The sequence below is a fragment of the Crotalus tigris genome, unplaced genomic scaffold (genome assembly GCF_016545835.1).
Source record: "Crotalus tigris isolate CLP2741 ecotype Arizona unplaced genomic scaffold, ASM1654583v1 scf7180000019356.616467, whole genome shotgun sequence".
Classification (NCBI taxonomy): Eukaryota; Metazoa; Chordata; class Lepidosauria; order Squamata; family Viperidae; genus Crotalus; species Crotalus tigris.
Window position 1 is genome coordinate 528152 of NW_024097495.1, and position 71384 is coordinate 599535.

A 71384-nucleotide genomic window follows, 5' to 3' on the forward strand; every position below is an offset into this window, starting at 1 on the left:
TAGAGAAGGACTAGGGGGACATGATAGAAGTATTCCACCACAGGTAGTCCTCGAGTTACAAGTAGAATGGAGCCTGCACATTCCACTCGTAACTCGAAAACTCATAGAGTGAATCTCATACCTGGAACGAGATCACTCCCTTGCTCGTTAAAATGCACGCAGCTCGTTAAGTGCACACGAGGTATCTCAGGGTGGGGAAGGCCATGGGGGGCCTAGTGGTGGAACAGACCCCCAAGGCCTCCCTGACCCACTAAGATACCTCATGCTTTCCCCTCCCCTTTTGCTGCGCCAGACTCACCTTGAAAAGATTGTTCTCCTATCTGCCGTGGTTCCTGCTTTTGAGGGACAAGACAGTCGATGGAGCCGCTGGGTGCCATAATATCATGCGAGTTCAGGCACCTATTCTCTTTCACAGAGAATGGGTGCCTGAATTCTCGTGCTGTTTGCGGTGCCTGCCTCCTGCTTTTCCCCAACTCTGGAGCCACGTGGCTGCCCCCGGAAAAGAGCTTCCGAGGGCTGGATCCAGGCCTCAGAGGGGTCTTCCAAGCTGTTTGTGGCAGGAATGCTGGATGGGGGACTTCTGCATGCCTCCGGAGGTTGGATCCAGCCCTCAGAGAACTGCTCCAAGCTGCTGCCGCCCAAAATAGAGCTTCCAAGTGTTGGATCCAGGCCTCGGAGGAATGCTCCAAGCCGTTTACGCCCAGAAAGGAGCTTCCGAAGCCCCCCACCTCTATTCCTGGCACGAACGGCTAAGAAGACCCCTCCGAGGGCTGGATCCAACCTCCAGAGGCATGCAGAAGCCTCCCCCAGCCTCCGCTCTAAGTGGCTTGAAGGAGGCTTCTAAGGCTCCGGGTACAACGGGGTCACTTTCTCCCCAAGCGTGGTGAGCTCCAGCAGGCTAGACACGGGTGTGAGGGGCCTGGCCTTCTCCCTCCGTTGAAGGCTTCAAGTCTGCCCTTGGGCAGAAAGGAGTTGGGGGCAGGAGCAGGACACAGGCACCTTTCGCATAGAGAATTAAAGTTTCTGAGGTCTGTGATTTGGCGCAACTTCGAACACTTGTGCGAGATCACGCACTCCGGAAACTTCCATTCTCGGTGCGAAAAACATTTCCAAGTCGACTCTTCTCTCCCTCAAAGGGAAAGAAACCAGGGCAGAAAGGTTTTCTGCAAGGTAAGTGAGTCCAGTGCAGCAGGAAGGGGGGGGAAGCAGTTGTGAGGAATGTGTGTGTGTGGGGAAATAGGGTGAACATTGCAGTGCCACTGAAGTCACTCGTAAGGGCAAACGATTGCCGTGGTGCTGCAATATCCATAATTTTGGGACTTGCTTGTAAACACTAGGGGGCACTGATCATGTGGCTTTGAATGAGTATTAAGTGAACGCTCATAACTGGGGGATCACCTGTATTTGAGGAGCTGCCACAGAGAAGAGGGGGGGGGTCAACCTATTTTCCAGGAGTGCCATTGTATCTTTGGATAGTCACTATACAAACGCTTGTAAGTTGGAGACTACTCTATAAGCCACCTAATTTGAGTGGATTTATTTATTTATTTATGAGACTTATATACCGCTTTAAGTGCGAGCACTCTCTAAGCGGTGTACACCAGTAAGCAATGTATATATAAATATATTTACATTGCCCCCAACAATCTGGGTCCTCATTTTACCTACCCCGGAAGGATGGAAGGCTGAGTCAACCTTGAGCCGGTGAGATTTGAACCGCTGACCTGCTGAACACAAGTCAGCTAAAGTGGCCTGCAGTACTGCACTCTAACTGCTGCGCCACCTCGACAACACACACACATACACACACACACACATGCACTATTTTAACCAATTCAGGGAACAGACAGAACATCATTATTTAATGTTATTTAATGTGTGTGTATCAACAATACTAGTAGTGTTCTGTATTCTTTTTCCTGAAATTCCCATTATTTACTTTCTAACTGAATTACGTTTTTAACGCTATATGTCAGGGGTAGGCAACCAAAAACACTCAAAGAGCCACTTGGACCCGTTTCCCACCAAAAACAAAACACTGGGAGCCACAAAACCCTTTTGATATCTAAAATGAAGATAACACTGCATATATCCTTTTTTACCTTTATTATAGGTGTGTGTATGTGTATATGTATGTGTGTATATATATATATATATATATATATATATATATGTATATGTTTTCTGAGGTTTTCGCGGTGTTTTGATGTAGGTCTTTGGTTGTTCGGGTTTTCTCCCGCGTAAATTGGCAAGTGTCTTGGCGACGTTTCGACAAGTCCCATTCGTCATCTTCAGGCTGGTGTTTTCAGCTTCGTGCTTCGAGCAGCAAAGTTGAGTGCTTCGAAGCACGAAGCTGAAAACACCAGCCTGAAGATGACGAATGGGACTTCGTCGAAACGTCGCCAAGACACTTCCAATTTTACGCGGGAGAAAACCTGAACAACCAAAGACCTACATACACACACACACACACACACACACACACACACACACATATACACATTAAAAATAAAAGTAAAAATATGACTCTTGGGAATACCCATACTATTAAAACAATGATCACCAAGAGAATGCTTTAAGAGAATAAAATTACATACACACACAGGTAAAAAAAGGATATATGCAGTGTTATCTTCATTTTAGATGTCAAAAGGGTCTCTCTCTCCCTCTCTCTCTATCTGCCCTTGATCTGCCACTCCTCTTCCCCCACTCTCTCTCTCCCTCTCTCTCTCTCCCTCTCTCTCTCTTTCTTCCCCCCCCCCTCCTATCTGCTGCTCACCTGGCAAGCTTCAAGCTGCTGTCCAACAACCTCCGGGGTAGGCAACCTCGTCTCTATTATGACTCATGGACTTCAACTCCCAGAATTCCTGAGTCAGCCTAGCTGGGCTAGCTAGCTCTCTTCTGCCCTTCCTGCTTCCTGCAGAGACGCAGCAAAGGGGGGGAGCTCCGCCCAGTAAGCTTTTCAGCTCCTCAGAGAACACTGTGAGTGCACTCTCTTTTACACATACACACACACAAAACACACACACACAGAGAGAGAGAGAGAGAGAGAGAGAGAGAGAGAGAGAGAGAGAGAAGAGCAGGGAAGTGCAATTGCCTCTCTCTGTCTCTGTCTCTCTCTGCAAAGGCAGAGGAGGCTGGGAGCCACAGGGGAAGGCTCAAAGAGCCGCATGCGGCTCCGGAGCCGCAGGTTGCCGACCTGTGCTATATGTCCTGTGTTGAGTACCCTGTTTTCTTTGTCCTGAATTTCTCATGAGTTCTAACTGAATTTTAATTTTTAATTGGATAATTAAAACAATTTTTCATGTGGATCGTGTCAAGAGGAAAAGAGGTGTGCCCTTCCTTGCTACACAATGAGAACCCCATGAAAAATCTCCACAGCTATGATGGTTCAAGCATCCTTAGATGTCATTAATTTTTTTTTAAAAAATCCTATATCTAACATTGTTATATAATAGCTAACATCTAACAATGGAGGCATTCAAACCGTGGCATCATTATATCACATATTTAGAAGAAAAAAATGGTTTCCTAAATATCACAGCCAACATTTATCTCTGAGATAAAATGAATCCATTTCTTTTCTTCATTTATCTTGTAGATATCTTGGTTTACTATGAATTTTGAGATGTGAATCAGCAGTTACTGCAAGCAATGAAACGAAACACTGCTTCCTTCTTCTTTTAGCTCCAGAAATACCAGCCATGTTTAATTAATATTCCATCCATCTCTGCAGTATCTGTGAGGAAGAGGGGCAACACACACACACACACACACACACACACACACACACACACACACACACACACTCGTTTTGCACCATCGTCCACTCACTTCAGTGTTGGGTCTTCCAAAAAATATTTGGAAGTTGCCCCAAGGCTGCCAAATGGGCAATGGGCGATGTGTGAAGGGTTCATTCAGGATCTCCACCACCCCCTCCTCCTCCTCCTCCTCCTCCATCATCTGGGTCACCCTGGAAGGTGCTTCCTTCCATCCCGAGCCGTTCACACAACCAACTCTTTTTTGCTTTCAGGAGCTGTTAGAACCGAAATTGGTTACGCAAGTCGATGGTGGTTATTTAGGATGGTTTGGTTCCTCTCGGTGTTCAAACGAGATTGTGACACTGGTGCACAGACCCTCATCTACTGCGCCACCGAGGAGGGCATCGAGAGTCTGAGCGGGCAGTATTTTGCGGACTGCCAGCCGGAAGTGCCCTCACCACAGGCCCGTGATGACCACATGGCCAGAAAGCTGTGGGAATTCAGCGAGAGGCTGCTGGGACTGACCACTTAAGTCGGGAAGGGACAGAGACGGAGTTTGGGGTAACTGAAAGCGGCTTCTGATTAAACTGGGAGATCAAACTGCAGGGAATCTGAAAACTACCTGTCGGAACCATATTTTGAAGGGCCTTTTCTTTTTCTTCTAAACTCAAATTGCATTCTCTTCTCTCCCTGGCTTCTGCCATACTCCTGGAAGGGAGGGGGAAGCACTTGGTGTTTATTGCCTTGTTTCTTCTATCGCAGGGGTGTCAAACTCCATTTCATTGAGGGCCGCATCAGCATTGCGGCTGCCCTCGGGGGGGAAGTGGGTGAGTGTGGCCAGGGTGGGTGTGGCCTACTGCGTTGAGTGGGTGTGGCCTACTGTGTGGGCATGGCCAGCTCTACATCGTTCGCGTCAAGGGTGCCTGTGGGGGCCTGAGCAGGAGTGGGACGGATCTGAGGGTCTCTGGCAGAAGGGGGTGGGACCGGGGCAAGGGCCAAGGCATGGTCCACTGGAGGAGCCTCACTGCCTGCTGAAACCCCTCCACCGGAGCCCATCAAGCCAGATATGTGAAGTAGGCGAGGGCCATTTGCTGGCCACTTCCAGGCAATGGTGCATTTCTTCATTCCTCACAAAGGGCGACACCTCCCCAACATGCACCCAGGTGGTGGGGCCAACGTGGCAGGGGCTGGTTCCTCACTGTTTGCAGACGGCCTTGTGGAGCTAAGACTGAATGCGTTTCAGCATAGATGGTCACCACAAAATTGTACATTGGCTCCCTTCCAGCTGGCCTGGGCCAGGGCCAAGGCAGTGGGGACTGTTCCCTCACTGTTTCCAGGATGGTTTCATGGGCCACATGAAACCACTTCGCGGGCTGCATCCAGCCCCCGGGCCTTGTGTTTGATATGTCTGCTCTATCTCTACAATGTAACACTTTACTGTTCCTGCATTTCGTATTCTGTGAACTTTCTCTCCCCTAGTTGTCAGCTAGTAAAGGCGGGGAGGAGAATGGAATGCACCTCCGGCAACTGCGTTATCTCCGTGTTCACAAGGGAAGGTGTGAAGAGCCACCTAAATATCACTGCAGCCCAGAGACGGCCTGATGTTATTTTCTTTTTCCTACAACTAACTTAACACCTTGGGATTGGCCTGTTTGAACTGACCAGATGAACTATGGGGTAGAGTTATGCTTGGGATACTTTTTACCTATCGATCTGGCGGGAAACCCTCAGATCCTGTCTATTATGCCTGCTATCAGCTTCTCCTAATAAAAGCTCCTTTTGGAAGAAACCGCTTCCACGGGTTCTACTTTCTTGGGATGAGATATTGAAGTGGGCCCTGACACTACCTCGCGGTTGTGGCTAAGACAAGCGTTGAATTTCCGAGAAGTTTAAAAACTGGAGAGCATACCCAGCACTGGGTTTGAAGGTGGGCAGCCATAAGAATATTTTAAATTAGTGACCCCCTTCCCCACCTTTTGGGCACCAAGGACCGTTCCGTGGAGAGAGGTTTTTCCATGGACTGAAGGGAGCCTGGTTTTGCATGCTGCCTGCATCCCGCGGATGGGATGCTTCACTTGTTTGTGCAGCCCAGTTTCTGGCATGCAATAAATCTGTAAACACCTAGATGCAAACAAGGTCAAAAAACAGATGCTGGAAAAATTAATCAAAAAACAAATCTACGAACATCTAGAAACAAATAAAGTTATAGCTGGTAGCCAACACGAGTTTGTTAAAAGCAGATCATGCCAAACCGATCTTATTTCATTCTTTGACAAAGTGACTAAATTAGTAGACCAGCGAAATATTGTGGACATAGTATTCTTAGACTTTAGCAAGGCATTCGACAAAGTAGACCACAATCTACTTCTTGGTAAGCTAGAAACCTGTGGGATAGACAGCATCACCACCAGATGGATCTGTAACTGGCTGACAAACTGCACTCAACGAGTAGTCCTCAATGGTACTACATCTACATGGAGGGAAGGAAGCAGTGGGGTACCCCAAGGTTCTGTCTTAGGCCCAGCACTCTTCAATATCTTCATAAATAACTAAGAGGAGGAAATAGAAGGGGATCTCATCAAATTTGCAGATGACACCAAGCTGGCAGGAATAGTCAGCACCGCAAAAGAAAAGCTCAGAATCCAAAAAGATCTTGACAAACTCAAACACTGGGACCTATGTAACAAAACGAAATTCAATGCAGTGCGGCTCAGCTGAAACCAGCCATGGAACAAGTGGGGCATGTTCCCCCCTCACCTGCCCATTCTCTTAATTCTTCTCACTGTCAGGAAATTGAGTTTTAGTCTGATTCTCTCCTTGATGCGTTTCCACCTGTTACTTCTTGTCCTGCCTTCAGGGGCTTTGGTTAATAAGTTAACCTCCTCTTCTTTGTGGCAGCCCCTCAAACAGTAGAATTTAGAATAGGATAGGATAGGAATAGACTAGACTAGACTAGACTAGAATATGGAATAGACTACAATAGAATAGAATGGAATGGAATGGAACGGAATGGAACAGAATAGAATAGAAACAGGAATAGAATAGAATAGAATAGAATAGAATAGAATAGAATAGAATAGAATGGAATGGAATGGAATGGAAAGGAACGGAACGGAACAGAACAGAACAGAACAGAACAAAATAGAATATGGAATGGAATGGAATAGAATAGAATAGAATAGAAATATATGGACTGAATAGAATAGTAGTAGTAGTAGTAGTAAAGTTGTAAGGGACCTTGGAGGTCATCTAGTCCAACCCCCTGCTCAGGCAGGAAACCCTACACCATTTCGGACAATGGCTGTCCAGTCTCTTCTTAAAAACTTCCAGTGTTGGAGCATTTACTGCTTCTGGAGGCAGGCTGTTCCACTGATTAATTGTTCTCACTGTCAGGAAGTTTCTCCTTAGTTCTAGGTTGCTTCTCTCCTTGATTAGTTTCCACCCGTTGCTTCTCGTCCTGCCTTCAGGCGCTTTGGAGAATAGCTTGACTCCCTCTTCTTTGGGGCAGCCCCTGAGATACTGGAACACTGCTATCATGTGCCTCCTCGTCCTTCTCTTCGTTAAACTAGACAGACCCAATTCCAGCAACCGTTCCTTATATGTTTTAGCCTCCAGTCCTCTAATCATCTTTGTTGCTCTTCCCTGTACTCTTTCTAGAGTCTCAACATCTTTTTTACATCGTGGATAGAATAGAATAAAATAGAATAGAACAGAATAGAATAGAATAGAAGTGGCAGGTGGAGCACCAGAGGCTCGGGGAGGGAGGGGACTGAGGTGGGATGTCAGGCCATTGGCAAGAGCAACGTGGCTCAGTGGAAAGCAGCCTCAGAAAAAGTGGGACAGGTAAGGAAAGACATCCTTGCTCCCCCCAGGAATTGCCTCTCTTTCCTTACCTGACTCCCAGTCCCGTGGCGTTTCTCCATCGTGATCCACCACCGCTGTGTGCAGGGAAACGAAAGGGGTTTTTTGGGGAAAAAAGATCAATCAATTCCAACTTTGTGAGATTTTTTTCACGAGAAGTTGGAATTGATTGATTGACCTTCCCCCCCCAAAAAAACTTCCTTTGTTTCACTGTATGTGGCGGCAGCGGATTGCAAAGGAGAAATGGCACGGGGCTTTCCGCTGAGCTGCGTTGTTCTTGCCAATGGACCGACCGCCCACTTCAGCACCCTCCCTCCCCAAGGCTCTGGTGCTCCACCTGCTGCTTTCGTCGGCCTGCTTGCCCCCACCTTGGCACCCTGCCCGCCGCCGCCCAGCATGGCCGCCCCGGAGCTGCAGGGGCTGGCCTGGCATGGAAAGGGCACACGCCCCACCCTCCTGCCACTGTGCAGGGTAAGGATGCTGCACCCACCCCTGCCCTGATGTCCTTGCCTCCCCCAAGCGTTTTTTTTATTAACCTGCGTTTCAGCGGCATTCCGTTTCTCCGTTTACCTCTCGGCCTTCACCGCGTGTTTGTGGGACTACTTGTAAAAGAAAAAAAAGTTCAATCAGACTTTCTTGAGATTTCGCAAGAAGTTAGACAGTCTGATTGAATCTTTTTTTTTTTGTCTCACAAACACGCGGTGAGGGCTGAGAAGCATTACTGATGACATTACTTAGTTCAGTGGTTCTCAACCTGTGGGTCGGGACCCCATTTGGGGTCGAACAACATTTCACAGGGGTCACCAAACAATGCAGTCCACCATTTATTCCCCCTTTTCCTTAGCTGTGCTACTCCCTTTTATTCTGTTGGCTTTTGAAAGCCAATAGAATAGACGCTCTTGAATAGAGTCTAATTCTATTGGTTTTCAAAAGCCAATAGGAATTGTCCAGGCTGTCTCTGCCCTGCTGAGCCCGCCAAAAGTCCCATTCTGCAAACGGTGCTGCACCAGTTGAGTAGTCCTCGACTTACAACCGGTTGAGTAGTCCTCGACTTATGACCGGTTGGGGGTCACAGCATTAAAAAGGTTGAGAACCACTGACTTAGTTGGTCATGAAATGTCTGCAAGACACCTCCTCCTCCTTGCAAACCCCTCTCCCTTCTAGCACTGGTGACATTACCCAATTGGGTCATGAAATGTTTGCAAGAAAACTACCCAGCTCAAAGAGCACCAAGTACCCCACAGTCTTCCTCCTCCTCCTCCTCCTCCTCCTCCTCCTCCTCCTCCTCCTCCTCCCCCTCCTCCTCCTCCTCCTCTGCTCTGCAAACCACCCCTCCCCTTCTAGAACTGATGATGTTCCCTAGTTGAGTCATGAAACATCTGCAGGAAAACCACCCAGCTCAGAGAGCACCAAGGACCCCAAACACATTCAGGTAGTCGCACAAATACTCCAATTTGCTCTGATTTACAACCATGCTGTTTTTGGAATCTCTTTTCCCCTCCCTTATCCTTGTCCCAGCCCAGGGATGGGAAGAGTAGCCTTTTTCAGGACTAGAAAGAAAGACCAGGGTGGAGAAAAGAGAGACCAACCACTTGATTGGGATGTCAACACTGCTAATATCGGATGTTTTTGCACTGACAACGGATGGAAATGTAGCCATCTTTTTCCTTTCACTTTTAAAATTAGATGATGCTGGGAGGGGGGGGATATGAATGAGAGTCCAGCTAGACATAACAACACTAAACATAACGTGAGAATCAAGGTTATTGAGTCCAGAGCTGATAAAGAATTGGCGGGCTGGAGAGCTGGAGAGGAAGCCCACGGTTCAAGCTAATTGGGGAATGTGATTTATGATTGGGAGGGGAATTCAGTTTTTGGCTTCGATTATGTAGTGCCGATGTTATGCTACTCGAATAAAGATCCTTTAAGGCAGTGGTTCTCAATCTGTGGGTCGGGACCCCATTTGGGGTCGAATGACCATTTCATGGGGGTCGCCAAACAACACAGTCCGCCATTTTTTCCCCTTTTCCTTAGCTGTGCTACTCCCTTTTATTCTATTGGCTTTTGAAAGTCAATAGAATAGACTCTCTTGAATAGAGTCTAATTCTATTGGCTTTCAAAAGCCAATAGGAATTGTCCAGGCTGTCTTTGCCCTGCTGAGCCCGCCAAAAGTCCCATTCTGCAAACGGGGCTGCACCAGTTGAGTAGTCCTCGACTTATGACCGGTTGGGGGTTGCGGCATTAAAAAGGTTGAGAACCACTGCTTTAAGGTAAAGAATGCCTCAAAGTTCTTTTGAAGAGTTTCATCTGTCGGAACCATGACATGGAGTTTGTTTATGTAAAATATTCACACAGCCGCTTAATGCACAACAACGGGCACCTCATAACGACGAATTCCACAGTGGTTTCCATAATCAGAGCTGTGCCAAAAAACCCTGGGGGGGCTTCAGATTCCCTGGCGTTTGCTATCTCAATTTACAGGAAGTCCTCGACTTACAACCACAATTCAGAGCAGAATTTCTGTTGCTAAGGAAGACCGTTGTTAAGCAAATCATGCAGTCTAGCTTCCCCCAATGATTCTGCTTATAGGAAGCCAGCTGGGAAAGTCGCAAATGGCGATCACGTGATCCTGGGCACTGCAACCGTCGCAAACTGAACCCTGGGGTTCCTTGCTCCATGGAGAATTGCTGCTTTTGGCCTTGAATGGGGGGCATTGCCTCAAACAGACCCGGCACGTAATCTGGGGGTTCTCCTGGACTCGCCACTCCCGCTCAAAGTCGTGGCCAGGAGGGCTTTTGCGTAACTGCGGATTGTGCACCAGTTAAGCCCTTTCCTGGACTAACAATCCCTCCTCATGGTTACTCATGCCCTCCCGTCTTGACTATTGCAATGTGCTCTACATGAGGCTGCCTTTGAAAAGAATCTGGAAGAGTAGTTGGTGCAAAATGCAGCAGCCCTCATGATCTTGTGCAGACCTCAGTGTGCACGTGGGTCACCTCTCCTGCGGTAGCTGCATTGGCAGCCAATTTGCTCCTGGGCACAATTCAAGGTGCTAGTGTCACTTTAAAGCCCTTCGTGGCTTGGGCCGGATTATCTGAGGGGCCGTCTCTTGCCGGTCACATCCACCCGACCCACTAGAGAGGGGAGGCCAGGAATGTTGAGGGATCCCGTCCCCTAAAGAGGTTCATCTGGCAGGACCCAGAAGAAGGGCCTTCTCCGTGGTGGCTCCCTCCCTTAGGAACACCATCCCTCTGGAAATTAGACCGGCCCCCACTCTGACCCTCTTTCGGAAGTCCTTGAAGACCTGGTTCTGCCAGCAGGCCTGGGGAATCCAAAGTGGGGTGGAACCCATTAAATGGCTTGAATGAGGGTGTGTTGTTGCCGGGGTGGGGTAGGGGAGGAGGGAGAAGTGATTTGGGTATGAATTGGGAATGTCTAGTTTAACGAAGAGAAGGACAAGGGGGGACATGATAGCAGTGTTCCAATATCTCAGGGGCTACCCCAAAGAAGAGGGAGTCAAGCTATTCTCCAAAGCGCCTGAAGGCAGGACAAGAAGCAACGGATGGAAACTAATCAAGGAGAGAAGCAACCTAGAACTAAGGAGAAACTTCCTGACAGTGAGAACAATTAACCAGTGGAACCACCTGCCTCCAGAAGTGGTGAATGCTCCAACACTGGAAGTTTTTAAGAAGAGACTGGACAGCCATTTGTCCGAAATGGTGTAGGGTTTCCTCCCTGAGCAGGGGGTTGGACTAGATGACCTCCAAGGTCCCTTTCAACTTTACTATTACTATTATTATTATTATTATTATTATTATTATTATTATTTCCTTGATATTGTGTTTTCATTTCCTATAAGCTGCCTCGAGTCTCCTGTGAGCGTGTAGGCAGCAATATAATACAAATTTTCCCAATAAATAAATACATCCCAGTTGCCCAGCATCCAAATTTTGGTCACGTGACCATGGTTGTTAAGTGCAAAAACCAGCCATGAGTCACTTTTTTCAGTGGCGTTGTAACTTTGAGCAGCCACTAAATGAATGATTGTAAGTTGAGGACTACTTGTGATCAGAAGCCTGCTTTCGTTTACCCCAAACTCCACCACTGTCTCTTTTCGTCTTAAGAAGATGGAACGCTTTATTTGGCCAAGCATGATGAGACACACAAGAGAAGTGTCTCTGGTGCAGAAGCTCTCAGTGTACATGCAAAACAACAGAGTGATCATAATGACACCAATAAGAGGGGGGGGGGAGTAAGGAAAGTAATAAGAAGGATAATAGTACAATTGTACAACATGGGTAAATACACACAAATAATTAAAATATTTTCCAAAGCACCTGAAGGCAGGACAAGAAGAAACGGGTGGAAACTAATCAGGGAGAGAAGCAACCTAGAACTAAGGAGAAACTTCCTGACAGTGAGAACAATTAACCAGTGGAACTCCTTGCCTCCAGAAGCTGTGAATGCTCCAACACTGGAAGTTTTTAAGAAGAGACTGGACAGCCATTTGTCCGAAATGGTGTAGGGTTTCCTGCCTGAGCCGAGGGTTGGACTAGATGACCTCGAAGGTCACTTCCAACTTTACTACTATTACTATTACCTCTGTGTCCACTCTGTTCCCTCATCTATTTGTTTTTGTCCCCAAATAAAATAACAGTATTGAATCATTAGGTCTCTATCTAAATCGTTTGCTATTCTACGATGATGATGATAATAATAATAATAATAATGTTGGAAGGGACCTTGGAGGTCATCTAGTCCAACCCCCTGCCATCCAGCCAGGATCTTTCCCAGGGGACTGTGAGGAAGGATGAAAACATTATCTCCCTTTCCCTGACCTTGGGAGTCTTCTCTTTGATCCTTCTGTAGCTTCCTGGAAGGTCTATTACCCATCAGTAGTTGGTGCCTGGTTCTCTTATCGTTTTCAATCTTATGAGACCACCTTACGCTTCACCAAGCCGCTTCCCTCCTTTTCCGTCCAATCTCCTCGCGGACGTATGGGAGCTCGTACTCAGGAGTCCGCACTCACTTCGCCTTGCCAGTCCTTATGACTCTCGGGGCGTCTCAGTAACACTCTCACAGGTATCAGATTCACACCAGCCTACCCACCCAGCCACCCATGTAACTGTGAAAATGCCCGGATTTCTTACCTGGGTCTGTGCACAGAGTTTCCCGGCAATTGATACTTGACCCACCTCCTTGCCTTGCCAGTCCTTCAGACCCTCGGGACATTCACATCTAGTGCATGTATATCTTGCCAGTCTTCAGGATCCTCGGGACATCCACAGCTTGTGTATGTCTTGCCAGTCTTTAGGACTCTCGGGGCATCCCCCCCAAAAATGACCTGACCTGCTTTGTTCCTGGAATCCACTATTTAGTGTCCAGTTCTTCACGGGTACCGTGCCGGGGGTGGTCACCTTTCAGGAGACTGTTGAAATCAATGTAGCACCTGCCCCTTGGGGCTGGCCACTCCCGGGGATCCAGGGATCATTTGGATATCCCGGACAAGCCCCCAAATTGTTTGGAACGTGGCTCAAGATCCCAAAACAAACAAACTCACTTGGAATTCCAGCAACAAAGTTTTATTCAAAATAAAGCGTTTGCAAAGGCTTGGTGGACTGAAACACACGCAGGAGTTCAGCCACACCTCCAAGAGCTGTTTGACACATTTTTATATCCTATCCCCCCCCCCGAAGCAGATTCACCCTCCCCTACCGCACTCAACGCCCCTTATCTCACCCGACAAAGCATTCAAGGCGGTAAAATCATTGTTATCCTCAGACTCCGTCCTAGCTCATTTCAATGAAAACCTACCAGTAACACTAGCCTGTGATGCTTCGTCATACGGCATTGGGGCAGTAGTAAACCACAGGATGCCAGATGGTAGAGAGGCCCCCATCGCATACTATTCTAGAACGTTATCATCGGCTGAAAGAAACTATGCTCAGATAGACAAGGAAGCCCTCGCCATAGTGGCTAGCATTAAGAAGTTCCACGGCTTTTTATATGGATGAACCTTCACCATCTTTACAGACCACAAACCTCTGTTTGGTCTCTTCACAGCACTGCAAATCCTGTCGCCGCAAATGCTACAATGGTCCATTTTCATGGCTGCATACTCGTACCGGGTAGTCCATAAGCCGGGTAAGGAAATGGGCCACACTGATGCTCTCAGCTGACTGCCTCTATCACAGACTGATCTCGACCCAGCCCCAGCTTGTTGTATCCTGGCGATCCAGGACCTGCCTGAAGCACCCCTACATGCAGGGGACATTGCAGCTGAAACCACCATGGACAGAACGCTTAGCCGCATTCTCAACCGGGTGTTAAGGGGATAGCCAGAGACCCGGCCAGACCCTGAGTTCCACCACTACACTTCTCAGAAAAATGAACTGTCGGCCCATAAGGGATGTGTGCTGTGGGACAGTAGGGTCATCATTCCACCCAGTCTTTGCTCCCAGGTGCTGGATTCCTTACACGAGGGGCACCCAGGAATTGTTTGAATGAAGGCTCTAGCCAGCAGCTACTTGTGGTGGCCAGGCCTGGGACAAGGACATTGAGAATCAAGTAAAGAGTTGCCAAGCCTGTCAAGAAACCCGACTGGAGATGCCACAAGCACCAGTGCACCGCTGGGAGGCCACGCACGCCCTGTGGTCTCCCATGCACATTGACTTTGCGGGCCCCTTCCAAGAGCAGGTGTCCCTAATTGTAGTAGACAGTTATTCCAAGTGGTTGGAAGTGGCACCGGTCTCATCGATGACAACAACCAAGGTCATCCAAGAGTTACGCCAGCATGGCTGCCAGATGTAATCATGTCCGACAATGGGGCACAATTCATGGCAGGAGAGTTTCTTTCTTTTTTTGAAACACATTTTATTGGTTTTTTAAATCTTAGAAAAAGGTGCTCAGGACACACCGTGGTGTTTGGGTAATCAAACATTCAACAATAGAACCATATATAAATAACTCAACTCAATACATTCAATGTCCCTTCTCTATTTCCCTTAACTAGCATAATACGTTTAAAATATTCCATTTCTAATTTAGATTTCTATAACTGCTAAATCTGTTTTAAAACTTTGTAAATTTACAATCACCATAATCAAATTTGACTTTAAATCAACAAGTTATCAATTCAGGTATCCCTTCCAGCTATATTCTAATTCTTAATCTCTTATATCCCTCATTGTATCACAAGTCTCATTTATTTCTTCTTCCACTACACAATACATATCCTAATTAAGATAAAATATTAATCTACCTATACATATATAATCCATCAATTGATCAATCTCTTTAAAATAACAAAAATAGTGTAAGTCTTAACTCATTTCAATTCATTAAACAAAATTCAAATTTCATCCAATTGATTATCATGCCTTATCACATCTATATGAGACTTATATACCGCTTTAAGTGCGAGCATTCTCTAAGCAGTGTACACCAGTAAGCAATGTATATATATATATATATTTACATTGCCCCCAACAATCTGGGTCCTCATTTTACCTACCCCAGAAGGATGGAAGACTGAGTCAACCTTGAGCCAGTGAGATTTGAACCACTGACCTGCTGAACACAGTCAGCTAAAGTGGCCTGCAGTACTGCACTCTAACTGCTGCGCCACCTCGGCTCATCTTGACAGGTTGGGCTAGGGATAAGGGATAAGAAAAGACCAGAAATTGTGAGATTTTGTAGAAGATATTCTTTATGTTCTAATTTTATAAACTGCCCAGAATCTAAGAATAATATCACCCTATATCAACCGAGTAAACAAATAAATTGCAACAAAAAAATGGGAAGCATTGTTTTGCATAGCAATAACAGGGCTGCACAATTTTGGAGCTGCAATCTCGCACTCATGGAAGAGGCAGTCATTGTAGATTTTGCAGAAGTTAGACTAAGCTTCTCTTCATTTCTTCTTGAAATGCCAGCTGCTGACATGTCACACAAGATCATTCTCCGATTTTGGTTTCCAGTCCTTCTCTTAGGAGCTGGTAAGTTGTGTTTCTGTGTGTATTTCTAGCTTTAGATACAGGTTCAAAGCAGGGTTGAAATTTGGGACTCAAAACATGATTTTGTTTCCTTGAGTCCAGGCAGGATCTTTACTGGAATAGATATAAAACCCTGAAGGAACTTTCTTCCCACCCGAAAGAGCTAAATTGGAGAAGAACTTGAAGAAAAAGATTGAATAAGATTGAAATTACAAATTCTAATTGTAATTTAGAAAGATGATTAGGGACTGGATTAGGGGACTGGAGGCTAAATCATATAAGGAACGGCTGCTGGACTTGGGTCTGTCTAGTTTAACGAAGAGAAGGACGAGGGGGGACATGATAGCAGTATTCCAATATCTCAGGGGCTGCCCCAAAGAAGAGGGAGTCAAGCTATTCTCCAAAGCACCTGAAGGCAGGACAAGAAGCAACGGGTGGAAACTAATCAAGGAGAGAAGCAACCTAGAACTAAGGAGAAACTTCCTGACAGTGAGAACAATTAACCAGTGGAACAACCTGCCTCCAGAAGCAGTAAATGCTCCAACACTGGAAGTTTTTAAGAAGAGACTGGACAGCCATTTGTCCGAAATGGTGTAGGGTTTCCTGCCTGAGCAGGGGGTTGGACTAGATGACCTCCAAGGTCCCTTCCAACTTATTATTATTATTATTATCGATCATCGCACAGTCAGCCAGATGTTCAGACTGGATTTGGCATTTTGTCTACCTATCGAGTCCTTACCCAGGACCTGGGATAGGCAGATGTGGATGTTTGATGGTATTACAGATATCGTCGCAGGATGGAAGCAGTTCCTAATAAGGCCGCCTTTTGCAATTGACTAATAGCGAATTTGTCAATGCCAATGGTGTTCAAGTGGTGCTCCAGTTGTTTTGGGATTGCACCCAAGGAGCCTATTACTATTGGTACTACCCTTGCTTGCTTTTGCCACAGTCTTTCTATTTCTATTTGTAGGTCTTTGTATTTTGTTATCTTCTCCAGTTCTTTCTCTTCTATTCTGCTGTCTCCAGGCACTGCCACGTCCACTATCCAGACTTTTTTGTCTTTCTTATCGACAATTGTTAAGTCTGGGGTGTTATGTTGCAGGTGCTTGTCTGTTTGAATTCTGAAGTCCCAGAGCAGTTTAATTTTATCATTTTCTATGACTTTCTCTATTTTATGATCCCACCAGTTTTTGCTTACAGGCAAATGATATTTTTTGCAGATCTTCCAATGCACCATTGTTGCTACTTTGTCATGCCGCTGCTTGTAATCAGTCTGTGCAATCTTCTTGCAACAGCTTACCAAGTGGTCCACTGTTTCTTCAGCTTCTTTGCATAGGCGGCACTTACTGTCTGTTGCTGTCTTCTCAATTTTGACTTTGTATGCATTTGTCCTTAAGGCTTGGTCTTGTGCAGCCAGAATTAGTCCCTCGGTCTCTTTCTTCAATTTTCCTGCTCTTAGCCATTGCCAGGTTTTATTATTATCTGCTTTCCCAGCTATTTTTTTCATGTATTGGCCATGTAGTGCTTTGTCTTCCCATGCCTCTATTCTGTTCTTCATTTGGTCTTTCTTGTAGGCCAGTTTGGTCTCTCCAGTAGTTAGTAAGCCTTCCTGATATACTAATTTCAGTGCATCTTCATCATTGTTCTTCAGATATTCTTCCAAAGCCATTTTTTCTTCTTCAACCATCTGATGTACTTGTAGCATTCCACGCCCACCTATTTGCCTTGGTAGATAAAGTCTATCAATGTCACTGCGTGGATGAAGGGCATGATTCATTGTCATTATTTTTCTGGTCTGCCTATCCATTGCTTTTAGTTCTGCTTGAGTCCAATCCACTATTCCAGCTGTGTACCTAATGACTGGGATTGCCCAGGTGTTGATTGCCTTTATGGTATTTCCTCCATTGAGTTTGGATTTTAAGATCTTCTTCACTTTCTTGATGTATTCACCTCTAATCTTATTTATTTTATTTATTTATTTATGAGACTTATATACCGCTTTAAGTGCAAGCACTCTCTAAGCGGTGTACACCAGTAAGCAATGTATATATATATATATTTACATTGCCCCCAACAATCTGGGTCCTCATTTTACCTACCCCGGAAGGATGGAAGGCTGAGTCAACCTTGAGCCGGTGAGATTTGAACCGCTGACCTGCTGAACACAGTCAGCTAAAGTGGCCTGCAGTACTGCACTCTAACTGCTGCGCCACCTCGGCTCTTTTTCTTGACTTCGGTGTGCTTGATGTTGTCAGCTTGAAGGATACCCAAGTATTTGTAGTACTCTTCCTCATCCAGACTCTTAATGTTATTTTCGTGGGGCATTTTGATTCCTTCAGTTTTCATTATTTTTCCTTGTTTGATAGTAAGTGTGGCACATTTGTCCAAGCCAAACTCCATTACAATATCTTGGCTATATATACGGACAGTGTTGAGCAGCGATTCTATTTCAGATGATTTTTTTCCATACAGCTTCAGATCATCCATGTAAAGGAGATGGGATAGTCTGGTAGATGTTTTTGATGTTTGATAGCCATGTCCTGAGTTATTCAGTATTGTTGACAGAGGAAACAGTGCAATAACAAATAGTAATGGTGACAATGAATCTCCTTGAAATATTCCTCTCTTAATATTAACCTCTCCCAGCTTCTCACCATTGATCTGCAACTGTGTCTTCCATTGAGCCATCGATCTTTGCACAAATTTTCTGATGTTTCTACTGACTCCTGTTATTTCTAGGCACTTTATTATCCAATCATGTGGCAGAGAGTCAAATGCCTTTTTGTAGTCAATCCATGCCACATTCAGGTTGGTCTTCCTTCTCTTGCAGTTTTCCAAGATCATTTTGTCTATTAGGAGTTGATCTTTTATTCCTCTGCTGTTGGGGCGGTTTCCTTTCTGCTCAGGTGGAAAGAGATTGTTTTCAACTAGATGCTGTTGCACTGCATCAGCTACTACAGCAGTTAGTAATTTGAAAGTTGTTGGTAAGCAGGTAATTGGCCTGTAGTTACCTGGTGTTGTCTCTTTTGCTGGATTTTTCATTATTAAGTAGGTTTTCCCAGTTGTTAGCCACTTTTCAATTTCTCCTCCTTGTAGTATATTCTTGAACTGCTTGGCAATGAGTGGGTGTATAACAGTTAGATGTTTCAATCAAAACCCATGCAGTTCATCTTCACCTGGTACTGACCAATTTTTGATTTTTTTTGCTCTTTTTTCTACCATTTTTGTTGTTATTACTAGTTCTTTCATTTCAACTTCTGTTTTATTTGCATCCACCTCTTTTAACCAAGCCGCATCCTTGTTGTATTTCTTTGGGTTATCCCATATCTGCTTCCAGAACTGCACTGTTTCTTCCTTGTCAGGTACTGGCTGATTCCTTGCAGTTTCTCCATTGATGGATTGGTAGAAATGTTTCTGATTGGATTGAAATTGGAGGTTCTGCCTATAGTTTGCAATTCGAGCTTCATATCTACTGATTTTCCTGGCTATAGCTGTTATTTGTTGCTTTATTATTTCCAGTGCTTCCTTGATCTTCCTTGTTTCTAAGTGGTAGTTCTTGATTAGGTATTCTTTGGTCTTCTTGTTCTTCAGCTTCTTTTCTTTCATCTGTTCTAGCTTGCTTGCATGTGATCTTAACTTGCTGATCTTATTTTCTAGTCTAACCTTCCATTTTTGTGGTGCACTGTTTGTTTGTTTTTCTTCTTTGTTGATTTTGCATCCCAGGTATTCAGTTATAACTGCAGCTGTGCTGTACATTAGTTGGTTTGTTTCTTGCAGTGAATTGATGCTTATACTTGATATTGCAGTATTTGCATCTTTTAATGCTTGTGCTAGCTGTTTCTTTGGAACAAGCTTCAATGCAGGCAGCCTTATTCTGTTGTTTTTGTGCTGTTTTAGATGCTCAGTTATTCTTTGTTTCAGTTCTTTTATTTCTTTAGTTAGAGGGTTTTGTTCTTCCTGAGGAAGAGGTGCCTGGTTTCCAAATGAGAACAGTTGTATATCTCTGCTAGATTCCTTCACTGCCAACTCCCCCTGGTTTGCCTTATTATTATTATTATTATTATTATTATTATTATTATTATTATTATTATTATTATTATTATTATTATTATTTTGTTGTTATTATTATTATTATTATACAATTTTGGAAACATTTTCTGGAAGATCAGAGAAGCAAATAAAATGGTTCAGATTGCTAAGCACTATAATACAAAAAGTAAAAGACTAAAATATTTTATAACATTTTATTTGAAATACTAAAATACTAAATTCTGGTCCCAATTGTAGTTGTAAGAGGAGCACTACCTGTATAAACTCAGAGCAGCAGTGATTTGCCAAAATGTATTCCCATCGCAGCCTTCTGCACGAGCTCGTGTCAGCATCTACTGGGGGGAAGTTCATCAATGGACATATTATATTCATATCCCCATTGATATTGCAGTCATAAGCATCTCATTCAGAAGTCACCCGTGCCATATTCAGCAGTACTTCCTTTTATTTATAGATAACGTTTTGAATGACTTGATGCAAACTTTAAAACTGTACTCTGTTAAGGTGACCAACTGTCCTCCTTTTCGATATTTGAAGACTAATCTGCAGGGCTTTTTTTTTCTCATAGAACGCTCAGAACGGCGTTCCGGCACCTTTTTTGATGATTTTTTTTCAACTTTTGCATGAGCTGTGCTACTCCCCCTATTGGTTTTTGAAAGCCAATAGGAATTGCTGCTGAGTGTGCCAAAACACCTGGCCAGCAAACTTTGCACATGTAAGTTGTCTGCAGCGAAGGCGAATTGGCAGGAACTTTGCACCCCTCCCTGCTACCCAACTACACCATCTCCTAGTTAGTCCTGAAGACCACTCTTGATCTTTCGCCCTGCTAGGGCAATAATGGCTGTGGGTGCAAGAGGCAAGGGCAGTGAGGCTGCTGCGGGCGGGGGTATGTGAGGGGAGGCAGTGGCCGGTTGCCCCCTGTGCTGTGGGAGCCGCAGGGCCTGCTCTACACGGGGCTGTGCAGGTTGGGTGGTGGTGCTGGTGGGGCGGCTGGAGGTGGGGTGTGTCGATGGCGGGCTGCCCCCCCTGTCGCAGCTGGTGCTTTGGGAGCCACGGGGCCCACTCTACACGGCGGGGCAGCAGTGCTGGCGGGGCAGCTGCGGGTGGGGGTACGGCACGTAAGCATAATTACAATGTTATTGTTACAAATATTTTTATTATGCATTTATCATATGATAGTGTATTCTGTATTATTGTTGCAATGAATAAAATGTTTCTTTTATTTACGATATTTTTTCTTCAATTTATTTGTGTCCTTTTCATTGTAAAAAAGTTGGTCACCTTAACTCTGTGCCAGTCACAGATCACAAGGGAATTAATAAGGTTCCTCTGCAATTTCTATAAGAATCCTTCAGTTGAGTCAGGCCAAAAGTCCACCCTAACCCACCTGATGCCTCTGAGATGCTTGAGATGATCCACCCATCTCCCACCATTGTTCTCCCGAAAGAAAGACAAAAAAGTCTGGATAGTGGATGTGGCAGTGCCTGGAGATAGCAGAATAGAAGAGAAAGAACTGGAGAAGATAACAAAATACAAAGACCTACAAATAGAAATAGAAAGACTGTGGCAAAAGCAAGCAAGGGTAGTACAATAGTCATAGGCTCCTTGGGTGCAATCCCAAAACAACTGGAGCACCACTTGAACACCATTGGCATTGACAAATTTGCTATTAGTCAATTGCAAAAGGCTGCCTTATTAGGAACTGCTTCCATCCTGCGACGATACCTGTAATACCATCAAACATCCACATCTGCCTATCCCAGGTCCTGGGTAAGGACTCGATAGGTAGACAAAATGCCAAATCCAGTCTGAACATCTGGCTGACTGTGCGATGATCCATAATAATAATAATAATAATAGTAAAGTTGGAAGGTACCTTGGAGGTCATCTAGTCCAACCCCCTGCTCAGGCAGGAAACCCTACACCATTTCGGACAAATGGTTGTCCAGTCTCTTCTTTAAAACTTCCAGTGTTGGAGCCTTCACCGCAGGTTGTTCCACTGGTTAATTGTTCTCGCGGTCAGGAAGTTTCTCCTTAGTTCTCGGTTGCTTCTCTCCTTGATGAGTTTCCATCTGTTGCTTCTTGTCCTGCCTTCAGGTTTGATCCCTATTCTCCAAATATTCTCTATCCCTAACTCATGAGGACCACAGCTCCTCTTCTCCCTCCTCAGGTCTATTTACACCAAGGTTGATCCTGCTCTGTTCATCTACTCAGTTAGGTCCACAAACCCAACACTCTGTCTCCAAATAGTTGACTTGGAAAGATCTGCAGAGTCTGGACAGTCACAAGAAGGATGTGTTAGCAATATTCCTGAGGAAAAACACCCACCTCACACCTCCACATGCAGGATTCATGCACTTTTCAGACACAAAGGGATTCAAATCACAGACAGGTCAATGTTTCGCAAGGTTGGTGTCAGATAGATATGCATATTCCATTTCAATAAGAAAGGCTGAGCGCCAAAGACTGGAGGCCTTTGAACTCTGGTGCTGGAGAAGACTCCTGCGAGTCCCCTGGACTGCAAGGCGTTCAAACCGGTCAGTCCTAGAAGAGATCAACCCCGACTGCTCTTTAGAAGGCCAGATCCTGAAGTGGAAACTCAAGTCCTTTGGCCACCTAAGGAGAAAGAAGGACTCCCTGGAGAAGAGCCTGATGCTGGGAAAGATGGAGGGCGAGAGAAGAAGGGGACGACAGAGAAGGAGGTGGCTGGAGGGAGTCCCTGAAGCAGCAGGCGTGAGCTTCAATGGACTCCAGAAGATGGTAGAGGACAGGAAGACCTGGAGGAACATTGTCCATGGGGTCGCGATGGGTCGGACACGACTTCGTAATTAACAACAACAAATTCTATTTCAGTAAAATGTCCAGACTGCATTATGCAATGCTGGCACTTACGCAACAAAAGCAAACACAAATTTCTCAATTTTCCCACAGCCTTTTCCTGCATTCTGGTGACCCTTCAACTATTGTAGCTTCAAATATTCTCCATGAATATTTACAAGAAGTAATGGATAGCAACAGCACATAGACTTATATAGTGCTTCACAGCCCTCTCAGCAGTCTACAGAGTCAGCCTCTTGCCCTCAACAATCTGGGTCCTCATTTTACCGACCTCGGAAGGATGGGAGGCAGCCACAAGAACATTAAGATGCTTGTTCTCTCACTGTCCTGAGGACTTTTTCCACTCAGTGTTTGGGCCTAGTGGGAGGAAGGAGGTCACCTGAGACCCATCTGAAGGAGGCACATGTCAGTGAACATGGTTGAGAGAGGAGAACCTGGACTCGCCGTCTCATCTGAGGTCCAGAGAGTGCTTCTCCAAGGACAGCTCCGTAGGGGTGTGTCTAAGGCACAGTTTCCCAACTTTGACCCCTTTAAGATGCATGGACTTCAACTCCCAGAATTCCCCAGCCAGCTGGTCCAAGGTGTATGAACAGGTTCTTTCAGGGGTTCAATGAGTACTTAGAAAAGGCAGGTAAGGCTCATCCTTCTCATCCTCCATCCGGCCATTTTTTTCACTTCTGATTGGAATCCAGTCAAATCCAAGACTTTCCCAAGCAAGAAACGGATGGAAACTGATCAAGGAGAAAAGCAACCTGGAACTCAGGAGAAACTTCCTGACCGTGAGAACAATTAACCAGTGGAACCACCTGCCTCCAGAAGCGGTGAATGCTCCATCACTGGAAGTTTTAAAGAAGAGACCGGACAGCCATTTGTCTGAAATGGTATAGGGTTTCCTGCCTGAGCAGGGGGTTGGACTAGATGACCTCCAAGGTCCCTTCCGACTTTATTATTATTATTATTAACAACCTGCCTCCAGGAGCGGTGAATGCTCCAACACTGGAAGTTTTTAAGAAGAGAGTGGACAGCCATTTGTCCGAAATGGTATAGGGTCTCCTGCCTAAGCAGGGGGTTGGACTATATGACCTCCAAGGTCCCTTCCAACTTTTTATTATTATTATTATTAGCCCTTATTATTATTATTATTGGCCCTTGTTGACCAACTATTTTGAGAAAAAAAGCATATGATAGTTCTGGGGGGGGGGAAAGGCGAGCCACCCTAAGCGTTGAGGATCCCTTCCTTCAGTCAGTGAGACCCTGAAAACTATAAGGGTGTGAAGTTGCATCTAAGCAGGGGATTTGCCAGGTAATAATAATGATGATGATGATGATGATGATGATGGAAGGGACCGTGGAGGTCATCTATGCCAACCCCCTGCTCAGGCAGGAAACCCTATACCACTTTGGACAAATGGCTGTCCAGTCTCTTCTTAAAAACTTCCAGTGTTGGAGCATTCACCGCTTCTGGAGGCAGGTGGTTCCACTGGTAATTGTTCTCACTGTCAGGAAGTTTCTCCTCAGTTCTGGGTTGCTTCTCTCCTTGATGAGTTTCCACCCATTGCTTCTTGTCCTGCCTTCAGGATAATAATAATAATAATAATAATAATAATAATAATAATAACCCCCAGTGAGACACTACCTTGACGTGGTTGTGGGGCTTGTGTACTCTGAGGAAGATGAGAGCTATGCCAGAGGTTCAACCATATTGGACAGGTCTCATCAGAGGAGTCAGACAAAGAGTGTCTCTCCCATACAAAATATGGTGAGACGTAAATTTCAGAATGCCATACCGGCTCGGATGTCGCCCGGGTTAACAAGGTCTGCGCTAGATATTGGAGTTCCTGGATATCTGGTGAAAAATGGGTTACAGGACTCAGGACTGTTGGCTGAGCAACCAGGGCCAGCAGCTGCAGAACTACTGGAAGAAAAGATATTTACCCGTCGCAGATACACAGTGATTGAAAACAAAGAAATACAAATTCGCTATTAGTCAATTGCAAAAGGCGGCCTTATTAGGAACTGCTTCCATCCTGCGGCGATATCTGTAATACCATCAAACATCCACATCTGCCTATCCCAGGTCCTGGGTAAGGACTCGATAGGTAGACAAAATGCCAAATCCAGTCTGAACATCTGGCTGACTGTGCGATGATCGATAATAATAATAATAATAATAATAATAATAATAATAATAATAATAATAATAATAATAATAATAATAATAATAATAATGGGATACTCCCAGGTGCTGAGCATGAATTATCCCAAGGTCATGTGGCAAAAGGGGTTTTTCAAGAGAAGTTGTCTGCAATACTATTTTGAGAGCTTGTTTCGTTTTGTATCTACAACAACAACACAAAAATGGGGAAGGAACATCACAAGGGAAGCTGTTAACGTGGGAGAGAGCAAATGAGTAGCAATGCATTTCTTTGGAAGTCATTTTAAAAAAGCTATTAGTGGATGCTCCCATTTGGAGGACTCATAACCATGAAATGGAACTTGAGGATCCTAGACCCTACTACGACATCCCCAACTGAAGACTTCCTGGCTACTAATTAAACACCAGCATAGAAGACTTGAATGTCTCTTTCCATTCAAATATTTCTCCAGATGTTCAAACTCCTCGCTGGCTTTCTTCTGTATCATTCTTATGGTCCTTCCTATCATTCGTTCATCCACCTGGACTCTTTGGTTAAAAATAACCTTTATTTTTATGGCCAACTGTAAACTTTAAATAAATTCTAAAACTCTACAAAAAAACCCACTTTGGTACTTACTTGAATCTTCAGGGCTGGAATCCACTAACAATGCCTGGGCTTCTCCAAATGATGGACCTTCTAGAAACCCAAAATAGTTGAGTTGGAAAGAACCACAAGGATCATCCGATGTGGAGGAATTTGCATGTGCAGCAAACTGCCACGCATTGCCCCCCCACAAACCTCATAACCTTTTGATACCCTTTGTCCCAAGGAAGCAGCCAAAAGATCACCCCCTTTTGATTTAATATCTTACCTACCTAAATAAATAATATGCTTTAAGTTCCCCCTTATCTCTTCCTGTCTTTATCTCTTCTTGTCTTTATCAGTTCTTTCTCCTTTTCTAATTTACCTGTATTTGTTTTTACCTGCTCTCAACAGGTAATGTGTTACTAGAAAATAATTGCTTATATGAAGGAATTTTTCAATTACTTTATGTCAACAATTAAAGGTTAAACTTCTAAATGTAAAATGTCAGCAGTTAATGGTAAAGCCTATGTATGTAAAAAGTATATAAGAAACAATAAACTCAGAGTTTAAGAAGCTGTGTGAAGCTATGTCATGCAGCTTCAAACCTCTGCTCAAGACATGCCTGAGTCTTTTTCTTAGCATCGTTACAATCCGGTCCAACTTTCTGCAATATGCAGGAAAGACCAGTTAACAATAGACGAGAATCTTTTTAGCTCAGGGCTGAATTGTGGGATCCTTGCTGCTCTCTGAGCTTGGTGGTTTTCTTACAGATGTTTCATGACTAAGTTGCAGTGATGATGTTTCCTAGTCTGATAATAAACCATGCTCAAGAGAACAGCCAAGCTCAGAGAGCAACAAGGACGCCACAAAACCAGTTAAAAACCCATTGGCCTTGTCCCCCCTCCCCACTCTGGTTGAAGGGAAGACAATGAATTGTGGTAGCCCATATGTTGTTGTTGTTAATTGCGAAGTCGTGTCCGACCCATCGCGACCCCATGGACAATATTCCTCCAGGTCTTCCTGTCCTCTACCATCTTCTGGAGTTCATTTAAGTTCACACCTACTGCTTTAGTGACTCCATCCAGCCATCTCATTCTCTGTCGTCCCCTTCTTCTATTGCCCTCAATCTTTCCCAGCATTAGGCTCGTCTCCAGTGAGTCCTTCCTTCTCATTAGGTGGCCAAAGTACTTGCGTTTCCACTTCAGGATCTGGCCTTCTAAAGAGCAGTCGGGGTTGATCTCTTCTAGGACTGACCAGTTTGAACGCCTTGCAGTCCAGGGGACTCGCAGGAGTCTTCTCCAGCACCAGAGTTCAAAGGCCTCAATTCTTTGGCGCTCAGCCTTTCTTATGGTCCAGCTTTCACAGCCATACATTGCAACTGGGAAAGGTAGCCCATATGAGGGGGGTCATATGGGGTTCCTGAATGAAGGAGACCAGTCTGGTGGTAGAGGGAGGGTAAACAGTTGAAGTGAGATGGGTGTCAAAGCCGAGGAGGCGCAGCAGTTAGGGTGCAGTACTGCAGGCCACTTTAGCAGGTCAGCGGTTCAAATCTCACCGCTCAATATATATATATATATGTGTGTTGTCTGAGGTTTTCGCGGGTGTTTGTATGTAGGTCTTTGGTTGTTCAGGTTTTCTCCCGCGTAAAATTGGAAGTGTCTTGGCGACGTTTTGACGAAGTCCCATTCGTCATCTTCAGGCTGGTGCTTTCAGCTTCGTGCTTCACCAGCCCGAAGATGACGAATGGGACTTCGTCGAAACGTCGCCAAGACACTTCCAATTTTACGCGGGAGAAAACCCGAACAACCAAAGACCTATGTATGTATGTATATATATATATATATATATATATACATATATATATATATACATTGCTTACTGGTGTACACCGCTTAGAGAGTGCTTGCACTTAAAGCGGTATATAAATAAATCATAAATAAAAGCAAATTTAATAAATAAATAAAGCGAACTGGAATTTCAAATGACCCCCCCTCAGGGGTCCTCCGGGTGAGCAGATCAGCCCTGGGGCCTGGTGGAGCTTTGGGTCTGCCTGGTTCAGCAGACCCCCCCTTTTGAACCCCAAAGGGAAGGACTGAGCTCCCACGTAGGACATTTGAACCCCTCAGGCGTCTCTCAGAAGAGAAAGACTTTGCCCTGGGAGACGCCATCATGCCCTCCATCCGGGAGCCATTTTGCCCTTTCTTAGAAAAGTTTCCCCTGAAATCTGAGGGTCAGAAACGAGGTGCTTGGAGGGTCTCTTGTGATCCAACCTTGAAGGCTTCTTCTCTCTCTTCTCTCTGACCATGCAGAAGCTTCTGGAGCAGAAGAACTGAACAGGGTTCTGGGGGAAACGGTCACATTCCGCGTGAAGATCGCTGGACCCTATAAATCAATATCCTGGAATAAAATTGTCGGCATCAGATCTGGAAATATTGCTGTGGTGATCTTTCGGAAGCCATGTGCCCTTCTGGTCCTCCTACCAGCTTTTGAAAACAGAGTGACCGCTTCCAAGGACTGCAGAGGATTACTTCTCAGTCATGTGGAGAAAAAGGATGCAGGACAATACACTGCAAACGTTGTTTTACAAACCGGAGAGACAGTGAATGAGTCCTTTGAGCTACGGGTTTTCAGTAAGTATCCCAGCCATGGCAGCAAACTCCTGGCCTCCCTCCTTTGCCCAGGATAATGTGGAGAGGTGGGGGTTTTTCTGTTGGGGGGGGGCTTTGGATGTCCAGTTTCTGGAGAGACACACTTTCTGGATGGAGCCCAGAACTGCTCACCTGAAAGGCTAGCCTAGCATATGTTTGCTCCACTCATAGGCCAACTTAAGGTGACCAACTTTTTTACAAGGAAAAGGAGGACACAAATAAATTGAAGAAAAAAAACATCGTAAATAAAAGAAACATTTTATTCATTGCAACAATAATACAGAAGACACTATCATATGATAAATGCATAATAAAAAACATTTGTAGCAATAACATTTTATATTGTAATTATGCTTACGTGTCGCACCCTCATCCGCAGCCGCCCCGCCAGCACTGCTGCCCCGCTGTGTAGAGCGGGCCCGGCGGCTCCCAAAGTACCAACTGCACTGGCTCCGGCCCTGGGGGGCAGCCTGCCGTCGACACACCCCACCTGCAGCCGTCCTGCCAGCACCACCGCCCACCCTACACAGCCCCATGTAGAGCAGGCCCTGCAATTCCCATAGCACAGGGGGCAGCCGGCCACCGTCGTCCCTCACACCCCCACCCTGCAGCAGCCCCGCCACCCCTGCCTCTTGTACCCGCAGCCATTATTGCCCTAGCAGGGCCAAAGATCAAGAGTGGCATCACCGCTCCAGTCTCCTCCAGGTATCTTCGGGACTAACTAGGAGATGGTGTAGTTGGGTAGCAGGGAGGGGTGCAAAGTTCCTGCCAATTCGCCTTCGCTGCAGACAACTTACATGTGCAAAGTTTGCCGCCTGGGTGTTTTGGCACGCTCAGCAGCAATTCCTATTGGCTTTTGAAAGCCAATAGGGGGAGTAGCCAGCTCATGCAAAAGTTGAAAAAAAAAACATCAAAAAAAGGTGCCGGAACGCCGTTCTGAGCATTCTATGAGGAAAAAAAAAGCCCTGCAGATTAATCTTCAAATATCGAAAAGGAGGACATGTAGGAGGACACTTTTCGAGGGAGGACAGAACTCACAAAAGGAGGACTGTCCTCCCTAAAGGAGGACGGTTGGTCATCTTACCAACATTTCCCTGTTGGTTCCATCCTGCTGACCATCTTCCATGCAAGGAGCTTTGGCACAGTGGAGGATTTGCATTTCTATGATGGGTTAGAAGTGGTCTCCTTTGAACCCCCCCCCCCTTGGAAGGAGGCCTGAGGGGGGCCAGCCCAGCCTTCTCCAGCCTTCCCTCTCCATGTGGCCCAGCCTGCCCCAGAGCAAGCCAGGTGGGTTCCCAGGTGGGGTGTCGGGAAGAGAAAGGCAAGTTTGCTTTGAGGCTGGGCTCTCCAGAGAAGACCCTCAGGACCCCCTCCATGGATCTGGTGGGACTAACTGGACTCACAAGTTCTTTGGAGAAGAGTCAAGAGGGCTTCAGAGGTGAGCCTGGAGACTCATCATCCTGTTCTCAGTTCAACACAGTGCTGGGCTGCATTAACAGAGGGAGAGAATCAAGATCACATGAAGTGTTAATACCACTTTACAAGGCCTTGGTAAGGCCACACTTGGAATACGGCATCCAGTTTTGGTCACCGCGATGTAAAAAAGATGCTGAGACTCTAGAAAGAGTACAGAGAAGAGCAACAAAGATGATCAGGGGACTGGAGGCTAAAACTTTTAAGGAACGGTTGCTGGAATTGGGGATGTCTAGTTTAACGAAGAGAAGGACAAGGGGAGACATGATAGCAGTCTTCCAGTATCTCAGGGGCTGCCCCAAAGAAGAGGCAGTCAAGTTATTCTCCAAGGCGCTTGAAGGCAGGACAAGAAGCAACGGATGGAAACTAATCAAGGAGAGAAGCAACTTAGAACTAAGGAGAAACTTCCTCACAGTCAGAACAATGAACCAGTGGAACTACCTGCCTCCAGAAGCGGTGAATGCTCCAACACTGGAGGTTTTTAAGAAGAGACTGGACAGCCGTTTGTCCGAAATGGTACTATAGGGTTTCCTGCCTGAGCAGGGGGTTGGACTCGATGATCTCCAAGGTCCCTTCCAACATTATTATTATTATTATTATTATTATTATTATTATTATTATTATTATTATTATTATTATTATTATTATTCCTATTGTCTTCTACCTGGTGGGCCTCACCTATGAGTGTCATAGGTGTGACTGGAGAAGATTTTGGGAGGATTGTTATTTGTGACACAAATGGGTAGTGCATATTTTTCCTGCTCTAATCTAAACTGTCAGAACTCGTTTCTGTCATTTGGGGTCTTATTTTCGGGTTCCACCATTAGCTCGGTGGGAGGGGGGGGACGCTGGGCTGCTACATTGTTTCACTCTCTGCTTTCTTTCTCATGCCTGTGCCTTACTCTCTATCTCCTTTGATGTTCCTTGGGGTGAGAAAGGAATGTGCCTTGGGCCATTTGTCTTCTCTCCGGCCACGGAAGACGAAGCCGCGCAAGTCAAGGAAATAATAATAATAATAATAATAATTTGGAAGGGACCTTGGAGGTCATCTAGTCCAGCCCCTGCTCAGGCAGGAAACCCTATACCATTTCAGACAAATGGCTATCCAGTCTCTTCTTAAAAACTTCCAGTGTTGGAGCATTCACTGCTTCTGGAGGCAGGTGGTTCCACTGGTTAATTGTCCTCACTGTCAGGAAGTTTCTCCTTAGTTCCAGGTTGCTTCTCTCCTTGATGAGTTTCCATCCATTGCTTCTTGACCTGCCTTCAGGCGCTTTGGAAAATAGCTTGACTCCCTCTTCTTTGGGGCAGCCCCTGAGATACTGGATCACTGCTATCATGTCCCCCCTTGTCCTTCTCTTCGTTAAACTAGACATACCCAATTCCAGCCACCGTTCCTTATATGCTTTAGCCTCCAGTCCCCTGATCATCTTTGTTGCTCTTCTCTGCACTCTTTCTAGAGTCTCAACATCTTTTTTACATCGTGGTGACCAAAACTGGATGCTGTATTCCAAGTGTGGCCTTACCAAGGCCTTGTAAAGTGGTATTAACACTTCTCGTTATCTTGATTCTCTCCCTCTGTTAATGCAGCCCAGCACTGTGTTGGTTTTTTTGGCAGGTGCAGCACATGGATGGCTCATATTTAGGTGATTGTCCACTAGGTGATTGTCTGAGTAACAGCTGTGAAAGCAGTGCCTTATGCTCCTGTTTCCCACCACTGCTTCACACCTGTGGATTGGGCAGCTTGAACCATCTGAATGGACCATTGGGGTGGGGTTTGTGAATGAGTCTTTTAAACTATTATTTCGTGTGGGAAACCTTTAGATCCTGCCTTTTGTGCCTATTGTCAATTTCTCCCAAGAAAAGTTCCTTTTGGAAAGATGCTGCTCCAGGAGTTCTGCTTTCTTGGGAAGAGGAATTGAGGTGGGTCCTTACATAAACAAAACCATTGGCTGATCCATGCTGTTGCTGCTTGTCCTTCCTTGTTGGCCTTCCTGTGATTTTCTGGTCTTTCATAAATGGTGTCTCTCCATCTCCTGCTTAGGTGAGTTGCTGGACTCTCAGCTGAAAGTGACTTGTACTTCTGATGGGGCTGGAAGTGGAACTTGGCAGCTGAATTGCTCTACAGAGACCTGGAAAGACAGGGTGTATATCAGCTGGACTTTAGCCACTAAGAGCACGGATCCCAGCCCTGGGAGTTCTGTGATCCAGTTTGTCTCCCAAGATCTCGATGCAACGTGCACAGCAGAAAACCCTGTTAGCAAGGCCTCCAGGATGGTCTCCTTAAAACAAGTTTGTGCAGGTAAGTTTTTACCGTCTTAAAAGAGGCTGTGAAACTAGAGGTGAATCTGAGATTCTCTGGAATATAAGGTCTGGGGTTGGATAGAAGACTCCCAAGAAGATGTAAAAGATCTTCCAACTCTGTTATACTGTTACTGTTACATTTAGCTGGGAGACAAAAGGTCCTGGAGAAGGTAGATCTTCCCATGCAGAAGAACCACGGAATTTGAAAAAGGGTTGGGCTACGCCAGTCTAAAGGAAAGAAGAAATAGGGGCGACATGATGGCAATGTTCCAGTATTTGAGGGGCTGCCACAAGGAAGAGGGGGTCCATATTATTCTCCAAAGCACCAGAGGGTAGGACAAGATACAATGGTTGGAAACTGATCAAAGAGAGAAGCAACCTGGAATTAAGGAGAAACTTCCTCACAGTGAGGCCAATTAACCAATGGAACAGCTTGCCACCAGAAATTGTGGGCGCTCCAACACTGGAGGTTTTTAAAAAGAGAGTAGACAATCACTTGTCTAAGATGGTATGGGTCCTCCTGCTTGAGCTGGGGGCTGGACTAGAAGACCTCCATGGTCCCTTCCAGCTCTGTTCTACTCTATTCTGTTCTGTTCTGTTCTATTCTATTCTATTCTGTTCTGTTCTGTTCTGTTGTTCTATTCTATTCTATTCTATTCTATCCTATCCTATAATTCTATTCTATTCTATATTCTATTCTATTCTTATTATTATTACTTCTATTCTATTATGTTCTGTTCTGTTCTGTTATGTTGTGTTCTATTCTATTCTGTAATTCTATTCTATCCTATAATTCTATTCTATTCTATTCTATATTCTATTCTATTCTTATTATTATTACTTCTATTCTATTCTATTCTATTCTATTCTATTCTATTCTATTCTATTCTATATTCTATTCTATTCTTTATTATTACTTCTATTCTATTCTATTCTATTCTATTCTATTCTATTCTATTCTATTCTATTCTATTCTATTCTATTCTATTCCACTCCACTCCATTCCATTCCATTCCATTCCATTCTTTCATTGCATAGTTTTCTTTTATTATTTTCTTTACTTTTTTAATATATTTTATGGATTGATGCCATCCAACTTACTATCCAAACTGGCTCTGGATGGTTTACAATATAATAAAATCAGAAATATAAGAAAATTAAAATTAAGAACAGTCAGCTAGAAACTACAAACCAAGAGCATGGTAAACATAAAGCCTGAATAAAAGTTTATAAAATAAAACACAGAGTAACACACCGAGTAAACTGGGCAATTGCAAAGTAGTCATTCAGAGTCTAAAACAATGTTAATTAAAATGCAATAAAACTACAACTAAAAGCCTGTTTTAAAAGATAAGGTTATAGATGCACACAGGCTTGTATGTATGGACTTCAACTCCCAGAATTCCCCAGCTAGCACAATGTCCAGGAATACAGAGAATTGAAGTCCACACATTTTAATGTAGTCAAGGTTGAGAAAAACACTCCTCTAACCCAGTGGTTCTTAACCTTTTTGAACGAATCACCCCCTTGAGCCAATGAGGAAGTTGTCATCGCCCCCCCTCCCCCAACATCTCTCAATCACAACATAGGAAATAATTCTTCAATTTATGCAAACCCTTTTTTTGTTTTCTTTAAAATTGTCATCAGGACATATCGATGCAACTAATTTATTTCCAGTCTTTTTCCCATATCTCCCATATTCTGGCCAATGGCGCCCCACTGTATGGGTAGAGGCTGCTGCACAACGCGCATGAAGATAAGCGATGCGTCTTCACATACGTACGGCGTTCTGTCCTGAAGCTAGCAGGAGGAACATTTGAAAACAATTCAGTCCACTAATAGTGAGCGATCTGATGTTTTTGTACGACAGATATACAGTGATTCACTGTACAAAAAAGTCTCAAAAGTGTCCCCAAAACGTCTCGCTCCATCGCCCCCATGTCACCCCCTTTTCATTCCTTCGCCCCCGCATCGCCCTTTTTCATTCCATCGCCCCCCTGAAAAATGAAATCGCCCCCTGGGGGGCAATATCGCCCAGGTTAAGAACCACTGCTCTAACCCATCGACACCTCTAAATGCACTGAGTTACCTGAGAGAACATGACTTGAGGATGGCAGTGCTCAAATCTAATCCTCATCCAGATACTTCTCAGCTGGTCTTTCCTTGGGGTCCAACGGGCACCTTTGATGGCCCTTTCTGTTCTTCCTTGGTTCACCTGGCCTCTTTGAATCCTAACCCTCACCTTTAAGCCCAGCAACTATCTGCTTCGTCATCTTTACCAACTCTACATAAACTCTTAAAACTCTAAAAATCACTTGATACTTATTTATGTCTTCAGAGCTGGAATCCAGAACAAGGCCCTGGCTTCCCCAGATGCTGGGCTTCTGGGGGACCATAAAAGGACCACAAGCATCATCCAGTCCAACTCTCTGCAATAGGCAGGGGAAAGAGTTTGGCCGTTCTAGGGCCCCCTCTCCCTTCTCCACCAGTCTTCCACCTTCCAGCCTAGTTGAGAGGAAGAAAACAAATTAGTGACGGCCTGCTCTGAGCTCAAACCTTGTTGGTGAGCCACTCCTGCGTGTGCAAGTGATATTGTTCTGCTTCCTGCCAGGGGAAACAACATGTTTGCCCTCCCCTCATCTTTCCAGTTTCCACTTCAGAAAGTCAAGGTGGTGGGACTGTATCCAATGGGAAGGTAGAGGCCCACCCTTCGGTGTGCAGACCGACTGCCGGGATGGTCAGCTCCTTGACCCGCACTGTGAATTGGCCAGGGACAAGGATCTTCAACAAATTGCCCAGGGTGAGGGTGCAGGGGAAGAGCGCTGTGGACCATGGGTGGGGGAGGAGCACTTGTGGAGAGCCAGTCGAAGATGGATTCCCACGGGGGATCAACTGTGGTGGGGAAGAGGGGCGATGTGACTGCAGCTAATTATCCTGGACCCCACTCTGGTGGGGCAGATCCTCCTTTTAAGCCCCAAGGGAAGGGCTCAGCTCCCACACAGGACATTTGAACCCCTGTGGCTTCTCTAAAAGAGGGCCCACCATGTCCTCTATCCTGCAGCCATTTTGTTCTTCCTCAGACAAAGAAGTGTGTAGTGGGGTGCCCCAGGGCTCTGTTCTGGGCCCAGTACTCTTCAACATCTTCATCAATGATTTGGATGAAGGGATAGATGGGGAACTCATCAAATTTGCAGATGACAACAAACTGGCAGGAATAGCCAACACTCCAGAAGACAGGCTTGGGATACAGGAGGATCTGGACAGACTTGAACACTGGGCACTAACTAACAAAATGAAATTCAATGGTGAAAAAAGCAAGGTTCTACATTTAGGCAAGAAAAACCAAATGCACAAGTACAGCATAAGTGGCACCATGCTCAATAGTAGTAACTGTGAGAGGGACCTCGGAGTCCTAGTAGACAATCACTTAAATATGAGCCAGCCGTCTGCTGCAGCTGCCAAAAAGGCCAACACAGTACTAGGCTGCATTAATAGAGGGAGAGAATCAAGATCACGTGAAGTGTTAATACCTCTTTACAAGGCCTTGGTAAGGCCACACCTGGAATACTGCATCCAGTTTTGGTCACCACGATGTAAAACAGATGTTGAGACTCTAGAAAGAGTACAGAGAAGAGCAATAAAGATGATTAGGGGACTGGAGGCTAAAACATATAAGGAACGATTGCTAGAATTGGGGATGTCTAGTTTAACGAAGAGAAGGACAAGGGGGGACATGATAGCAGCATTCCAATATCTCAGGGGCTTCCATAAAGAAGAGGGAGTCAAGCTGTTCTCCAAAGCGCCTGAAGGCAGGACAAGAAACAATGGAGGGAAACTCATCCAGGAGAGAAGCAACCTAGAACTAAGGAGAAACTTCCTGACAGTGAGAACAATTAATCAGTGGAACAGCCTGCCTCCAGAAGCGGTGAATGCTCCAACACTGGAAGTTTTTAAGACGAGACTGGACAGCCGTTTGTCCGAAATGGTATGGGGTTTCCTGCCTGAGCAGGGGGTTGGACTAGATGACCTCCAAGGTCCCTTCCAACTTTACTACTATTACTATTACTTCCCTAGAATCTGAGAGTCAAAAACGGGATAATTGGAGGTCTCTTATGACCCAATGTCTTCTTTCTAGCCTTGCAGGCTTTAGAACTTGGTAGAACTGGTTGCTAATTTTTTATTGACTTCGGCAAACCGGCTGATGCCCTAACTCTTTTTCACAAGGCCCAGAACAGCCCTCCGGAAGTGGTGTCTGGGTGCTTCCAGCGGTCCATCCTGGGCCTGGGAGGCCTCTCCAGCTCAGAACGGACTTCCAGGAGTGGCGTCCACGCAGGTATTTGAATCCCACCACTGCAGGTAGTCCTTGAGTTGCAACCACAATTGAACCCAACACTTCTGTTGCTAAGTGAGGCATTTGTTAAGTGAGCTTTGCTCCATTTTATGACCTTTCTTGCCATAGTTGTTAAGTGAATCATTGCAGTTGTTAAGTTAGTAACACAGATGTTAAGTGAATCTGGTTTCCCCACGGACTTGACTTGTCAGATGGTTGCAAAAGGGGATCCCCTTCCAGGACACTGCAACCGTCATAGTTACAAGTCAGTTGCCGAGTGACTGAATTTTGATCATGTAACCCTGGGGATGCTGCAACGGTCGTAAGTGTGAAAAACGGTCCTAAGTCACTTTTTTTCAGCGATGTTGTAACTTTGAACGGTCACTAAATGACATTTTGTAAGTCAAGGACTATTTGTATGCAACCAGTAGACATGATAAAATGCTAGTAAGAGCAATTGAAGCCACCTCTGGATAGACCAAGGACTTCTCCATGGCAGTGATGTTCCTGAGGATGCAACAGAAACTTCACTTCTTGGTACCCACAGATTATATTCCCAAATACACGGGGCTCCAAGCAGGCTGATTCTTTCTGGTCTGCTGGGATAGGAGGAGCAGTCAGTGAGAGGCGTAGAAACACATTATTGGCAGAAAAAATATTAAAGACATTAAGTGCTACTACCCAAACCTCTGAAAATGTTCTTAGAATCTGGTTTATCTCATGTGGATGAAAAAAAAACTCCAATGGAATCTCATGTTGATTCTACTGCAGGGACTTCATGTCTGGCATTAATAAGGTGACCAATCGTCCTCCTTTAGGGAGGACTGTCCTCCTTTTGTAAGTTCTGTCCTCTCTCGAAAAGTGTCCTCCTACATGTCATCCTTTTCGATATTTGAAGACTAATCTATAAATCTCCGTATTCGATCGATGCTGATCCAATCCGTTGCGGGTGATGTGACGTATTTGTATTTGACATGATGATTCGTCAAGGCTCGGTACAGTGCGGTGAGACGCGATTATGAGACGCATGTGCTCCACACAGGAGAATTGTTTTGAGAGAGTTCGCCGTGCACAAGAGTGCACCGCGCGCAAGTGGCTTTGTTTACTTCTTACCGAAACATGACACGACACACACACACGCATTAGACTCACTTCTTTCTCAGTGAATATTCAATCATACACAGGTGTATGTGTATTCTGTATTATTGTTGCAATGAATAAAATGTTTCTTTTATTTATGATATTTTTTCTTCGATTTATTTGTGTCCTCCTTCTCATTGTAAAAATGTTGGTCACCTTAGCATTAATGATTAGAAAGTGGCTGAATCTAGACACCAGCTCAGCACTCAGGAGATAAAACACATCAATGGAACACTTTTCCCTCTGCACATCTTGTCTTTGTGACTGGAGAAGCACCGCCTGCCTTAGCAAAGATCCATCTTGTGTGACCATCACACACATTCCTACCACAGACACTCATGGTGACCACTTTGTGTTGGGTCCGGCCTTTGAAGACCATGCAGGAGCTTCAGAAGAAGCAATGGCAAGCACAGCTTGGTGCACCTGGATAACACTGCCCTGATTGCTGGATGGAGTCTGGGTGGGGTTCCAGCTGCTGGTCATCTGTCTGGGCTTAGTGTGCTGGACCAGCCAGTTAGCTTAAGAACTATATGTTAGGATGTTTAGCATTTAAAGGATTAAACGCTGTTTCCTTAAGAGATGGCTTATGGGTAATGTAGTTTTAGCTGTTAGTTAATGTTATAGTTTATCGAGTTAAGTGGGAGGAGTTTCAAAGTTTATGACTGTACTTGCTGGCTTTGTGCCATTTTATCATTTCTCTGCATGGGTTCCAGCCCCGTGGCTGGAAGCTCCATGCCAAAACATGTGACTTGTACGCAGAAGAGGGAAAATCCATTGTTCATTTACCTGTGAAATGAGTCCATATTACTGTCAATATTCTGGAAGAACTTCTACATCAGTGGTTCTCAACCTGTGGGTCGGGACCCGATTTGGGGTCGAACGACCATTTCACGGGGGTCGCCAAACAACGCAGTCCGCCATTTCCCCCCCCCCTTTTCCTTAGCTGTGCTGCTCCTTTTTATTCTATTGGCTTTTGAAAGCCAATAGAATAGACTCTCTTGAATAGAGTCTAATTCTATTGGCTTTCAAAAGCCAATAGGAATTGTCCAGGCTGTCTCTGCCCTGCTGAGCCCGCCAAAAGTCCCATTCTGCAAACGGTGCTACACCACTGGAGTAGCCCTCGACTTACGACCGGTTGAGTAGTCCTCGACTTATGACCGGTTGGGGGTCGCGGCATTAAAAAGGTTGAGAACCACTGTTCTACATAAACGTGAGTTAATGTTTGAGGATACCTAGAATAAAAGTGATATTTGTTTTGACTTATTCCATCGAGTTAACTGTCTGTCTCAGCGGGATCTAGCAGCTTATTCTGCGTGAGACAGAATACTTAGTGATTAGCAATTGGTATATTCTCAGGAGCGGTTGAAAGGATTAACAGGGGCTGTTGCTCTTTTTCAGAACAGGCTAAGACCCCCTCTGCGCTGCCTCTCTGGGCCCTGCTGGGCCTAAGCAAACTGGGAAGTCTTCTCCTTCTTGGCTGTTTGGGGCTCATTCAGATGGTGAAGTCCAGAAAAGGTACCCTCTTAAGGATGCTCTGTGAGGAACCGCCACCCTTCTCTTCTCTTTTACTGCTCCTTCTGCCCCAGAGGAGATCATGGGTTGCTCAGAGGAACTGGGTGGAGCTGCCTTTGCAATAAATAGAATGGAGTGATGTGGTTCCGGCTAATGAAACATTCCAAAGAATGTTTATTTTCCTAAAAGTCTTTTAATGTTACAGAATATCGGCACAGGCACAACGGAGGGATGCTAGGATCTAAGTTCTCTTCCTCTGAGCAGTTAAATTATCAGCGTGTTCCCTCCCTAAATTAGCCGTCGTATCTCACACTATCCAATTAGTGTGAAGGTCAAATGTTTTCTTCCTCTTTCTTTCCCGGGCTTTACCCCCAACGCCCCTTCTGCTCTTTATTAACCCCATATTTACCAGACAATTCTGCATATTGTCATAAGCAAGAATATACAATATTTGCAGCATTGACATGGAGAATACTCACACTTCCCCTCCCCTTCCCTCCCCTCTCCCCCCTTCCCTTCCTTTCCCTGGTCAAAGGCCAGGTGAGACTCCCACAGTTACTTTGAATGTGGCTGTCTAGACTACCAGTCTACCATTTCGGTCACCCAATGGTCATCTGGATTATGACAGCCTAGAACAGTGGTGACGAACCTATGGCACGGGTGCCAGAGGCGGCACTTAGAGCCCTCTTTGCAGGCACGCATGCCATCACGTCAGTCCTAGGCTTTCAGCTGGGTTTTATAAAACCTTTTCGCTTTAGGCCTATGCCACCATGTACAAAAAAAAAAAAGGTTCAATCAATCAGTCAATTTCAACTTCTCGTGGGAAAAAAAAAGATCTTGCAAAGTTGGAATTGATTGGTTGAACTTTTTAGTCCCACCCAGTCTGCTGTTACCACTGCAGCCACGCCCACCCAATGGGCCACGCCCAGCCAATGGGCCACACCCACCCGGCACCTGATGATGCATAAGTGGGTTTTGGGTTGCAGTTTGGGCACTCGGTCTCTAAAAGGTTTGCCATCACTGGCCTAGAACCCAGGGATGAGAACTTTAGTACCCATTACAAATTCCTGGCCCTTGTGCTCACCCAGAAGATATGATCATCAGAGCTTCAATGTCCCTGGTCCACCCACTGCTGAATGGAAGGTTGGTCTGCAAAAAGGCACAGATGCCATTTTTACCTTATGCCATGCCCACCTCCTCCCACATATCAGGGTTTATATAACTTCCATCCCCCTTAGGGAATTCCCCCCACTCTGAAGACATCTCTCCCTCCCTCCCTCCTGGAAGTGGATGCAGAAAAGTCAGGTGGAATCTGAGGGTCTCGCACAAAGCAATTCTTTCATTTCCCCAAATCCAGCCCGCCCCCAGCCAGTCCACCGGCAGCCAAGGTGATGCTCCAGGGTTGTTTTGAGAAGGCTGAGGTGCTGGGTAGATAACAGGTCACAGTCAGGGCACAACAGCCTTGGAACCTAGGCTGGAACTGGCTGGGAAGGAATCTGCGTCATCTTCAAAGGCAACCCTCCTCCTTATTTCTCAAGCAGTTACAGCAAAAGCTTGCGAAAGATGCCAGCAAACATTCCTCACCCCCTCATACACATACACACCCTTTCCTAAGAATGGCAGGACACCAGCATGGTGTGTAGTGGAAAAACCACGATACTTACATCAGAAGACAAGACCACGAAAGGTTGGAGAAAACAGGTTTTATTTGCGCAAAGGTTCAGAGTATTCATACGACAAATTCTGAACCCCGAGTTACTCCCAGGGTGTCATTTTTATACAGCTTGTCACCCACGCTTTTACCCAAGGGATGACTTCTTATCTACTTTTAACACACTAAAAGAGAGAAGTTCATATCTTGAGACCACACACATAGGAAAAGGGAAGTTTAGACAATGTGCAGAAAACCACACTCCCCTACAAGCGTAATATCTCACACCATTTGTGACTTTCGGTTGGCACTTCTTGTAAAAATGTTTCTTCATAGAATTGCACGTAGGTTATCACACTCAGCCAGTTTATAATATTTGAAATAAATTTGAAAATAAATAAATATTAGTTAATGCTTTCAAAACATCACCTTTGTTAATTAAAATGTTGTTTATAGTATTTTTCCATCTCCCTTAATGGCATTTTCTACCTGCCACATTTTCCCCCTTTGAAACTTCACTTAAATCTCAGGATTATTGGGGAGTTTCATATATTGGGGGTCTTCATCTACATCAGTGGTTCTCAACCTTTTTAATGCCACGACCCCCAACCGGTCGTAAGTCGAGGACTAAACCAGTCGTAAGTTGAGGATTTTCCCTGCCCGGGAGCGCCGTGCATGCATGGTGCTGCCCCCTGTGCTGGCCGAGACGTAGCTGGCAAGCGGCAGAGACGGAGCAAGCCGACCATTGGCTGGGCCACCAGCTGGCCCAGCCCAAGGGAGATAAGGCATCGCTGGAAAAGGGGGGAAAAAATGGCGGACAGCCTTGCTTGGCGACCCCCGTGAAATGGTCGATCGACCCCAAATGGGATCGCGACCCATAGGTTGAGAACCGCTAATCTACATATTCCCCCTCATCCCATAAGGCCATAACCTGGGCTGTGGCCCTTTTTTCCACAAGCATAGAAAGGCTCTTAGAAATTGCACGCACAAAGATTGGTAAAATACATGGTAAAATTACACATCCAGCTACTATTAAGCCAATAAGGGCCACAATAGCTTGTAAGCCAGGAAGCTTTGGAAACCAAGAGCTAAACGTTTGGGCAAAGTCAAAACCGTTCCATTCTTGGTCAGCGTTGTGGGTTAGTTGTCTCATTTCAGTGGTTAATTGTTTAATAACCTTCCCAGTCTCATCAGTTTGTAGACAGCAATTGGATAAGGTTAAACTTTCCACACACTCCTCCCTCCTTGGCTAACAGGGAATTAATGACAATACTAATCAGCAACAGCACCACTACCACCCAAATAGTTGGCATGAGGCCCTTTCAAAGCAGGCAGTTTCTCTCATCCGTTGGCTAGGTTCCATACTTAGAGAAACCTAACGCTAGCTGTGCGATCGCAGCTTCCAGGGCAGGGGGTTTTTGTTGCCCATGCAACAAAACTAATAAACTAGTATAAACTAATAAACTAATATAAACTAATAATAATATTAGTTAATGCTTTCAAAACATCACCTCTGTTAATTAAAATGTTGTTTATAGTATTTTTCCATCTCCCTTAATGGCATTTTCTACCTGCCACAGGTGGAGCTGACAATATCCCACTCTGATAGATTCCATGTCTGCCTTGCTGCAGAACCACTGAGCACCTGGACATGGAAAGCTCCTAAAACTGATGGTCCCTCCCTGGTCATCTGAGCTAAGTGCAGAGGTCCATGGGTTCAATTCCAAGCGGGTTTGAACCCCAGAGAACAGGATCCGGTCACAGATAAACAAGATTAGATAAATCATGATCCCAGTTGGATAAAATTGATCCCAGACAACCTTCTAGTCAATCAAAAAATAGTTTCACCCCCTCCATCCTGATCCCATAAAAGGTCATCATCACCTCCAAGGGCCAGATCCCATATCACACCCGACTGACAGATGCCTGAGGTGAGTCTCCTGCCCCTTTAACTCCCTCCGTGCCTTTTATGAGGGTTCTGTGGGCCACCCATGAGATCCATTTCCAATGTGGCTACTGGGAGGGGCTCAGAGCATGATCCCTGTAGCTTCTCTGCTTCTGCTTTCACTGCTGCCTTCTCTGCCCCCCCCCCCAAAAAACCCCCCAGCACCACATTTGCTTCATTATTTAATATTCAGGAGCTGAAAGGTGAGACCGAGAAGGCAGACATGAAAGATGGAGAAAGTTTGACCACAAAAGAGCGAGGGTGTGGCTGTGGCCATCCTCAGTCTGACCACAATGGTGAAAAAAGCAAAGTTCTACATTTAGGCAAGAAAAACCAAATGCACAAGTACAGCATACTTGTGGCACCATGCTCAATAGTAGTAACTGTGAGAGGGACCTCGGAGTCCTAGTGGACAATCACCTAGATAGGAGCCAGCTGTGTGCTGCAGCTGCCAAAAAGGCCAACACAGTGCTAGGCTGCATTAACAGAAGGATAGAATCAAGATCACGTGAAGTATTAATACCACTTTACAAGGCCTTGGTAAGGCCACACTTGGAATACGGCATCCAGTTTTGGTCACCACGATGTAAAAAAGATGTTGAGACTCTAGAAAGAGTACAGAGAAGAGCAACAAAGATGATCAGGGGACTGGAGGCTAAAACATATAAGGAACGGTTGCGAGAATTGGGTATGTCTAGTTTAACGAAGAGAAGGACAAGGGGGGACATGATAGCAGTATTCCAATATCTCAGGGGCTGCCATAAAGAAGAGGGAATTAAGCTATTTTCCAAAGCACCTGAAGGCAGGACAAGAAGCAACGGGTGGAAACTAATCAAGGAGAGAAGCAACCTAGAACTAAGGAGAAACTTCCTGACAGTGAGAACAATTAATCAGTGGAACAGCCTGCCTCCAGAAGCAGTAAATGCTCCAACACTGGAAGTTTTTAAGAAGAGACTGGACAGCCATTTGTCCAAAATGGTGTAGGGTTTCCTGCCTGAGCAGGGGGTTGGACTAGATGACCTCCAAGGTCCCTTCCAACTTTACTACTATTACTAAGAGCGAGGGTATGGCTGTGGCCATCCTCAGTCCATGGGAGATGATTGCACAAGTAGGTTAGGGTGGTAAATATTGTATTGCTTTCCGGAGGCTTCTAAACATTTCAATACTTCTTCTTCTTTTCCCCTATCCATTATCGGACGTTGGCGATCATGTTGGCGATCCTGTTTTTATCAGCAGCCACACGAAAAAGTGCTGCTGAGTTTTGTTCAAACCAAGATTTTGAAGCCACGATGTTTTTCTTCTGCCTGGATCTCGTTTGCCTTCAATCTTTCCCTGGAAGATTAAATGGAGTATGCCATATTTTTCTGGGTATCGCGTCCCATGTCCGAAATATTCTAATTTTCATTTTTTAATTGTTTTGATGATTTACCTTGGCTTTCCCAGGTGGCTTATCACTTCCTGATTTCCTCATTTCAATACTGGGTGGCTGTTTTCTATAACGTTATCACAGCATTTCTAGCGGGCTCTAGGCATGTGCAAATGAGGGGAAATTCAAATTTTAATATCTGGATTTAATGCTTTAATTCTTTGACATTGTAACGTTTATAAATGTTGCAGCTATTTGAGAACCTCATATTCAACTAACACTTCGCAGTTTTCTTCTGTCGTGCATATTTTTTTCAATAAAGAGGCCTTCATTTTGCTTTTAAAAATATTCTGTTTCTTTTCTGCAAACGAAAACCTCCGGAAAAAGAATAAAAAGCTTTTTTTCTGCCAACTTCCTACCTCGCTCTCCTCCTCTTGGCTTGTCTCTCTGGAGAGAGAATATAAAGACTTTTCGCTAGAGGATTTCCGGTTTGGAGTGCGACGAGACGGGTGGAAGACGCCAGGGCTCCGGCGTCCCAGGCCGATTTCGGTCTGCCCAGTGACCCTAAGGGGTCAGAAAGTTGCCCTGGAGGGTCAACGAAGGAGGGATACTCTAGGAACCCGGAACAGATGGTGGTCGGTCCAGGTGGACTGAAGAAATCCTCTGAAAGGATGGAGGCAGCCCAAGTCATCACCAGCCAGAAGGAAAGTGAGGAGCCACGGTGCTCCGCCAAACAGTTGACTGTCAACAGCATGCTGAAACTGGGTGAGCCAACCTTTTTTCCTTTTCCTTTTGGAACTACAATTAAAACTTTGATCCCCTGACTGGGCAGAGCTAAAAAGCAAAGATCCTAGGAGGACTAAAGGAGAAGTTAAAGGTGGCGAGCAACTACAAGGGAGAAGGTCTTTTAAGGAATACAAAAAAATCTTTTAAAATTGATTGATTTAAAAAAATTACTTGTTTTACAAGAGGTGGAAAAAAATCTTCTTAGCTACAATCCAAAGAGTAAATAACCTATAAAGAATTTTAAAAGGAAAACTTTGCAATAACTTTTTAAAACCAGACATTGACTAAATAGCAAAAGAGGACATCTAGTGGTGAAAGAAGATACTACAGCAATATAAAACAATAAAAAAAAATATTTTTGAAAGACTGTGACCTTGAGACAACAAAGTGCCCTGGTGTGAGTTTTTAAATGAGAAGACTTTCCACAACTAGATTTGTTGACTCTGGATATAACTAAACAGAAATTATTTGGAGACAGCGAAGGTTTTACATCTGAGACCTGACCAGAGGAGTTGGATTTGGCCTAAAGTAGTTGGCTTTTTCTTTTTTTCCCCTCTCAGCTGGATTTTAATCTAAGATAGTTGGCTTTTTTCATTTTTTTTTCTCTTTTTTTCCCTCTTGTTACTTGCAATATTCTGTCTTCTCTCCCTGAGATACTGGATTTAGTCTAAAGTAGTTGACTCATTTTACAGTTTGGATTTAAGTCTAAGATAGTTGGCTGGAAGAATGAGTGCACCAAACCTTACTAGACTTATGAAAAAGACCTCCTCTGCACCCTCTGTGGGAACATCTAGTCCAACAACCCAGGGATCTATTGAAACAATGTTGCAGCATGAAAAAATAAGCACTGCTCAAAATGAGATGCAAACTACATTAAAATCGATTCAGGAATCAATGCAAAAAAATCATGAAGAGACAAAAAGTAAATTTAATAAACTAAGTGAAGAAATTTTGGATGTAAAGACACAATTTGAAGTTCATCACCAAATGTTGCTTAAAAATGAACAAAGAATTTTAGAAAATGGAAAATAAATCAGAAGATACTAATTAAAAAAATGGAAATACTACTGCAAGAAAATGAGAAATTAGAACAAGAAAATCAAAACATTGAAGGTACGGTGGCAATCCTAGAAATGGAAAAAGTGGAACACTACTTAAGATTTCAAAATATCCCTGAAGATAGAGAAGAAAATATAGCAGTGCTGATCATTGAACTCTTGGCAGAGGCCTTGAAAGCTGATAGAGCAGAGATGCAAATGGAGATAGATGAAGTATTTTGAATCAAATTCAAGCTACGCAAGGAGACTTAAACTACCCAGAGAAGTGCACGTGAGATTCATAAAGAAAACAACATGAGATGAAATATTGAGGAAAGTTCAAAAGGAACCATTACAATATAAGAATAAAGAAATTATGGTTTTAAAGCAGATACCTAAGAGAGTAAGAGATACCTGAAGACATTACTGTTGTGGAAAAAACCACGATACTTACATCAGAAGACAAGACCACGAAGGGTTGGAGAAAACAGGCTTTATTTGTGCACAATGGTTCAGAACATTCACATGACAAATTCTGAACCTTGAGCTATTCTCAGGGAGTAATTCTTATAGCATTAACCACCCACGCCTTAGCCTTAGGGTGGCTCTTATCTACCTTTGACACACTAAAACAGAGAAGTTTATATCTTGAAGCTACATAAGTAAAAGGAGAAGTTCACACAAACGGTTGTCTTACCACACCTTTCTGCACGGGTGCTATCTTACAACATCTGTGACTTTTAGTTGACACTGACACTTCTTGTAAAATGGTTTCTACATAGCATGAACACATCTCTATAATTATGACACACAGATTATATGATTTAGGTTACATTGCACAGCCAAACTTAATATTATCTATTAACTATTATCAGCAACAAGCATTTCTATTAAGATATAGATATATTTTGATGAACTTTGCCTGCCCACCTCATTACCACTTTTTAATGACAAAGCTGATTGCAAAAGGCATAAACTTTAGATGGTTAATGCCAGAAGGGATTTTAATCAACTGGAATAATACAAGATACTGACTGGATTCAATCTGGAAAGCAGAAGATTTTGAGGAAAAAACCAGAGCATTCCTAGGTGAAGGAGCGCAACATCGACAAGAGGAAACAAAGGAACAGAAACAAATGGAAGAGACATCTGAAGAAGCAACTACACAATCAGGAGAACAGAAAGAGAAATTTGAGCAAGAGAGTGAAGGAGCGGCTAGAGAACAGAGAATCACAGGATCCACTAGATCAGTGGTTCTCAACCTTTTTAATGCCGCGACCCCCAACCGGTCGTAAGTTGAGGACTACTCAACTGGTGCAGCACCGTTTGCAGAATGGGACTTTTGGCGGGCTCAGCAGGGCAGAGACAGCCTGGACAATTCCTATTGGCTTTTGAAAGCCAATAGAATTAGACTCTATTCAAGAGAGTCTATTCTATTGGCTTTCAAAAGCCAATAGAATAAAAGGGAGTAGCACAGCTAAGGAAAAGGGGGGAAAAAATGGCGGACTGCGTTGTTTGGCGACCCCCGTGAAATGGTCGTTCGACCCCAAATGGGGTCCCGACCCACAGGTTGAGAACCACTGCACTAGATCTAAACATAAATAACTGAAATGGAGAAAGAAAACGGATTTTTTTTTCAGTGAACGTAAATGGACTAAACTCCCCATCAAAAAGAAATAAAATTTTTAGGAAACTGCAGAAATTAAATATAGACATAGTTTGCTTGCAAGAGACACATATAAAAAAACAATTTCATAAGCTTTTGGAATACCCCAAAATTGGGAAACTTTATCATGCATCAGCGCAACAAAAAAAAAGAGGTGTTGCTGTATATATTAAAGAGACAATAGACTCTAAAATGATCTATTCAGATGAAGACGGAAGAATTGTGATGGAAGAAATATATTTACATCAAAAATAAATATTGTTGGTAGTAATTTATGCACCAAATAATAACCAAAGAGAATTTTATCAAAAGGTACACAGAAAAATAATAGAACTGGAGTATCAAAATATTTGTTTAGTAGGAGATTTTAATGCAATTGTGGATGGGACAATAGACTATAAAAGCAGAAAAACAAGAAAAACTGAAAGAAGAAGACCACCTAAGACTTTTTTCAACATGATAGAAGAGATTGGAGTACAAGACGTTTAGAGGGAAATTAATCCAGGAAAATTACAATATACATTTTATTCAAATAGTCAAAAATCCTGGTCTAGAATCGATATGATTTGGATGACATTGGAACTGAGGATGAACACGCAGGAAATTGAGATAGAACCAGGTACATAGGCAGATCATAACCCTTTAAAAGTGATGTGAAGAAGAACACACAAAAAAAACCAAGATGGACTTTGAACCAATCGAATTAAAAGAAAGAGAATTTATAGAATTGGCAACAAAAGAAATTGAGTTTTTCTTCAAAGAAAACAAAAAAGAAGATACAACATTACCAAATATATGGGATACAGCTAAAGCATATTTTAGAGGCATAGCTACAACATATGTGGCAAAGAAAAATAAACAGAAAAGACAGCAGTTGTTGTTGTTAATTGCGAAGTCGTGTCCGACCCATCGCGACCCCATGGACAACGTTCCTCCAGGCCTTCCTGTCCTCTCCCATCTTCTGGAGTCCATTGAAGCTCACACCTCCTGCTTCAGTGACTCCATCCAGCCATCTCATTCTCTGTCGTCCCATTCTTCTATTGCCCTCAATCTTTCCCAGCATTAGGCCCTTTTCCAGTGAGTCCTTCCTTCTCATTAGGTGGCCAAAGTATTTGAGTTTCAACTTCAGGATCTGGCCTTCTAAAGAGCAGTCGGGGTTGATCTCTTCTAGGACTGACCGGTTTGAACGCCTTGCAGTCCAAGGGACTCGCAGGAGTCTTCTCCAGCACCATAGTTCAAAGGCCTCAATTCTTTGGCGCTCAGCCTTTCTTATGGTCCAACTTTCACAGCCATACATTGCAACTGGGAAAACCATGGCCTGGACTATACGCACTTTTGTTGGCAGGGTGATGTCTCTGCTTTTTAGTATGCTGTCTAGATTTGCCATAGCTTTCCTCCCCAGGAGCAAGCGTCTTTTAATTTCTTGGCTGCAGTCCCCATCTGAGGTGATCTTGGAGCCCAGAAAAATAAAATCTGTCACTACCTCCATTTCTTCCCCATCTATTTGCCAGGAATTGAGAGGGCCGGATGCCATGATTTTGGTTTTCTTAATGTTGAGTTTCAAGCCAACTTTTGCACTCTCCTTCTTCACCCGCATCAAGAGGCTCTTTAGTTCCTCTTCACTTTCTGCCATTAGAGTGGTATCATCTGCAAAGACAGCAGTATGTACTACTAAAAGAAAAATTAGAAAAATTAGAATCAGAACTACAAATAAACCTGCAAAAGAAGATGAAAATGTTACAAGATGCTAAAGGAAATGGAGGATTTGGCCTTCCAGAGCACCCATATTAACATGGGTAAAAGAATGGATAATTCTTAAAAATAAAAGGAGAGACAGATATAACAATTGGGGTGGCACGCCTTTTTATGGTATGGGAAAAATAAAGTTCATAAATATTTCCAAAATCACTATATAAGAAATGCATTGTTAACAACATGGGGAAAAATAAAAAGCAAAATATATTTGAAAATTCCAGGGTGGTTGTCAACAATCAAAGCATTTGTACATCCAAATTTAGTGGACTCTGAAAATATCTGGACATACAGAGATATTCTAAACTCTGAACAACACTTAAAATTTAAACAAGAAATGGAAAATCAGGGCATCAACTTATCATGGTGGACACATTTACAAATACGAACTAGATATGATAAAGATGTTAAAATGTATGGGTTTCATAAGGAACAAACTGTGTATGATAAGATTTTGTTAACTTCGGATGAGAAACTAATTAAGAAAATGTATAATTTTTTATTAACTTTGGAAACGGAAAACGAACAAGTTAAAGAAACAATTATAAGATGGGTGAAAAATTTTGGATATAATATAGAATTAGAAAGATGGCAAAACGTATGGGAAAGAAATATAAATTGACAAGGTCAACTTCCTATAAAGAAAACTTATATAAAATTTATTTATTTATTTATTTATTTATTTATTTATTTATGAGACTTATATACCGCTTTAAGTGCAAGCACTCTCTAAGCGGTGTACACCAGTAAGCAATGTATATATATATATTTACATTGCCCCCAACAATCTGGGTCCTCATTTTACCTACCCCGGAAGGATGGAACGCTGAGTCAACCTTGAGCCGGTGAGATTTGAACCGCTGACCTGCTGAACACAGTCAGCTAAAGTGGCCTGCAGTACTGCACTCTAACTGCTGCGCCTCCTTGGCTATGTTTTATAGATGGCACTTGCCACCAGCAGGACTAGTGAAAATGTTTAAACATATGTCAGATAGATGTTGGAAATGTAAACACAAGTCAAGCACATATTATCATGTTTGGTGGACGTGATAAAGCAAAGAACTATTGGAAAAAGATACATACTTGGTTAAAAAAGATGTTAGGAGAACATGTTGATCTTAAACCTGAACTTTTTTTTTTATTAGGCATAATGACAGAAAAGACTAATAAACAAAGCTTATATTTGACTTTGCATGTCACAACAGAGGCAAGAATTACATTTGTGCAATACTGGAAGAATGAAGGAATACCAGCAGATGAAGAAATAATAAAAAAATACTAGAATGAGCAGAGACAGATTGACTATGAGATTGAAAGAAAAGGAAGAAACGGACTATTATCAAACCTGGGATTTATTTTACTATTGGCTAGATCAGTGGTTCTTAACCTTTTTGAACAAATCGCCCCCTTGAGCCAATGAGGAAGTTGTCATCGCCCCCCTCCCCCAACATAACCTCTCAATCATAGGAAATAATTCTTCAATTTATGCAAACTCCCCTTGTTTTGTTTTCTTTAAAATTGTCATCAGGACATATCGATGCAAATAATCCGTCACTTTATTCCCAAACTTTGTGATACATGTATTTCATTATTATCTTATTTATTCAAGACACTTAAATGTAATGCCCACTGAAAACAAAATTCAATGGCAAGAAAGTGAAATGCCCGAAAAGAAAAACAGTAACATTTAATGATTGAATTACAAGTGAAATTTAAGATGCAAAAAGAAATATAAAAAGGGTAGAGGCTGCTGCGCAATGTGCATGAAGATAAGCGATGCGTATTCACGTATGTACGGTGTTCTGCACTGAAGCGAGCTGGAGGAACATTTGAAAAGACAATTCAATCCACTAAGAGCGAGCGATCTGATGTTTTTGTACGACAGATATGCAGCCATTCCCTGTACGAAAACGTCTCAAACGTGTCCCCAAAACGTCTCACTCCATCGCCCCCATATTGCCCCCTTTTCGTTCCTTCGCCCCCCTGAAAAATGAAATTGCCCCCTGGGGGGCAATATTGCCCAGGTTAAGAACCACTGGGCTAGACCAGTGATGGCGAACCTTTTAGAGACCGAGTGCCCCAAAATTGGCCCCGCCCCCGCTCCACCCCCTGCCCCGCCCCTGCCCCGCCCCCCATCCCGCCTGCCCGTAGGGCCACTCACCACCTCCAGGGCCTGCCGCACATCGCTCAGACAGCCCAGCAGCACCATGGTGGCCACGCCCTCTGCCCACCCCCTGTAGCATCAACTGTATGCGATGAGGCGTGAGGGTAGAGTCTTGTCTACACTGCCTGGCTGCCATATCCTTGGCTGCGCTGCTCCGTGTGGGCCACGTTTGGGGGTGACTTTCCTCTGGGGGGCTGCTGGTGAGGACGGGGTCACGGGGGGAGGCGCGGCTGGGGCAATGGCACGTGTGCCCACAGAGAGGGCTCCGAGTGCCGCCTCTGGCACCCGTGCCATAGGTTCGCCACCACTGGGCTAGACGCTAGAATAAAGGATTAGGAAATAAATATGTATTAGCATATGTAAACTCAGACAGTACATTGGCTGAAAAATTATTATTGTTTGTATGGAAAAAAATGAATAAAAAGCTTATAACAAAAAAAAAAAGCTTTTCCCCCAACTTCCTACCTCGCTCTCCCTCCTTCTGCCTTGAAAAAAGAAAATAAAATCTCCTTCCCCCAGTCAATCTCCTCTTCCCCTTTAAAAAAATCCCTCCCCAAGAGCCCTGCCCCGCCATCAGCCACCACAGAGGCCACCGGAGCTCCCAACCTTTCTGCCAAATCCTCAGAGCCCCAGCAAAGCCTCCCAGCCAGCGCTGATCCCTCCAACTCCCCTCTCCGCTACGCTACCCCCTCCCACCAGCACCTCCAGCCTCGCAGCCACGAGGCATCCCTTCCAACGGGACGGCCCCCGCCAGCCCATGTGGTATCGGAATGGCCGGCAGCAGCGTGTTAGTGCTGGCAATCTCTCTGTTATGTATTGATGTTAATTACTTGGAAACTGTTGGAAACGGTGAAACGGCTGCACCTGTTTAAACTCCAGACTGACTGTCTACATGCTCATTAGTTTATGTTTAAGTGGGAAACACTGCTTCAGTTCTATTGGCCGCCACCTAGTGGTCATCTGTATAAATAGTGGTTAAGCGGCAGTTAGTGCCACTTCTGTGTTAACTTAATAAAAGAGTTGTTGTTTGCACCAATTGCCTCATCGATGCCTCACCGATCCCGAAACATAACATTCTCCCCCTCCCATCACCCCTTCCTGAGCATGGGGGAAGAAAACAGATGAGAAGACGAAGGAAGGAACGGAGGGAGGGAGGAAGGAATGGAGCAATGGAGGGTGGGAGGAAAACAGTGAGAAAGAAACAAAGGGAGGAGGGGAGGGAGGAAGGGAGGGAGGAAGGAAGGAAGGATGGGAGGAAGGAGGGAAAAAAGGAGGGAGAAAGGAAGGAACAGGGAGGAAGGAACGGAGGGTGAGAGGAAGGAAGGAATGGAGGGAGCAAGGAATGGAGGGAAAAGAAAGAGAGGGAGGAAGGAACAGGGAGGAAGGAACGGAGGGTGAGAGGAAGGAAGGAATGAAGGGAGCAAGGAATGGAGGGAAAAGGGAGGGAGGGAGGAACAGAGGGAGGAAGGATCAGGGAGGAAGGAACGGAGGGTGAGAGGAAGAAAGGAAGGGATGAAGGGAAAAAGGGAGGGAGGAAGGAAGGAATGGAGGGAGCAAGGAATGGAGGGAAAAGGGAGGGAGGGAGGAAGGAATGGAGGGTGAGAGGAAGGAAGGAATGGAGGGAACAAGGAATGGAGGGAAAAGAAAGGGAGGGAGGAAGGAACAGGGAGGAAGGAACGGAGGGTGAGAGGAAGGAAGGAATGGAGGGAGCAAGGAATGGAGGGGAAAGAGAGGGAGGGAAGAAGGAACAGAGGGAGGAAGGATCAGGGAGGAAGGAACGGAGGGTGAGAGGAAGAAAGGAAGGGATGGAGGGAAAAAGGGAGGGAGGGAGGAAGGAAGGAACAGAGGAAAGAAAGAACGGAGGGAGGGAGGGAGGAACAGAGGAGGGAGAGTGGGAGGGACCATGTCCCAGCACTCACCCAGTCCCACCCTCCTCCACTGGAGACCCTCAGATCTGCCCAAGTCCTGCCCAGGCACCCCTGACACAAGTGATGCAGAGCTGGCCACGCCCACCCAGTAGGCCACGCCTATCCCGGCCACACACCCCATCCCCCCCAGGGCAACCACAAGGCTGATGCGACCCTCAATGAAATTGACGTTACACCCCTGTATTAGAGCAATTGTTGTTGTAATTTTCATCCACCACTAGATGTCAGCACCAGTTCATTTTTTTTTCAGTTTTCAAAATAAAGAGTTATCTTCTATTTTCATAGTTTAAAATGAAGATCTTAAGAGATGTTAAGCAGATAACAAACTTATCCAGATTTAGGTGTTATATTCATGTCATTTCAGTATATTTCTCCCCCATAAAATGTTTAATTCTCCGCTTCTGTCTTCAGAAGGGTGGAACAAAGGTCCCTCGCCTCACTTTCGGAGGTTTTTTTTTCTTCTTGAGTTTTTTTTTTCCAGGAAATTAGTTAATATGTAGAATAGAGAGAATTGATGTCCTTTCCCAGATCCAAGCACACTGTTTACAATAGGGCTTTTGGACTTTGGTTGCTAGTAGCTTCGGCTAGACCAGAGGTCGGCAACCTTAAACACTCAAACAGCCGTTTGGACCGTTTCCCACAGCAAAGAAAACACCGGGAGCCCCAAAACCCTTTTGACATCTAAAATGATGATAACACTGCATACATCGTTTTTTACCTTTGTGCTATGTATAAAAAAATGTATAGTGTGTTGCATTTATGAAATCAATGAACTGCTACAAAGAAAACCAATTTTTATTTCTGCATGCAACAAAAACATTTTGAACTCCCAAAAAAAAAAGACGCAGAGTCGAAGGTTACTTTCAAATAAAATACTCAATGTCTATTTGAGTCCTCCTTGCATTTATGAAATAAAAAGCCGGTGCAAGCTATAAAAACTACAACTAGAAAAATAGAAAAGAAAAAAAATGCGGGGGGGGGGGAGAAAAGGACAGGAGAAAGAGGGGGAAAAAAAACTTTCTCCTTCATCCCAACAGGTAAAAACAATTTTGGTAGATTGTCTACCATCTTTAAATACAGCATAATTATCCCCATACCTCCTCATCTCTTAATTAAAAAAATACATCAAAATATTTCATTAAATGTTCTTTACTAAAAGTCCAGTAAGGACAACAACATATATTCATATTCTCTCTCTCTCTCTCTCTCTCTCTCTCTCTCTCTCTCTCTCTCTCTCTCTCTCTCTCCTCTCTCTCTCTCTCCCCTTTCTCCTCCCCCTCTCCCTCCCTCTCCCTCTCCCTCTCCCTCCCTCTCTTTCTCTCCCTCTCTCTCTTCCCTCTCCCTCCCTCTCTCCCTCTCCTTTTTCTCTCTCCCTCTCCCTCCCTCCCTCCCCCCCTCTCTCTTCCTCTCCCTCCTCCTCTCCCTCCTCTCTCCCTCTCCCTCCCTCTCCTCTCCCTCCCCCCTCTCCCTCTCTCTCTTTCCCCTCCCTCCCTCTCTCCTCTCCTCTCTCCCTCTCCCTCCCTCCCTCCCTCCCTCCCCCCCTCTCTCTTCCTCTCCCTCCTCCTCCCCTCCCTCTCTCTCCTCTCCCTCTCTCTCCCCTCCTCTCCCCTCTCCCTCCCTCCCTCTCCCTCTCCCTCTCCCCCTGCCTCCCTCTCTCTCCCTCCCTCTCCCTCCCTCTCTTTCTCTCCCTCCCTCTCCCCCCTCTCTCTCCCTCCCTCTCCCCTCTCTCTCTTTCTCCCCATTCACACACAGGTTTTTCTATCTTGCTCTCGCAGGGATCGAGAGGAGGAGGAACCGGCCCAAACGGAATGGGACAAATGAACACGGCTGCCTTAAGCTGCATCTCAGGCACCCCACCAGGCTGACTGAGGACATTCTTATTATGCTGGGTCTCCACCGGCGCTCCTCTCCTGCCCTTGGTCTGCCAGTCCTCTTCCCCCACTCAGTGCGTGTGTGTGTGTGTGTGTGTGTGTGTGTGTGTGTGTGTGTGTGAAAGAGAGAGACACACACACACAGAGAGAGAGAGAGAGAGAGAGAGAGAGGCACTTCTGTTTCTCTCCCCCTCCCTCCCTCTCCCCCCCTCTCTCTCCAATCATGATCTCCCCTCCCCAGCCAGCCATCATCGCTGATCTTCTCCTCACCGGGGCAGACAGCCTCACGCTCTCCTCCTCCCCCTCCTCCTCCTCGTCCTCTGCGGTCAATCGCCTACTAGTGGCTTGGGCGCTCTGCTCCGTCCCAGTTGAAGAAAGTGGAGGCGCAGCAGAAAGCAGAAACTTGGTGGGATGAAACCCACAAATGGAATATGCAGCTAGAGGGATTTCAGTTATGCTTAAAAAATAGATCTAGTAAAACAGGAGACAAAGTTGCACTATATATAAAAAATAACTACATCTCTACAGAAATAGAGCACAACAATGATGAGATCAAGAAGAGACTGGACTGCCATCTGTCAGAAATGGTGTAGGGACTCCTGCTTGAACAGGGGGTTGGACTAGATGACCTCCAAGGTCCCTTCCAACTCTGTTATTCTATTCTATTCTATTCTATTCTATTCTATTCTATTCTATTCTTATCATTACTCTAATTCTATTCTATTCTATACTATCGACAAACCAACCAAATAGAGGAAATAAAATGAACTTTTTGCTAGTCAGGAAATAAATGAACTTTTTGCTAGTCAGTTAACTAAGGTATGTAGGAAGCGCATCACAATAGTAATGGGGGACTTTAATTACCCTGACATGAACTGGGAGACAAACTCTGCACCAAAACAGATTCCTGACTAACCTAGCAGACAATTCTCTCTCCCCAAAAGTAGAGAAGGGAACCAATGGATCAGCCATACTGGACTTATGAAATGACAGAAGGGGTTGAAGCCACAGGAACCTTGGGGGGGGGGAGTGATCATGCAGGATTGGAATTCAACATTATGCAAGCACAAGCAATAGAATATAGCCCAACTAGAGTCTTTGACTTTTAAGAGAGCTGATTTCAATAAACTTAGAGAGAGCTTGGGAAGGATTCCATGGATGAGAATTCTCAAGGTAAAAACAACCCAAGAAGGTTGGGAGACTTTGAAAAGTGACATTCTAAAAGCCCAGTCTAGCACAATACCAGCAAAGAAGAAAAATAACAGCTCTCAAAAGAAACCAGCCTGGTTGCATAAAGAAGTGTCTGATAATGAAGCAATGAATCTGCCAACAGCTAGAAGCAAACAAAGTCATAACCAAAAGTCAACATGGGCTTGTCGAAACCAGATCATGCCAGACAAAACCTACTGCTAGATGACCTCCAAGGTCCCATCCCACTCTGTTAGTCTGTTCCCTTCTGTTTTTCTACTCTAGCCCCCTGCTCAGAGAGGAGACCCTACACCCATTCCAGACAAAGGGCTGTCCAGTCTCCTCTTAAAAACCTCCAGGGATGGAGCACCCACAACTTCCGGAGGGAAGCCTTTAATCTGGTTAAGTGTTCTCACTAGCTAGAAATGCCTCCTTAGATCTCCATCTGAGGATCCCTCCCTCCCTTCTTTCTTTCTTTCTTTCTTTCTTTCTTTCTTTCTTTCTTTCTTTCTTTCTTTCTTTCTTTCTTTCTTTCTTTCCTCCCTCCCTTCGTAGCCCAAGAGGGGAAGAGGGGAGGGCGAGAGATTGGCAGCGCTGCCCATGGCCATGGCTTTCCCACGCGGGGAGGAGCGGGAGGTGGGAGGCGGGCCGAGGGCGGGGACCGTCCCTATAAAAACGAAACCTTGGCGTAGCGGGGTCCGGCGGGCGGGCGGCCGGGCCATGGAGGCGGCGGGGACGCTGGCGGCGGGCGCGGCGCTCCTGCTGGGGCTCTACGCGCTGCTCTACTACACGTTGGTGGCGGCCACCCGGTGCCGGAACGCGGTCAGCCTGCGGGGCAAGACGGTTCTCATCACAGGTAGCTCCGGGGACGCTGCGCTCCCATCCGTGGGGGGGGGGTGTCGAGGCTGGGGCGGGGGGCGTGGCCTTTCTTATTAAATAACCCCCCCACCCCCACCTCAGTGGCTCCAGGCCAGATCAAAATTCTGGAATCAAAGCGCCGCTCGAAAGTCCAAGCGAAATGCGGGTCGCGGGTTAACCATAACCCAGGTTCTCCCCCATCCAGGTGGACCCAAAGGTTCCTTTGACCAAACCGGGAAAGTCCATCCCCAAAAGCTCCTTTGGAATAAAGCAGGGGATCGTGGTGGGAGTAGAGTAGAGTAGAGTAGAGTAGGAAGGGACCTTGGAGGTCTTCTAGTCCAGCCCCCTGCTCACGCAGGAGAACCTATAGCAGGTTTTTCATGCCTAAGGCAGGACTAGAACTCACGGCCAGAGTCACCCAGCTGGCTTTCGTGCCTAAGGCGATTGGTGATTGGCTTGAGTCACCCAGCCGGAGTAGAATTTATCGTTTCCTGGTTTCCACTCTAGACAATTTTCCCTCTCTGAAACTCGCAAAATGTATATTGTATATGAAGTGAACAGGTTGAAGAGAAATCTGAGATTGTGGTTGGATGGAATTGATCCCATCCTGAAAAAGAACGCGGTCATTTTAAAGAATAAAAGGCAAGAGAAGAAATGGATTCTTTGCCAAGAAAGAAACGCAAAGAGAGACCGGGTACATAGTTATTGTTTTAGCTCTGTTTCCTTCCTTCCTTCCTTCCTTCCTTCCTTCCTTCCTTCCTTCCTTCCTTCCTTCCTTCCTTCCTTCCTTCCTTCCTTCCTTCCTCCCTGCACTCTTTTTTAATGTTTTATTGATGTTCTAATTTTACATTTAAGTATTTAAAAAGCAATGGGGCGGCTGAGTTAATCGATAATTCAATGACATACAAGTATCTTTAGGCCAAGCCTCAAACTACCACATTAAATATTTCCTCTCTTTTCCCCTTAGTATTTACGGTCACATGTTTAAACTAATACAATTCTTATTATATCAATTAAATAAAAATAACATTCTTACATTTATCAATAATTTTTAGCTTATACATATCCTGCTATTATTTTAGCATTCAGTCTTTATAGACAATCAATGTCCTAATTAATTTTTTCCCAATTTTTAGTTTCCCATTAATATTTAAATTTAATATTTATAATTTCCAAGTTTTAAGTAACCAAAGTTCCCTTTATCACAATTCATCACAAAGTCTAATATTCAGGATACACGTCTTATCTATTTAAATATATTCTATTTCTCACCATCTTACATCATCTAATTAATAATACAGTATAACATTCTTATTTTCTATTAATTTCCAAATGTCTTGAATTTAGTAACCAAAATTTCTCTTGTTTCAACATCAAATACTTCCTCTCTTTTTCTCTTAATGTCTACTATCTCATATGTAAGCTAGTACAGTTCTTATTATATCAGCTAAGTAAAAACATGTTTGTGACATTTATCAATAAATTTTAGCTTATGTATATCTTAATTACTTTTACATTCAACCTTTATAAACAAATCAATATTCAAATGTAACTTTTAATATTTATACCTCCAAGTTTTAAATGACCAAAATTTTCTTTATCTCAGTTAATAACAGAATCTAGTATTCAAAGTACACATCTTGTCTATTTGAGTGTATTCAATTTTGGTCCTCACTATTAAGTCAAAACCCCCATTTTCTTCAGCCTTATTCTAGCTTTCTTTTTTTGCCGACTCGCCTTCCATATCCGTGCTTTTAAATCATCAAATAGATCTCCCTCTGTTATTATATATATTGTTTGAGATAAAAGAGGCCATCCAGTCGCCATTTTTTTGGAAGGGCTAACAAATCGTCTCTCTATTTTTCCATCTCAACAAAGTTGTCCTGAAATGTTTATCTTCCCTTCAGTCTGTTCTTCTTCTTGACCCTCAGGTTTCTTCTGGTTTATATAGAGCGTCTTTTCCATTTTCAGTGTTGTCAGTCCCTTTTCTGGGTTTTCCATTTCACCCAGTCCTTCCTCTCTTTTGGTCAACTGGGACCAAATTTCTGAGAGATCCTGAAACTGAGCACCAGGAACTTGCCCCTCTTCCAAGTAGCCACTGGAATAGAACTACAGGTAGTCCTCAACTTATGACCAAAATTGAGCCCAAAATTTCCATGGCTATGCAAGAGAGTTGTTAAGTGAGTTTTGCCCCACTTTATGACCTTTCCTGCTACAGTTGTTAAGTGAATCATTGCTGTTAAATTAGTAACACAGTTGTTAAGTGACTCTGGTTTCCCCCATTGACTTCGCTCAACAGTAGGTTGCACAAGGGGATCATGTGACCCCGGGACACTGTAACCATCATAAATATGAGTCAGTTGCCAAGCATCTGAATTTTGATCATGGACCACCATGCTGCAATGTTCATAAGTGTGAAAAACAGTCAGAAGTCACTTTTTTCTGTGCCATCGGTCATTAAATGAATCAAGCTATTTTCCAAAGCATCTGAAGGCAGGACAAGAAGCAACGGGTGGAAACTAATCAAGGAGAGAAGCAACCTGGAACTAAGGAGAAACTTCCTGACAGTGAGGACAATTAACCAGTGGAACCACCTGCCTCCAGAAGCAGTAAATGCTGCAACACTGGAAGTTCTTAAGAAGAGACTGGACAGCCATTTGTCCGAAATGGTGTAGGGTTTCCTGCCTGAGCAGGGGGTTGGACTAGATGACCTCCAAGGTCCCTTCCAACTTTACTACTACTACTACTACTACTACTATTATTATTATTATTATTGTAAGTCGAGGGATATCTGTAGTATTTCCAGAGTCCGCAGGAATAGGTAAGTTTTAACTTAAAACTGTTTTACAGTCTTCCAATTGGCTTTGTTTATGCCCTGCTAAGTAACTCTATTTGTCCCCAGATCAGAGTGAGAAAAGACGATTAGTTAGTTCCCCTCATCCATGCATTAATGCATGTTTGGCCTTCAAATCCTTTTGTAACTTGTGTTAGTAAAGTGACAGCCTGCAGAGCAAATGTTGGGAGACTTGCGCCATCTTCTGGTCTGACAGAAGCTTTGCATCCCATTTTTTGAAATCCCTTTCATTTTTTAATTTTTTTTATTACTAAACTTATTTGCCACCCATATCACTACAAAGTGGCCCTTTCAAAGACCCAGTGCTTTTTTATTAAAAAAAAAAAGGTGCCGGAACTCACACACCCGCCTTGCCTACCCTACAAGCTTCCATGCAAAAAAGGTGCCGGAACTCCGTTCTGGGCCTTCCATGAGAAAAAAAGCCCTGCAAAGACCTAAAGGGACTCCAGGCATCTCAGTCAGGAATGCTGAACTGTACTTCAACCATCCCATGGATTGTTGTATGTCAGGATTAGGTAAAAACCACACAACAGGAAAAAATCAGTGTTCAATTTTCATATGTTTGAAATATTAGAACTCTGAAAAAATTTCCTTGCTGTTGTACCTTCAAACTAAAATAATGGTTGTAAGTCGAGGTCTATTTGTATTATCCCTGAATAGTTTTAAGCTATTTTTTGTTGTTGATATGAGACTGCTCTGAAAGAGTTGTGAAAATCATACCCTCTGCCAGGGTTTCTCAACTTTAAGATGCTTTTAATTCTGGGAGTTGAAGTCAACCCATCTTAAAGTTGCCAAGATTGAGAAACACTGCCACACAAGTGCTTCACTGTGTGATGCCACAAAAACTGCAGGCAGACAAATGCAGGCCCAGCTCCTGGGTCCCCATCAACGGCTGGGCGATCTCAGTGAATCCTCCTTTCTCTGGTCTTTCCTAGGTGCAAATACAGGGATTGGGAAGGCCACAGCGGTGGATCTGGCCCGGAGAGGCGCCCGTGTCATTCTGGCATGCCGCGACAAAGCAAGAGGAGAATCGGCTGTGCGTGACATCAGACGGGTAAGCGCCTGCCGTGTGGTTCTCTCCTTCCCTCCGTTCTTCTGCATCCAGGTCTTTTCCTGATGGTTTTTATTTATTCATTTAGCGCATGGCATCTACAGAGTTCATCCAATCCCTTATATGCAATGCAGATAAAATGCACTATACAGGCAGATGCAAATGTAAGTTTAAAGTATGAAGAAATATGTGTATATCAAATAAGTGGTCAGTACAATAAATATAAAATATTAAGTTAAAGTAAAACCATGATAAAATCGCCATAATATGGCACTATAGAACAGACATGTCAAACACAAGGCCCAGGGGCCGGATACAGCCTGCGAAGTGGTTTCATGTGGCCTGTAAAGCCATCCTGGAAACAGTGAGGGAACGGCCCCCTCTGCCTTGGCCCTGGCCCAGGCCGGCCTGGAGCCAATGTACAATTTTCTGGTGGCCATCTTGGCGCTTGCCCCGGTCCCCCCCCCTTCTGCCAGACACCCTCAGATCTATCCCATTCCTGCCCAGGCCCCCACAGGCACCCTTGACGCGAACGATGAAGAGCTGGCTATGCCCACCCAGTAGGCCACACCCACTCCATCCATGCCCACCCAGTAGGCTGCACCCATTCTGGCCACACCCACCTGTACCCCCAAGGGCAACCACAATGCTGATGCGGCCCTCAATGAAATTGAGTTTGACACCCCTGCTATAGAGTCACAATGGGAGAGGTGTTATACAGGTTGTCCTTGATTTACAATAGTTAATTTAGTGACTGTCCAAAGTTTGAAGGCACTTATGATCGTTTTTCACACTTAACGACCATTTCAGCATGGTCACACGATCCAAAATTAAGATGCTTGGCAACTGACTCACACATATGACGGTTGCAATGTCCCAGTGTCGTGCAATCCCCTTTTGAGACATTCTGACAAGGGAAAACAATGGGGAAGCCATATTAATAATCATGTTACCAATTTAACAACCGTAGTGATTCATTTAACAACTGTGGCAATTAAGGTCATAAAATAGGACAAAATTCACTTAACAACTGTGTCACTTAGCAACAGAAATGTTGGACTCAATTGCGGTCATAAGTCAAGGACTACCTGTGTATTTAATAGGTGGACATTACAATAAATGAGATAAAATATTAACATAGGGTAAAACCATGTTAAAATATCTATATTATGGCACCATAGAGTCAGAATGAGAGATATGTTATACTGGTAATCCTCGGCTTCCAACAGTTCATTTAGTGATTGTTCAAAGGTTCAATGGCACTGAAAAAAGTGACTTGTGACCCTTTTTCACACTTATGACCATTGCAGCATCCCTGGGGTCAGGTGATTAAAATTGGCAAGTGACTCATATTTATGACGGTCGCACCATCCTGGGGTCATGCAATCATCTTTTGCGACCTCTGACAAACAGAGTCAAGGGGGAAGCCAGATTCACTTAACCGTGTTATTAATTTAACAACTGTGGTGATTCACTTAACAACTGTGGCAAAAAGGTCGTAAAAATTGACTTAACAGCTGTCTCCCTTAGCAACAGAAATGTGGGGCTCAATTGTGGTCATAAGCCACGGACTACCTGTATATTTAATAAGTGGACAATACAATAGAAGAGATAAAATATTAAGTTAAGGTAAAACCATGATAAAATCACCATAATATGATGCCATAGAGTCAGAATGGGATGTTATAATTCGATATCTAAGGAAGCTAACCATTTATCTTGTGTTCTTTCTGAATGATGACAAAGATAATAAACAACACACACACACACACACACATTTACAGCAGTCTTTGTCATCATCCAGAATATCCGTGATATTCCTGTGTTCCTGACTATCTTGTGTTCTTTCTCTCTGGATAATGACAAAGACTGCTGAATATATATATATATTTACAAGAACACAGGAATATCCTGAGGTAAATTAAACTTCATCTGGACAGCTGCTGCACAACGTCTTGACAAGAACAAACAATAACACATATAGCCCAAGAAAGTCTCCTTAGGAAATTTCAGTTCACACCAGAAGCAGTTAAAGGGTTTTAGCTTCCTTAGATATTGAATTATAACATCCCATTGTGACTCTATGGCCATATTATGGTGATTTTATCATGGTTTTAGTCTTAATATTTTATCTTATATACATATCTCTAACTCTAACTCTAATTCTAAAATGTATAAATATAAATATACCTGTCAGGAACACAGGAACATCGTGAGGTAAATCTTAACAGCACACAGAGGACACAGAAGAAAAAGGCGGGAAAGAAGGGAAACGCCCCCTCCACACCCATGGCAACCAATCAGAGCGTAGATTGCCTCATGCAGGAGCCTGCCCTCTCCAACCAATCAGCTACACAGAATTCGAGATCCCAACACTTGCGATGCACCCTGGCACCCTGCGGACCCCCAACCATTCCCCACTGTCCGTGTTCTTTCCAGGGCGCTCCATATTTTGGGGGGCAGCTGCATTCCTGGAAGTGGTTTTGTTGGATCTCCATGATCCGTTTGGTTCTGGTTATTAAAACTCATCCATCTTAATTGCCATTCTTCACCTAGACCAGGGGCGTCAAACTCGCAACGTCACCTGACATATCATGACTTTTTTTTCCATTGCCGGCAATTGGGTGGGCCGGCAGTTTGACACCCCTGATCTAGACCATAAGACTGTGGTATGTTATTACAGAATAACTGAGTCAGAAGGGATCTCGGAGGTCTTCTAGTCCAGCCCCCTGCCGAAGGAGGAGACCCCGAACCATTTCAGACAAGTGGCTGTCCAGTCTCTTCTTAAAAGCCTCCAGTGTTGGAGCACCCGCAACGTCTGGTGGCCAGCTGTTCCACTGGCTAACTGTTCTCACTGTCAGGAAATTCCTCCTTAGTTCCAGGTTGCTTCTCTCCTTGATTAGTTTCCATCAGCTGCTTCTTGTCCGGCCTTCAGGGGCTTTGGAGAATAGCTTGACCCCCTCCTCTTCTTTGGCGCAACCCCTTAATTAAGCAAATCATTGCATTTGTTTTGTGAATCACGTGGTTTTAAGTGAATCCAGGTTCCCCATTGATTTTGCTTGTGGGAATCCTCTTGGGATGATCACAAATAGTGATCACATGACCCAGGGACACTGCCACTATCGGAAATTACACTGGTTGCCAAGCACACAAATTCTGATCACATGACCCTGGGGATGCTGGGATGGTCGAAAGTATGAGCGTAGGCATAAATCACTCTTTTCAGCAGCATTGCAATTTCAAATGGTTGCAAGTCGAGGACTGCCTGTTTTGTTTTATGACACACTACCTGGAGTGACTGTCAGGAGGTGAGCAGACATACATAGAAGGTGAGTAAACCGGGATCAGCCTTTGAAGCCACACCCGATCCCGATTCTTCTCAGGATTCCTTCTGCTCCTTTTCCAGGAAAGTGGGAACTCGGAGGTGATCCTGATGATCCTGGATCTGGCCAACCTTAATTCCGTGCGAACGTTTGCACAGACCTTCCTAAAATCGGAGCCCCGTCTGGACATCCTCATCAACAATGCCGGTGGGTGCAGAGCAGACCCCTCCTCCCGGGGTATCAGGGCGAGGAAGTGGGAATATTGTGGGGGTCTCCGGGATTTCTCTTCCTTCGGGGGTTTGGCCATAACTTCAGAAACAGCTCTCTCCTCTTTGTAGTTCCTCGTTTTTGGTATCCCGCTTTTATTATTATTTTTACAAGTAACTCAAGGCGCGAACAAATCAAACACACCTTCCTCCTCCTATTTTCCTCAAAACAACAAGCCTGTGAGGTGGGTTGGGCTGAGAGAGAATGACTGGCCCAAAGTCTTCCAGCTGGCTTTCATGCCTAAGGCAGGATTTGAATTCATAGCCTCCTGCTTTCTAGGCGTAACCACTAGACAAAACTGGATGCTTTATGACCATTATGCAGCCTGCCCATTATGGTTGTAAGCTGTAACAGTTATAAAGTGGGTTTCTGACTGCTATGATTTCCTTTGTTGAGCTAGTCATTGAGCGAACCATTTGTTCACTGTGGGGTGTTTTTGCTGAAAAGTGGACGTAAACTTTGTGTTTCGACAAAAATGTTGTAAATCCTCCACCACATGATGGTGGACCAGGTTGTAAAGTGAAGACCAGTTCCCAAGTGCCTAAAATGTGATCATGTAACACTGGGGGGTGGGAGCCGTTGCAACTTTGGAACTGGGTTGTAAGTATTTTTCTGGCATCTGTTGTAACTTCGAATGATCACGAAGTGACCCGTTGTAAACTGATGACTATCTGGAATCCACTTATTTTTTTGATAGGGGTCTTTAAGGATGGTCAAACCACTGATGGCTTTGACCTAGGTTTCCAGGTCAACCACCTGGCTCACTTCCTGCTTACCCACCTGCTCCTGGACAGGCTAAAGCGCTGCGCTCCGAGCCGGGTTGTATTCATGTCCTCGAGTGCGCACTCCTCTGGAAAAATCGACTTTCAGACCATCCACAAACCAGTGGAGGGTATGTGGCAGGCCCTACAATCGTACAGCAACAGCAAACTAGCCAACATTCTCCACACGCTAGAGTTGGCCAACCGGCTGGAAGGAACCAATGTCACCTGCTATGTGGTTCATCCAGGTGAGTGAAAGTCTGGCTTCAAGAAGCCCAAGATGGAGCCCCCCCAGGTCCTGCTGGTGCTCTGCCAGGCATTCCTCTCCCACTGGGGGCTCCCTTGATCCCCTCTGCAGAGCCACCCCGGGAGTTTCCTCCATTGGGCTCAGCTGCGGAGGAAGATCTCTCTCACCCTCCCAGGTCCAGAGCTAATAGAATCCTAAAATCTTAAGAGTGGGATGGGCTGTTGGAGGTCTTCTAGACCAACCCACTGCCTAAAGCAAGGATAAGGCTTTCCCCCTCCTCTTCCGCTTCCTCTTCACTTTCCCTTCTCTTCCTCTCCCCTCCTCCCTCCCTCTTTCTCGTCCTTCACTCTTCCTCCTCCTCCTCCTCCTCCTGCCATTCAATTCCTGTTCCTCTGCTGCCCTCCCCCTCTTGTTCCTCTGCTGCCTCCCCCTCTTGTCTCCCCCTTTGCTTCCATTTACCTTTCCTCCTCCTCTTCCTCCTTCTCCTCCTCCCCTTCCTCTTCTTCTCTTCCTTCTTCCCCATCCACCTTATTCTACTCCTCCTTCCTTCTCCTCTTCCTCCTCTCTGCAAACCCCCCTCTCTTCTAGCACTGATGACGTTCCCCAATTGAGTCACGAAATGTCTGTGTCATGGTTCCGAAAGATGAAACCAATTAAAAGAACTTCAAGGCAAAGATTTCCTCCTTAAAGAACATTTTATTCAGGAAACAAAGTATGGGCACTTACACAGTTGAACCCAAGACTGAAGTTCCCTCCCCCAGATACAAAGTAACACATTTGTAATTCCCACCCCAGAAAGGCTGTCATAAATCACATTCACCAATTATTCTAAAACACAGGCTCTCCTCTCAACTTCTCAACCCCCAAAAACTTTATCTAACATTGACCTTAAGTTCACACACAGCTGCAATTATTATGGCTCACAAACACACACACACACACACACACACACACACACAGAAACCCCACTGGCATCCTCACCCACTCAGCTTGAGCTCTTGGTCTTCTGAGACATTTCCCATGTTGCCCAAAGGGTGCCAAGCGTCCCATGGTTCCCGGTGGGAAACTGTGCGAAGAGTTCATACGGGATCTCCCTCCCTCCCCCTCTTTGGGTAATTTTCCATCCACGGACTGTTCTCTCTGCCTTTGATTTCAGGAATTGTTAAAACCGAAATTGGTCGCTCCTGTCCCCATTGGCTCCCTTGGTTGCTTTGGTTCATGAAGCTGTTCTTCCGAGACAGTGACTCTGGGGCCCAGACCACCATCTACTGCGCCACCGAGGAGGGCATCGAGAGGCTGAGCGGGCGATATTTTGTGGATTGCCAGCCGAAAGTGCCCAGTCCACAGGCCCGCGATGACCAGCTGGCCAAGAAGCTCTGGGAATTCAGCGAGAGGCTGCTGGGACTGACCAGCTAAATTTGTCCACTTTAAATTTCTCCCCATAATTTTTTCTGAGGTGAAGGTAGGAAAACTCACACAGAAAAGCGCGCACAAAATCACACCAAAGCACCTGGATAATTAGCACAGGGGCCCCTCTTGGGCTGTGTACTTTCTCCATGGCACTTCTCTGTCTCTGTAGAAATGACTGCCACTTGAAGGATCCCTCTGTTAAAGAGCAGGTTGTCCTCGACTTACGACCACAGTTGAGCCCAAAGCCTCTGTTGTTAAGTGAGACATTTGTTAAGTGAGTTTTGCCCCATTTTACAAGCTTCGTTGTCTCAGTTGTTAAGTGAATCGCTGCGGTTGGTAAGTTACTAACAAGCTTATAAAGCCTTGTCTTTGCTTGCCGGAAGGTCGTCAAAGGGGATCACATGACCTTGGGACACAGCAGCGGTCATAAATGCGAGTCGGTTGCCAAGTGTCTGAATTTGGCTCATGTGAGCGTGGGGATGCTGCAACGGTTGTAAGTGTGAAAAGGGATCACAAGTCACTTTTTTCTGGGCCGTCGTAACTCTGAACAGTCACTAAATGAAGTAAGTTGAGGACTGCCTGCATTGAAGTTTGCAGATGAGACAAGAGTCGGGGGTCTCATTCGAAACGGTGATGAGTCTGCATACAGACAGTAGATTGAACGATGGGCTCTGGGGTGCAGCTGGAACAATATGGACTAGAACCCTCTGAAAACTGAAGAGATGATGGTAGATTTTAGGTGGAGCCTTCCTATTCTGCCACCTCTGGCAATGTTAGACAACGCAGGATCAATAGTCGAGATCTTCAGGCTTCACGGTTATAGGACCATGGTGGCGAACCTTTGGCACGCATGCCACCCGAGCCATCTCTCGGCACACGCGCCATCGCCCCAGTCCTAGGCCTTCCGTCTCGTTCATGAGCAACCTGCATCAATACCTGCACAGGGTAAGGTTGCCGCACCCGCACCCTCCTCCCCTAGTGTTTTTTTTTTTTTTTTTTGCTAACCTGCCTTCCAGCTGCATTCCGTTTCTCCGTTCACTTCTCAGCCTTCGCCGCGTGTTTGTGGGACTATGGGTAAAAAAAAAAATCCATCAGACTTTCTAACTTCTCGTGAGATCTCAAGAAGTTATAAAGTCTGATGGAACTTGTTTTTTTTTTTACCCATAGTCCCACAAACACGCGGCGAAGGGTGAAAAGCAAATGGAGACACGGAATGCAGCTGAAAGGCAGGTTAGTTTAAAAAATGCTTGGGGAAGTAGAGGGCATCTGGGCGAGGGCGGGTGTGGCAATCTTACCCTGCATGGTGGTGGGAGGGTGGAGCATGTGCCCTTCCCTTGCCAAGCCAGTCCCTGCAGCCCTGGGTGGCCATGCTGGGCAGCAGTGGGCAGGGTGTTGAGGTGGGGGCCGGCAGGCCAACCAAAGCAGCAGGTGGAGCGCCAGAGGCTCAGGGAGGGGAGGGCGCTGAAGTGGGCGGTCAGGCCATTTGCTGCCTCGCACGTCACAGCTGTTTGCCTCCGGCCGCGGCTATTTGCCGCCTTGCACGTGATGGCTGTTTGCCTCCAGCCACAGCCATTTGCTGCCTTGCGCGTTGCACCCAATGCCGCTGCCATGAGGCGCCACCCTGCTTGTTCCTTACCTCCGCCCGGCTTGTTCCATGGTGTCATGGTAGCGGCATTGGATGCGACATGCGAGGTGGCAAATAGCTACGTCGTGCCGAAACTGAGAGGCCAGCAGGCTGTGGCTGCTAATGAACTCAGTTGGGCCCCATGTGCTCACTGTGTGGGGGGGCCAATGGTGTCAGGTAGCAGCCGCCCCGGCCCCTACCTCGCCTTGCCTTGCCCTGCGATAATGGCACCCCTGCCCTGCCCCCTGATTCGCCTCACCCTGCAGGATGAGCCTCCTGCCCACCATCCCACCCACCAGAGAACCCCTGGATCTCCCCCAACCCTGCCTGGCCCCCACAGGCGTCCTTCCCCTTGAGCAGCATCGAAGTGGCCACACCCACACCAGCCACACTCACCCAGTCTGCCGTGAGCACCACAGCCACACACACCCAATGGGCCACGCCCATCTGGCACCCAACAATACATAAGTGGGTTTTGGGTTGCAGTTTGGGCCCTCGGTCTCTAAAAGGTTCACCATCACTGTTCTACGATCTCCCAGAACTTGAAATGAGCACCTGACATTAAAGCCACCATTAAAAAGGCACCACAAAGAATGTTTTTCCTCTGTCGGCTCAGGAAGTCCAGACTGCCCCAGGAGCTGTGGTTACAGGTAACAGAATGACAGAGCTGGAAGGGGCCTCGGAGGTCATCTAGTCCAACCCGCTGCTCAAGCAGAAGACCCTACACCATTTCAGACAAAAGGGCGTCCAATCTCTTCTTAAAAACCTCCAGGGATGGAGCACCCACAACTTCTGGGTTCTACAGAGGAATTATTGAGTCTGTCATTTGTACTTCAATAATTGTCTGCTTTGGTACAGCGGCCAAAGGGGACAAGTATGGACTTCAACGGATACTTAGGAATGCAGGGGGAAACAAACCCATTGCAATCATCGTGCCTTCCATTGAAGACCTGCATATTGAGCGGGTCAGAAGGATAGCTGAGTAAATATCTACACACTCCTCACATCCTGGACACAAACTGTTGCAACTCCGCCCCTCCGGATGACGCTACAGGACAGTGCGTGCCAAAACAACCAGACAGGGGGACAGTTTTTTCCCTCCTGCCCTCACTCTGTTGAACAGCTAATCCTCACAATACTGTTTAATGTTTGTGTCTATTTACCCATGTTGTACAATTGTACTATTATCTTTCTTATTACCTTCTTTACTCCTCCTCCCCCTCTTATTGGTGTCATTATGATTATTATCACTCTGTTATTTTGCACGTACACTGAGAGCTTCTGCACCGGAGACACTTCCCTTGTGTGTCTCATCACGCTTAGCCAAATAAAGCATTCCATCTTCTTAAGACGAAAAAAGACAGTGGTGTAATTTGGGGTAAACGAAAGCAGGCTTCTGATCACAAGTAGCCCTCAACTTACAATCATTCGTTTAGTGACTGCTCAAAGTTACAATACCACTGAAAAAAGTGATTTACTGCTGTTTTTTGCACTTAATGATCGTTGCAGCATCCCTGTGGTCACGTAATCAAAATTCGGACACTTGGCAACTGCGGTGTACTTATTTATTCGGAAAATTTGTATTGTATTGCCACCTACTTGCTCACAGGCGACTCGAGGAGGCTTACAGGAAATGAAAACACAATATCAAGGAAATAAAAATAATAAAACTAATAAAATAATCACCCCCCCCCCACTTCTTCCACCACGCAATCCCAGGAACAACACACCAGCCATTTAATGGGCTCCATCCCACTCTGGGTTCCCCAGACCCGCTGGCAGAACCAGGGACTTCCAAACGAGGGTAAAGTGAGGGGGGGTGGTCTAATTTCCCGAGACATGATGTTCCAGAGGGAGGGAGCCACCAAGGAGAAGGCCCTTCTTCTGGGTCTTTAAGGGACAGGATCCCTCAACATTCCTTGCCTCCCCACTCTAGTGGGTCAGGCGGATGTGACTGGCAAGAGACAGTGCCTCAGATAATCTGGTCCAAGCCATGAAGGGCTTTAAAGGTGACAACCACACCTTAAACATCCACCTCCACTATAAAGAGTTGTTTTCACCACCCAGCTGTTCCAAATTCTTATCTTTTTTGAAAGTGCCAAGGACAAATCTTAGTCTCACAGGTCTCGCAGACAAAAAGAAATAGACTTGCTATAGCAGGTTTCGCCAGAAGATGTCCCCGATAGCATGTAAAGTCTTTTTCCAAACTCAAGTGAGGCTTTTATCCAATTTAAAAAAAAATTCAATTTAACAGATAGATAAGGTAATAGGTCCCCATAGAAACAGGAACTTTTGGGGGCCCCAAATATCCAAAAGTGCAAGTCCAGGTATTTAGATGTTTAGATTAGTTGTTCTTTTCTTTTTTTTCCAGGCTTTGCATTCCCAAAGTAGGCAGACGCCGCCCAGTTAAAGGGGGGAAGAAATTTTCAAAAGGCTTTTACAGGAGAATAGTTGGGATATAGGAAAGGTAAGGTAAAGTCTCACCCAATTCCTCAGCGGTGCTTTTGTTGTGCTTGGTAGTGCTTTTGGCTTTTGGCTGGTACGATTTAGTGATCGGCCATGTTGATGGCCGATCTTTTCTTTGTCGGTCCAAAGGAGCTGCCTCAGATCAAACGGAAGGGCCCTTCCACAATCTATCAAGGGTCCTCTTCACGGTGGTCACCCCTCCAGGGTGACTTTCGACCCTTTTCAGGGTCTTCCGACAAAGGGAAACCAGACGGAACAGAGAGCACACTCTCTGCGCTTCTGCTGGAGCCGCGATTGCAAACCAGAAGCCTTTTATCAAAAATAGGCTCCACTAAAAGACTATCTGTAAACACCACAGAAATGGAAGAATACTACCCACAACTTAACTACAAACTTATACTTGAAAAAATCCTTGAGGCTACTGAGCTAATGAACTCCAGACTGAAAGATAAAGGTGTCACCTTAAATTTACAAAATGCAGCCCAGATTGCAGCTGATGAACTTACAATTCAAAAAGCAACAGAAGAGGAAGAAATTA

The 71384-nt window shown here is 45.0% G+C and overlaps 3 protein-coding genes across 4 annotated transcripts in view; all 3 read left to right on the forward strand.

The window, feature by feature from the left end:
- Nucleotides 1-5550, forward strand: part of LOC120316318 (dehydrogenase/reductase SDR family member 13-like) — a 14862-nt gene extending 9312 nt beyond the window's left edge. The window contains exons 5-6 of the mRNA XM_039361763.1: nucleotides 4034-4322; nucleotides 5241-5550. Of these exons, the coding sequence (XP_039217697.1) occupies nucleotides 4034-4293 (260 nt within the window). The 3' untranslated portion in view covers nucleotides 4294-4322; nucleotides 5241-5550. The remainder of the gene's footprint in view (nucleotides 1-4033; nucleotides 4323-5240) is intronic.
- Nucleotides 5551-15564: 10014 nt separating this feature from the next.
- On the forward strand, nucleotides 15565-50292 carry LOC120316319 (SLAM family member 5-like). 2 transcript variants are annotated; one of them, XM_039361764.1, is made up of 5 exons: nucleotides 15565-15619; nucleotides 27537-27857; nucleotides 31390-31647; nucleotides 38518-38634; nucleotides 49980-50292. In XM_039361764.1, exons 1-5 carry the CDS (start codon nucleotides 15565-15567, stop codon nucleotides 50114-50116), a joined length of 888 nt encoding a protein of 295 aa, XP_039217698.1. In that variant the 3' UTR covers nucleotides 50117-50292. The 2 variants fall into 2 exon arrangements, with proteins under 2 accessions (XP_039217698.1, XP_039217699.1); XM_039361765.1 differs by lacking the exons at nucleotides 38518-38634; nucleotides 49980-50292 and having other exon boundaries at nucleotides 31390-31922.
- A 6358-nt stretch (nucleotides 50293-56650) lies between these two features.
- LOC120316316 (dehydrogenase/reductase SDR family member 13-like) lies at nucleotides 56651-67830 on the forward strand. Its single transcript, XM_039361761.1, has 5 exons — nucleotides 56651-56841; nucleotides 60633-60751; nucleotides 64155-64278; nucleotides 65036-65347; nucleotides 66503-67830. Exons 1-5 carry the CDS (start codon nucleotides 56706-56708, stop codon nucleotides 66760-66762), a joined length of 951 nt encoding a protein of 316 aa, XP_039217695.1. The 5' UTR covers nucleotides 56651-56705; the 3' UTR covers nucleotides 66763-67830.
- Nucleotides 67831-71384: the final 3554 nt, after the last annotated feature.

Bases quoted from the DNA above. Each gene is read 5' to 3' on its own strand.
- LOC120316316 (XM_039361761.1), top strand. From the start codon at position 56,706: ATGGAGGCGGCGGGGACGCTGGCGGCGGGCGCGGCGCTCCTGCTGGGG. The intron at 64,279-65,035 runs GTGGGTGCAGAG...TTTTTTTGATAG, and splicing joins CATCCTCATCAACAATGCCG to GGGTCTTTAAGGATGGTCAA. The intron at 65,348-66,502 runs GTGAGTGAAAGT...CTTTGATTTCAG, and splicing joins CTGCTATGTGGTTCATCCAG to GAATTGTTAAAACCGAAATT.
- LOC120316319 (XM_039361764.1), top strand. From the start codon at position 15,565: ATGTCACACAAGATCATTCTCCGATTTTGGTTTCCAGTCCTTCTCTTA. The intron at 15,620-27,536 runs GTAAGTTGTGTT...CTGACCATGCAG, and splicing joins AGTCCTTCTCTTAGGAGCTG to AAGCTTCTGGAGCAGAAGAA. The intron at 27,858-31,389 runs GTAAGTATCCCA...TCTCCTGCTTAG, and splicing joins CTTTGAGCTACGGGTTTTCA to GTGAGTTGCTGGACTCTCAG.